General features: G+C 38.8%; 3 protein-coding genes across 6 annotated transcripts in view; 2 read left to right on the top strand and 1 right to left on the bottom strand.

The window, feature by feature from the left end:
• fhod3b (formin homology 2 domain containing 3b) overlaps positions 1-11,344 on the top strand; it is a 196,649-nt gene extending 185,305 nt beyond the window's left edge. For both annotated transcript variants that reach the window (XM_084088335.1, XM_084088336.1), the window contains 6 exons: positions 992-1,153; positions 2,891-3,081; positions 3,379-3,571; positions 7,331-7,511; positions 7,597-7,758; positions 9,241-11,344. In XM_084088335.1, the coding sequence (XP_083944461.1) occupies positions 992-1,153; positions 2,891-3,081; positions 3,379-3,571; positions 7,331-7,511; positions 7,597-7,758; positions 9,241-9,323 (972 nt within the window). In that variant the 3' untranslated portion in view covers positions 9,324-11,344. The remainder of the gene's footprint in view (positions 1-991; positions 1,154-2,890; positions 3,082-3,378; positions 3,572-7,330; positions 7,512-7,596; positions 7,759-9,240) is intronic.
• Positions 11,345-17,064: 5,720 nt separating this feature from the next.
• On the bottom strand, positions 17,065-39,897 carry rxrbb (retinoid x receptor, beta b). Of its 3 annotated transcripts, none has more exons than XM_084088338.1 (11): positions 39,749-39,897; positions 38,548-38,745; positions 38,283-38,433; positions 33,394-33,573; positions 29,021-29,172; positions 25,528-25,657; positions 25,041-25,173; positions 24,920-24,961; positions 24,705-24,796; positions 19,251-19,356; positions 17,065-17,352 (listed from the first exon to the last, which is right to left on the bottom strand). In XM_084088338.1, the coding sequence occupies exons 2-11, from the start codon at positions 38,692-38,694 to the stop codon at positions 17,214-17,216; spliced, it is 1,272 nt and encodes a 423-aa protein (XP_083944464.1). In that variant the 5' UTR covers positions 38,695-38,745; positions 39,749-39,897; the 3' UTR covers positions 17,065-17,213. The 3 variants fall into 3 exon arrangements, with proteins under 3 accessions (XP_083944464.1, XP_083944463.1, XP_083944465.1); XM_084088337.1 differs by having other exon boundaries at positions 38,548-38,748; positions 39,749-39,891; XM_084088339.1 differs by having other exon boundaries at positions 38,283-38,430; positions 38,548-38,748; positions 39,749-39,877.
• Positions 39,898-42,025: 2,128 nt separating this feature from the next.
• On the top strand, positions 42,026-58,833 carry LOC311067947 (macrophage mannose receptor 1). The gene is made up of 7 exons (XM_084090096.1): positions 42,026-42,085; positions 42,252-42,360; positions 42,657-43,031; positions 43,257-43,595; positions 50,140-50,250; positions 56,409-58,286; positions 58,484-58,833. The coding sequence occupies exons 2-6, from the start codon at positions 42,333-42,335 to the stop codon at positions 56,795-56,797; spliced, it is 1,242 nt and encodes a 413-aa protein (XP_083946222.1). The 5' UTR covers positions 42,026-42,085; positions 42,252-42,332; the 3' UTR covers positions 56,798-58,286; positions 58,484-58,833.
• Positions 58,834-72,089: the final 13,256 nt, after the last annotated feature.

The raw sequence follows: 72,089 nt of genomic DNA, 5'->3' as shown, positions 1-72,089 counted from the left end.
GCGAGCGGGGGGCGATTTGAGTGGAGCGTGAAGCAAACCTCGTTGAGCGCTGAGCGATAATGAGCGGAGCGGCCTGATGTAGCTTTGAGCGGGGGGAGCGGAGGGGTGAACAGTTCCGTGAGCGATGAGCGTTGTTTCTCACCGCTCCACTCCACTCACATGCTCTGGATTGGTTGATTAGATAATTGCATTAATGAGAAATTGAACAGGTGTTCCTAATAATCCTTTAGGTGAGTGTGTATATATATATATATATTGTTTTTAACTTTGTAAGACACTTTTTGTTTACAAAGGCAATATGCATGGGGGTGTGAATGATCATGAATAATGCTGTGATTCACACCGGAGGAGACAATGACCCGCATAATGAGCCTCATAATGAGCCTAGATGGCGCAGGCTGATATGTCCTTAACTCAATTTAGTAGTGATCACATTTTTATCTACATAGCACAGCTGATTGGTTGCTGTTGCATCAGTGGCCAATGAGCTTTTTGAGCAGTTTTCCAGCTGCAGGAAAACCCATGTCAGATGGAGCGCCGCTGCAAAGCATCCTGGTACAACCTAAAGGTCATCGCCAAACATGAAATCAAACCAGCCCTTAAGCAGCGCATGTCTGACTTCATTAAAGACTGTGCGTAAAGAATTATCATCCTTAAAATTGTGCATCGCCGCATCATAAACAGGTGCATTAAATGATAATTAAAGCTGTTCACACAAATCCAATCTATGAGAATGAAAAGATACTTGAAATCAGCATTCAAATACTGGTAGTGTTTGCTGTTAGCAGTGTGCAGCTCGCTTTCGGAAACCCTCCATCTTCCCCAGCTCCACCTGTATGGATCTGCTACGGGGTTTATTTCATGTATGTTACATGTGCAGCAACAGCATGTCTTACATGCTCACAGCAATGGCATTAACATGCCAATCTCTCCGAGAGTTGTCATGACAGAAATTATTTCATGTTCATGGTGTGTTTGTTTGTGTTTTCAGGCTAAAGGCTTTGAGCTGAGTTACCTCGAGAAAGTTCCTGAGGTGAAGGACACCGTTCACAAACAGTCTCTACTGCATCACGTCTGCTCCATTGTCGTGGAGAAGTTTCCAGACAGCTCAGACCTCTACTCTGAGATAGGAGCCATCACTCGCTCTGCTAAGGTTAGCGTAACCACCATACCATTTACAAGACTATCACTATTACATTTTAACTGTTTTCTATTTTAGTATATTTTCAGAAATCATTCTAATATGCTGATGTAGTGCTCAGTTATTATCAATTATTATTGACTAGTGCAAAGTGCCTGTGCAAAATCAGTTTTTGAGTGTGTTTTTAGTAATTGTTGGTTTGGAGTGTTTGAGTGCTCATTGTTACAATTACACAGCAAAAGTTCAGTGACATTTTTATTTGTGCATGGTAGAAAGCACACAGTAAACTCAGAGAAAACGCTATGCTTGAGCAAACAGTTTGTGAATAGGCAACTACAAATGATGGCCGTGAAAGAGAATGTGAACACATTGAATAGGATATGTTTAGTTGGTGAATAGCATTTACACAGTAGCGATAACGTTAAGCGCACCAGAATGAAATATAATATTCAGAAGTAAACAGCATAGCTGACTTACAGATTCAGTTAACATCCACAAATGAATAAGCGCGTCGATTCAGGGAGCAGTGCAAATCAGTTTTTGTGAGCTGATCGCTGTCAAAAAAGTTCAGGAGATATTTCTTAGCGATGGCTGATTTCAACAGTTTCAATATGATAAAAAATAACTTTTATATTGATTCAATGGATCAATTGCATTTTGAAAAAAAAGTGTCATGAATTTATTGCATTTTTGGGGAAAAAATAATTCGTTTTTATAATAAATCTTTGAAAATCAAAATCTGGATTTGAATTTTTTATGTTATTATAACCTAAAGATGCTATGTGAAAGTTTGAAACAGAAAATAGTGGTTTTCATCTTGCCACTTTCTTGGTAAAGAAAACACATTTTTACTCAAATTAATCAAAATGGATTTATCACGTTTTGGAACCAAACTATAATATTCAGAAGTAAACAGTGTAGCTGACTGAGTGTTTATGTCAGAATGTTTATTTTTAAACCACAACCTTCTTGGGGCTTCTTTGACAGATACAACCCTCTAATGTCAGAATGTTTATTTTTAAACCACAACCTTCTAAGTGCTTCTTTTACCGATATATTTAACAATATCTTTTGCATTTCTCATCGAAACAATGTCAAACTTGGCACTGCACTTACTCGTGCCCGTAGCAAGGCACCTGTCGAGTTTGAAGTCCATCGGACTAACGGTTCGAGAGATATGTGAATAACAGACACACACACAGACATACAGACACACAGACACACAGATAAACAGACAGACGTTTCTGTAATTTATAGATAGATGCTCAGTTAGTCATAATAGTTCTTCTTATGTTGAAAACAGATTTTGCTGCTTAATATTTTATGGAAACTGTGAAAAGTTTGAGTGAAAAGTTGAATTGAAAGTCCTAAAGAAAGTTGGAAGCAAGAACACCTGACCTTTTGTAATAAAGCAGTCTTCAAATTTGCTTATTTGATTAGTGACCAAGAAATAGTGCAGAATCGTACATATTTCTTATTATTTTGTCTTTATAACCTTTCTTTGTTTTAAATATTTCAAAACACTGTTTATTTCCAGATTTAAATTAGATTTTATATTCCAGATTTTCAATATCATCTCAGACTTTTGGACCCCAATGAACAAACAATGGCAACATGCCACATGCAAAGAAAGAAATCAAGGCATCACAATTCCATGTGTTGTTGCTAAAAGTAAAGCATTGCTTGTGAAGTGAACAGACCAATCCTGAGACACCCTACTTGATCAGCGGTTTGTCCTGTCTTCTCCAGGTGGACTTCGACCAGCTGCAGGAAAACCTATGTCAGATGGAGCACCGCTGCAAAGCATCCTGGGACCACCTGAAGGTCATCGCCAAACATGAAATCAAACCAGCCCTTAAGCAGCGCATGTCAGACTTCCTTAAAGACTGTGCAGAAAGAATTATCATCCTTAAAATTGTACATCGCCGCATCATAAACAGGTGCATTAAATGATCATTAAAGCTGTTCACACAAATCCAAACCCAATCTATGAGAATGAAAAAAGATACTTGAAACCTTGAAAATATTTTTTTTCAGAAAATCTGTTTTCAAACCACCTACGAATGTGGTTTGGATCTAGTTTGCAAAAATATGGATTGGATTTTGTGTTTTTAGCTGTTCAGACGTATTCCAAAAACAACATTGTTTTTTGCTGCCGGTCTGAACTAAACCATAGCGGTGTTGAAGAGATTGTTCGAAAGTTATTTAAAGTGAACGTCCCTGTGTTTGATCTACAGGTTTCACTCATTCCTGCTTTTCCTGGGCCATCCACCGTATGCGATAAGAGAGGTGAGCGTTCACCGCTTCAGTAAGATTCTGAGTGAGTTTGCACTCGAGTACCGCACCACCAGAGAGCGAGTACTGCAGCAAAAACAGAAACGAGCCAATCACCGCGAGAGGAACAAGACCCGGGGCAAAATGATCACAGAGGTGAGAGACTTTTCTATACAAGGTTATAGATTTCTGAAAAACGCTGTTGAAAGTGGATCGGACCGAGCACCACAAAACACTTGTAGCCAATCAGCAGTAGGGGGCGTGTCCACTCATGATGGGGGAGGAGAGAGGGTGAGCATTTGTAGAAAGACTGTAGAAAGAGAGATGGCTGAGAGACATTACAAAAGAGAAAAGGTCAGGGGAATATTACTGGAAGAGCTTTAGGACCCAGTTTAATATTAGAAAAGCTTTCTGAAGAGACCGAAGTGGGAACGGATAAAGAGGTTACGTTGTTAATGCTCCATGCATGAGTATCATTGGTTTTGCTATGTTTCACAGAACCAAGATATTCTATTGTTGTAATGTTAGCTATAGTAACAGGACAGTTTTGAGTGTGATTGTTTGTCTGGAGGTTTGTCTGGACTCATGAAGGGAGCAATGAAGGGAGAAGTTTGTTTTGGGCTGATTTCAAATTAGGGCTGAACGATTAATCGCACTTTCCATGTAATCACACTTAAATCGAGATGGCTTATCACGGTTTTAAAATCGCAAAGGCTGCGATTATTTTTTATGCGCAGTTTGTCATTGATGTACGGCTCTGTAAACGCTGCTCTATCTGAATCTATCTTAAGCGTTTCAATCTTCTGTTTATTCAGCTACAGCGATGGGGATTTCCTGGAATGATGCGCATTATTGTACTTCTGTGGCAGGGCATATTTATCGTGTTTGCGTGAGAGCGCCCTCTGGTGTTCAAATGGGGCAGTATTTACTACCAATCAGCCGCACTCCACTGACAAGCTGCGCATAAAATAATCGCAAATCGCTGATCGTTCAGCCCTATTTCAAATATCAACAGTGTTTCTCAGAAGTTGTTTACTGCACCTTTAACAATGAACAATGTTCATTGTCAATTTATGTTACCTAATCTAATTTGAAAAAACTGAAACTTATTGCATAGTCTCTGGAAAAGTGGTTAATTTCTGGAACAATCCTTTTAAAACTTTTTAAGGACATATTTCATCTACTCTGGTGCTTCAGACATGAACTATTTAGGTATACATATTCCATCATATCTTCTCCAGATGAAATATATATATGCTAACAAGACTGATTCAACTACATCTCATCATGAATGCGATGACACAGTGGATTATTCAAAAACCAGAAGACAATGATGAAAACTGATAATTAAAAGAAAATAGGACATAAAAGTAACTATGCAATTATTCTCCTGCTTCAACTAATGTCGTTTGTTTGTGGTCTCAAAGTTTGACTCAAATATCCAAATCTCTGATTTGAAAACTGATCTATTTTCCAAACATTTTTGTCCTGTAATTAATGTACAGAAAATTGCCCTCAGTTCTTCCTCGTTTTCCTCTCATTTCTTAAACTTTTTTTTCAAAATGGAGTGAGCGAGCTGCTTAAATTCTGTACTTCACCATTGCACCACTAGAGGGAGTCATTATATTTCCTGATTTTTTCCAGTGACTCATTCAACATTCTTTTATATCTTTGGCACTTCAAACTGTATACCCACTTGACCAATGAGGCTTGACTCTTATCGTCTATATTCCAGTCCACCCTTAGGATTGTCAGAATAGCCTAAAAACACGCTCACCACTTGCATTACAATAATAAAACAAGCAGTCTATTGTCATGGGTTTTGCAGTTCTGGGCTGGCCCTGGGTAGACTTTACTCCAGGGGGCCAATTTAATGCCTCTTATGGGGGATGTCGTAGCCAGGATAGCCCTTCATGGCATGTTATGCTTGGCGGGGGTCTGCCTTATTCTAAGAGTGGTGTCTAATTCAATCTCTGTGTGAAAATCCAAACCTTTGGATGTCCCTGTAGGAGCCGTGCATGCAAGCTCTGGCTCTGAAGAGGTAAAGCTGAGGTAAAGGAAGAAGTACATGTTGGTTTCATATGTTGCTGCAAAATAATAAGCCCAAGTGGATTATGTAGAGATGATTTTCAAAACACTTTGTAACTTGGTGCTCACTCTAAAGATTTTTTTTTTTTATTTTTTTTTACCACATGCAGTACTACGGTGAATTTCATTTTAACACGTCAAGGTCACTAAAACAACTGAAAAAAAAAAAAAAAAGAGAAAAAATATATATATATAATTTCAGCTAGTTGTCAAAGCAACATTTCTCATTTTCATTTAGTTTAACTTGATGTAACAATAACTGAAACAAAAATAAAAAATAATAAAGACTATATAGACATTAGAAAACTAACTAAAATTTTATATAAAAATAAAAACTATTTCAAAACAATAAAAAAAACTAAAGTAATACTGGTCTAGGTCACATTTCATCCCCAAAGCAACTATATATATATAGTTATAGTTATATATTGTGACATAAATTGTAAATATTAATTTTATGCTATTTTTATGCATTAATGAATAATTTACCATTTCAGTCATATATATTTTTTTGTATTTAGTATAAAACTGTATGCTTCATGATTGTGATCATGAAAACAGTGTATAACAATTTTGATAGTTCTGCATTTTTCCCTTTCGAATATATTTTCATATTTCTTTCTTTTAGTTTTGGGGTAATTTATGACCATGACACATTCTTGACAGGTTTAAAAAAACAGTTTTTTTTTTTTAAATACTAGAGTTGCCTAAAGTGAATGAAGCTCAGGATAGTACATTTTGTAATGTGTTATGAAAGCTTCAAGATTCTTTTGTAACTGTGAAACCAAATACCAAAAACTTTTTTCAACCCAACATTTCCTGCTCGTCTTCTCTGCCATGTGACTTCTTTCATTTCTTCTCTGTAGAGTGATGAGGAAGAGGATGATGAGGTATGCGTGTATCCTTGTGCTTTTATTCAGTTGAGCATGAATGGGTTTTAAGATTTCTTCTTGTGACTTCACTGACCTGTAATGTCCAGCATGTGTTACCAGATCATATGCGAGTTTGTGATGCACCCCATAACAACTAGAGGCTGAGGAATTCAGGAATCAACATTTGTCTCTCTTATCATTGGCAACTGTTATGGTTCTCCATGTGGATTTGAAGAGTTTGTATGTGCATGACAAACTGGATGTGACATGATGTTGAACAAAGTTGATAAAGATGTGAAGCTGCTTCAAAACACACTAAAAACCCTGGATCAAGCATTGTTTTTAGTCTGCCGTTAAAAATCCAAACTTGTGACAGAGGTTACACTGGATATGTGCAGCTTTCAATATGAAGAAACTAATAGAGTGCAACAATCAGCTCCCGGAAGTAAAAACTGCATTCATTTACCTCATAGAGAAATTGTTTTTAATGATAACTTTAAAGACAGACTGACTGTACGTGTCTCTAATTTCACCATTGTTTTTAATTTGATTGTCATACTGGAACTGTAGTTCTTTCCCTCACTAGACGTTGACATTTTTTTCTTCAAATAAAAGTTTGTTGTGATTCAACTCGTAGCTTTTGTTTATGGCTTTTTTAAAAATCCTTATAGGTAAACTACTTCTGGAAAAAGTGGGCGGGCACTAATGCACTCTAAAATCTACTAATGTGTGAATAATATACTAAATCACTATGGAAAGGCATGTTTTGGTGCGATGTATGTATTTGACTACTTTTAATCATGCATTGGAAGAATGTTTATATAAAACAGATTTGTCTGAATTGAAACTAAATGGCGAATATATGGGAAACAAATCTTTGGCACAGCCAAACAAAATAAGGTTGAGTTAATTTGTATGTATTGATAATGAATGAATGTCGTCTTGTTGTTCTCAGAGTGGGAAGTTCGCAGGCGCTCCTCTGGAGGGTCAGGAGTGTCCGCCACAGGGTTTGGGCTACACTGAGGACGTAGCTGAACATGAGCAGATGACTGCAATACTGCGCACCAGCCTGCAGGGCGGAGACAGTCCATCATCTGTTCTCCCTGGCCTCCGCACACGGACTCGAGCCACTCGAGGTATGTTCACAGATGATGCTGATTTGCAGTAGCTGTAGGAGTCCTAAAAAGTTGAAACTCTCTCCTCCTTGTGTCTCTTTTCTAGGCCATACGGCACTTTTGTCTGCTGCAAATGAAGACACTTCTAATTGCACAAATGATACAGCAGATGAGATCATGGAACGGATTGTGAAATCAGCAACTCAGGGCCCCAGTCAGCGCGCACAGCCCCGCGAGAGGAGACGCTCCAGAGCCAACCGCAAATCCTGTGAGTCTGCAAATATCACACACACACACACACACACACACACACATTTTTTGTAACTGTCTCTCTTGCTTTGTTTGGAGTTTGTTATCAGTATACTTCCATATTTGGGCCCCAGAATGGAAACAATTTTGCCGTCTTACTTGTTCTGAGTTTTTAAAACAAGTTGCGTCTTGTGTTGTTGAAAAATATTTTTGAAAGAACTCATTTGAGATAGAATGATAAAGAATTCATTTGATAAAGAATTCACTTGATAAAGAATTCATTTGAGATAGCTGACCTCGAATGTTAGTGTATAGTACATACAAACCCAGACAGCAACATAGTGTTGGCCCAGATCCGGCCCAGATCTGGTACACTTGGATTCCACACTATGTTGCTGTCTGGGAATGAATCATTTGGGAAGTAATTACAATTTAAAACAATAATTGGATTTAAAACATACAAAAATGTAGATAATAAATTAAAATGTTTTAATTTAGCTCTTTTCCCGCCAGTGATTTTTTTAAAAAAGTTGCCAGCCACCGCCAGTGTTTTTGATCATTTTCACAAAATTTTCATGGCCCCAAAAATATATTGCTGTTTGAATATCTGAACATGCAGAAAGAAAGAACAGACCCCCTGCTTTAAAAAAACAAACAAAAAAACAACAACAAAAAACATTTAATTCTAGCTTCATGCATTCTTTTTTTTATCAACACTTGAATGTGGGTAAGTTTAATAAAAAAGCAACATTTTGAGCAAAAAGCTGAGAAAATCACGCTTTTGTAAAACAAAAACTACATCCAGATCAGATTCAGAATGATGATCAAAACATAGATGGAGTAGATCGAGTCCATCAACACCCCTAATGTTTGCACAGTCCTGAGTCGACATTTCATTCAGTTTTGATTTATATGCTGTTTAATGTTGATGATCGTGTTATTTTACATATGCATCTGATTACACATAAGATCGCTTGTTCCTGCATTTTCTTCGCATGTTTTTTGATCAGGAGATTCTGCACTCTTTCAGAAGATTTGTCAATGCGCCCCCTACCGTATAACAGTGAAAACACAGAAAGCAAAACAATTTTCTGAAAAGAAAGCCGTCAATGGCAGGGAAGCATTTTCTCACAACTGACGAAAATTCCGTCAACAGATTAAACTGCTTTATTATTCAGTTAAATTTTTTAATCACAAATTTTAATTAAATTTAAAACAATTGTACAAATATTGAAATAATTGTTTTAATTGAGAAGATTAAAGTTTTATTATTTAATCACACCCTCGTTATTTTGCAAATAATCACAATATGTTTATTTTTTCATATATTTATGTGCTTATTATATATTTATTGTTAGTTTGAATAGTATTTATTAGAATTATAAAAAACAATTAGTTCAAATTATATATCAAATTGTATATCTCTCTGTAATACGTTTGCATCATGTGTTTTCTCCACATTGCTTGGCTCTCTCACTCATTCCTCTCTTTTTCTCTACAGTAAGAAGAACACTGAAGAACGGTCTTACGCCAGAGGAGGCACAGGCGCTGGGATTGGCCGGCAGCTCTGAGATGCAAGTGTGAGACAGCATACGCTCAGGGTCTCAGCACACACACACACACACACACACACACACACACACGAGCTGGAACATGTCGCTTTAGCTCCAGTTTGCTTTATTCTAGATCTGGAGCAGGTGCATGTTTCTGGGTTTGTGTTTTATGATGGTTATTGCTGTGGACAGTTCATATTCTCACAGGTGAATGGGATTATAATCACTAACCCATATACTTAACTTTGGACGTGTAATCAGACCTTACTCCATTTACTAGCTTCACCTACATTTGCATATTGTCCCATGGTGGTCTAAGAGAATAATGAAAACCACTCAGGTGCATGTCCACTGTTCCTGCTCTGTACTTGTGGACTGTTAACATGATATCCCAAACATCCGTTTTAATGCATTTTTTTAAAGAGAACAAGCACAGTTGCTGCACAACGTTTGTAGATGCTCTCTCTCTCACACACACACACACACACACACACACACACACACACACACACACACACACACACTCACACAGCCTGTAGAACGCTGATTGTCCAGTTCTCCAGTACAGAGACAAATGTCCGTCTCTTACCGCTGTGGCCTTCAGAATGAACCAAAAAAAACAAAACAAAAAAAACTGTTTAAAGATGACTGGATGCTCTCCTATCTTTTTTTGTTGGTACTGGCTGTTTGGTTGAACTCAGATGGCATTGAATTCAGCAGTCGCACCTTCAGTCTTCATATTTCATGTAAATCAGCAACCATTCTCCTCTGGTTTGCTGCTGTGTTAAAATGTGTTTGTTTGTGTACTTTAAAATAGCAGAGCTTATTGTGTTACATGTACGGTTACTTTCAGATAGCTTGAAGTTGAGCAAGAGTTAGGGGGAAAACAAAACTTAAAACTTTGTGTGGACAAAACCAGTTTCACATGGGTAAAGATTATCAAATTACTTTGCTCACAAATGAGAACAAACTAGAAAGCCGTCATTCTCCTTTTACCTTCCTCATATATTATCTCCATGGTAATGCGTTCATTTCATAACTCGCAAGATGAAAAAGTAGACAATCGTCTAATTTAAATGAAAAGACTAGCTATATTTGTTTAAAAAAGTAGCGATGGCATTTTTATCAAATGAGTGCCTTGAAGCAATATATTTTATGAGAATTTGATTATTGGCATTTAAGGAAAAGGAAAAAAAGAGGAAACGTTCAGATTTTTAGCCATTTTAAAGGAATAGTTCACCCTAGTCCTGCATTTTGAGTATTTCTACAGAACAAAAAATATCATATGGGTTTGGAGAGTGTAAAGTACAGAACGTTAGCAAGATTAAAGCCGCTTTATTGTTTTTTTGTTTGGTAATTTGACATTTCCCACAGACACACGTCCACTGTCTATGATAATAGTACCATTTAGCACCTTATCATGTGTAGCATGCAATTTCGAAAGGAATTGGAAAATTAAGTACTATAGAGACGATTTTTTCACCTTTCCCTCAGATTTTTACTCTGAGCATTATGTGGATAAGAGATTAGATACATGTAAAGTAGAACCGTGATGTAGAGGCTAAACGTGAGACAGATGCTGTAAAATTGTGTAAATGTCACTTCAATGTTTTTATTTTTTGTTGTTTGTTTTGTTTCTATTTTGTATAGAATAGTGTATTATAGGTCAAAAGCAGTGTTATTCTGTGAAAATTCTAATTTAAGAGAAAATAAGCCATGCATGGTTCAAACAATAAATGTCAGCAGGCAATGTCATTATATTGGGGTTAAGTGGATGGAGCCTGTGACGTCTCGATACCCTGTGAACGTAGCTTTTGTTTCATGTGTTTACGCAGCACAGACTTGAAACATTGTCATGCACCCATCAGCCCTGCTCAAATGGCCTTTGATATTATTGCACTCGCATTCAGAGTTTCACCCATTGCTACAAGTGCCATAAAAAGTTGGTTTTGAATAAAAGATCGAGAATGTGAAAATTTGACTTTTAAATTCCTAAAGGAAAAAGCATTTACTGTACTTTGCAATAAAAAGCTTTTACAGCAACATCCAGAACACAGAGTTGGACTGTTTATTTCTTGGTAACTGTGTGCTTGTTTGAGCGTAGTATTTCTAAAGCCACAGAAGCCCCTCAGCAACAAATTTAGAGAAAGACTCCCAACTGATTTTTGTTGTGTGAAAAATCACTGGCTATACAGTACTTTGAGACAAAAGTCATATTTGCAGTATGTAAAGTCGCAATGAAAGATGATATTTCTTGATATCAAAGTCATGAGGTATAAAGTTCACAGCAAGATGTAAAGTAGCAATTACCAGAAACAAAATCACATTTGCAAGGTAGTCGCATTTACAAGTACGTTCAATAATGTACATCCAGCCGGTTGTTATCTCGGAATAAACCCTGAAAGGGTGATCAGGACCCCGACGCGAAGCGATCTTGCATCAGCCTGAAGGGGTTTATCTCCATAGTAATGGAGATTAATGCAAAGCTTCTGCGAAGAAAGATCAAAATCTTGATTTGCTTTAATATTTTATTAGCTAACCAAACGCAAAACTTCCATAAAGAATTTTTTTTTCGAAGCAAATTTTTTTTTCCTAGCGGGACTTCAGTTACCCGGATGTGCCTGTGTTTTTACCGGTTTTTACTGGTTGTTATCAGGGATGGTGCGATTGGCCAATCAGAATCAAGTATTCCACAGAGCCATGTAATAATATCAGATGAAGTCGTGTCAGAGGTAAAGCTGCAATTACAATTATGTTAAAATGAACAGATCCGTGTGAAGGTTTTTAGTTGAAAACAGTGTAGTGCAAAACAGTCAAGAATGTCGCATTTGTGAGAAATAAGTTGCTTTTGTGAGAGATAAAGTCGCAATTAGTTCAACGGGTTTCCATACAATTCACTCATTCAGTCACACAAACTCTCCAAGAACAGTTGTTAGACATATCACCACCTTTATTTAGGGTCATGTACAGCAGATGGTTCTCTTGCAGTGTCACAGGGCTCCTCTAAAATGAGCTGTGACAACATCGAAACTGATGGAATCTCATTACAATCATAATTGTATGACAATTTTAGTGCAACAACAGACATGTAACATGCCTAATGCAGTAAAGATGTTGGTTGTACAAGACCATACAAAAACAACCTTGTGTTTGTTTGTTTGTTTGTTTGTTTGTTAGATATATCTATGGCAAAAGTGAGTTTGCATTTGTCCCCATAACTTTGTAAGCAAGGACAGAAAGATGCCATGGAAAAGCAAAAAAAGAAAGAAAACAGAAATCTCAACGGTAGGTCAAAAGGAAACGAAAAGCAAATCAGCTCAGATCAGATCACAGAAAGGAAATAAAAGACAAAATCCAAAGTCTAGGATTCATGGTAAAATCCAGTGCAAACTATGTCTTTTCTGCAAGTTGTATGCCAACTACAAACTAAAGAAAGTGATAAAAGCAAGAGATTATATATTGATTCCTAGCCTGTCTATGTCTACACAATAGCTACACAATGTCCCTGAACAATAGGGTCTGCACAATACTAAAAGAAATTAATTGTATAAATTTCAAGTTGGAAGGTTTTCCAAATACAAACAGCAAGTCCACACCAATGAACTTTCATATTGCTCAAATTTAGTCTCTCTATAAAGCTGAAGATAGCTGTACTTTTTCCTTTTTGCAGTTGGTAACATTTTAACAACTTTCATTAATTAATCATTAACAAACATTATATAATGCTTAACGGATATATTAATATAGCTAGAAATATGAGATGATGTGCTTGTTAATGTTTACTAATTAACTTATTAAACATTACATGATGATTAACAGACAATTATGATTTATATGATCATGCACTGTAAATTAAAAATAATTTTAAAACAGATGTGATCCGGACGTTCAACAAAAGATAACAATATAAGAATGACTGGTCCCACTTAATATTAGGTGTCTTTACTATGTACTAAGGTAAAAATAATAATAATAATAATTGTTGTTGTTAGGTACAATTAGTAATCATTTTCTACATTTATATAGCGCTTTTCTAGGTACTCAAAGCGCTCTACATATGGAAGGGGGAATCTCCTCAACCACCACCAATGGGCAGCATCCACCTGGATGATGCGACAGCAGCCATATTGCGCCAGAATGCCCAACACACACCAGCTTATTGGTGGAGAGGAGACAGAGTGATGAAGCCAATCTTTTTCCAAAGGACATCCTGGGATTTTTAATGACCACAGAGAGTCAGGACCGCGGTTTAACGTCTCATCCGAAAGACGGAGAAATGTTCATGGTGTATTGTAAAACACTTTTTCTGCTATTGAGGTGGGATACTGGTAAGGTTAGGGACAAGGTTGGTGGTATGGGTAGGTTTAAGTGTTGGTCAAGGGGTCAATTTGATTACTATAAGGGAGCGCTGTTCAAACTGAAACTGTCTGAATTACATTGTTTTGATAAATGAACAGTGAAGTGAACAATTAAATATTTTCTGTTGAGGTAATGAAAACATGTTTTGCAAACAAATTACAATTATCTGTTATCGTGTCTTTGGCAAGCATTTAGCTAAACTTAACTAACCACCCTTTACACAAACGTTGTTACAGTAGATAAAAGTCCAATGCCCATAAAGGTTCTAAATGATTAATAGTAAACATTTAGGCCGTGTGTCCACCAAAGCGTTTTTTCACGCGGCTGGCATGTTTTTTCAATTGTTTTCAATGGGAGCGCGGCGATTTTAAAACACCATGAGCGTAGCGAGACGCTGAGCGTTTTTTTCACGCTGAAGCGCCGAGCGCTCGCCGTTTTTTACAGGTCGCCGAGAGTTGAAGAATGTTCAACTTTGGGTAAAACGCCGCGCTCATCACTGTCACTTTTTACCCAACCGACCAATTACAGTGGAGGAGGGGCGGGACTAATACCACACCGACCAACTGTCACATTCTGATTGTACAACGACATCAACCAGCAGAGCTAAACGGAAAATAAAACGGATGAAAAATTAATATTGCTGGTCTCCGAACATAGTTGTCTTTACCAGATGACATCCCCGGATTTCCACAACGTTAATTTGAAAAACAGTGCTTGGAGGAACATTTAATTGGCGATGGGTCTATCAGGTAAAGAGCAAGTACTCTACATTGTGTCGACATTTTTACTTTTAGACAAATTATCTGCGAAATCAGTTACAAGTAAACTGTGCCACGGATACCCTGTATCATAGCAACGAAGCGTCTCAACTGAAAAAACGCTGCGCTGCCAAAACGCTCTCAAGCGCCCACAGCTGGGCGTTTTTAGCAGAGCGCCTAGTGTTTTCAGCTGGCTAAAAACGCATTGGTGGACACACGGCCTTAAGGGCTGCCCCCTAATAGTCGACTAAACGTTAGTCGACGAGAAGAGGCTTAGTCGACCAAAAAACTCAACAGGAAGTGGCAAAGTCACACAGTCTGTGAGGGACAGATAGTTAATGGCGGGTCCTTGTTGTAATTACAGTATGTCGGGAAGGAAATCCAAACGTTCGCTTTTTCATTCATTGACCTCAAATATGGCTTATTATTTAAAACATGTAAGTAGTAGCAACTTTACATGGCTGCTTGCTCTAACCTTAACAGATAAATGTGTGCTATTATTAGGTGCATATCCAAGTGTTTGTGCCGAGTGTGGATGGTAAAGTATAACTTCAAATACTCGATAGTTTTTGGTCATACAGATAAAAGTAACATTTTCAAAGTAACAAGTACTTTTATTTGTGTACACTCACAATAACAACAAAATGTTTCGCTTTTGTAAAATAAAGTAAACAAAACAGGATGCACTTTCAAAAATGAACTGAAACTTGGTGTATAGGCTACTTGCCTTTTAGACATGAGAAATATATCTATAGAAAGCTTGAAATGTCTAATTGAAAACAATTGAAATTGAAAACAACATTCTCTCTGATGATGCAATCCGTATGGAAGCTTTATAAGTGCGCTTGAACGTGGAATAGGCTATATTAAGCTTATATATATTAAAAAGACTAAACTATTTTTTCCACAACATTTGTAAATGTAAAAAAGTGCATTAGGTAATATATGAACTGAAGTTTAATGACATTTGCTAGCATTCAAATGTACATTAAAAAATAAGCTTTTAATTGTATAACATCTGTTAAATCATTTTTAGATTTTTAAAAAGTGCATGATCATATGAATTGAAAGTTTCAAGACATTTGTAAGCATTTTTAATTTACGTAAAATAATATTTGAATCATTATGTAATGTTTAATAAGTTCATTAGTAAACATTAGCAGGCACATTATCTCATAGCTATTTGAAATAATACTAAACGGATCATTAGTTAATATATATCATGTTTGTTAATGATTTACTAATGGAGCTTTTAATCATTGAAAACCATCTGTCAAAATCATTTGTAGATTTTTAAAAAAAAGTGCATGATCATATGAATTGAAAGTTTAATGACATTTGTAAGCATATCAATTTGCATTAAATAATGATCTGTTAACCATTATGTAATGTTTAATAACATTACATAAACAAGCACATCATCTCATATTTCTAGCTATATGAATATTATTAACTTGTCTGTTAAGCATTATATAATTTTTTTTTTTACGATTTATTAATGAAAGTTATTATAAAGTGTTACCAAAATGTCGATTCCAAAGCACCAAAGTTTTTTTTTTTTTTTTTTTTTTTTTAATCTGACATTGGTAAAAAAAAAAAAAAGAAAAAAAAAAAAGAAAAAAAAAAGGAATGACATTTCTTTTTGTGTAGTGCAGTTTACTTAAGGAATTATCACTCTTATACAGTTACCTGATATGTGATAAGAGAATAGAGTGTATTATTAACTGACAGTTAACTAATAAAACCAATGCAGGTTTAAGACAATTTCAGCCTAGGACACTTCAGGCAAAACAAAAAGAGAACCAAAGAAATTGACCTGCTTCGTACGATCACTGCTGATGACGTGAACAGAGATTCATCTTTTTGTTTGTCCTGTCTTCTGTCAAACGTTAAATAAAAAACATAAATCAAGCATATGTCTGTTAGGCACTCATGACGTGATAATAAAATGAGTGCGTGAGATAATAAAAAGAGTGCTTGCATTTCCCTCACGTCGACCTCTGGATTTAGGCTTAACATTGCACAATATCACGTAAATTGCGTATTTTTTTAATATTTTTTTTATTTGGAGATTAAACATCTAGACTTTTCTGTTTTGCATCAATTCAAGCTTCATTGCATATAGATTTCTTTGCCAGATTTCTCACGCTAGCAAAGTAAATATCAATTAAAATCTATAATACCGAATTAATTAATTCATCTATTCGCCCACTTGACCAGTCCTTACAGGTAGGGGCAAAATAAATTATCCGTACAGGAAGAAAGCACCCAAACTTAAGAGATGGTGAAGCACACTTACATATGATTAAAGCTTATCATCCACAGTGTTTTAAAAGCCTCAAATGGTTCTATCAAAATGTAAACCCCACTTATCTAAACCAGTCAGGTAACTGGAGCTTCCATACTTAAAAACATTGAGTTTTAAACTTGTTTTATATATAATGTGTATGTATATATATATATATATATATATATATATATATATATATATATATATATATATATATATATATATATATATATGTATATGTATATATATATATATATATATATATATATATAATTAGCTTACTGTTGAAATGTAGCACCAATAATTTTTCATGGCAAGTTTTGGGTCTCTAGACTCTATGGTGCACTTAAGAAACAGTCAAGAGAGAAAAAAAAAAAGACATAAATGAAAGAAATACCCCCAGACCAGAGGCTGACCAATCGCTGTAATTCCCCTGGGAAGAAAAAGTGCAGTCACAGTTATCTCCAGGACCTAGGGTAGAAAAACCCTGTCTCCCAATCTTCCTCTGCCGCAGCTAGTGGGGCGACTCCAGCATCTCCATTAGGAAAGTGTCAATGGGGGTGTCTCCAATCAGTTTAAAGAAGAAAAGGTGCTCCAGACACTTAAGGCCAATGGAACGCAACGCAGGAAGCCGGAGGAGAAGCTTGGCAAACCTGTGAGTAAGCAAGTGGGCAGATTTTTGGGGGCGTCTGCCATACTCTAACAACCAGGAACACGGTAACATATGTTCATGACTTTTATGAATGACAGTGTGAACTACGCTTGTGGATTTCACATAGAAAAAAGATCAGTCAATCATAAAAGAGGTAATTTACATGTACTAGTTTAAAAGGCACAACACCCGTTTAGTTATGAGGGTCAGTGAAAAGGTGGGCAAAGGTGCCCAATAGCATAATTTATTTGTATGCACAATATAAATGTGATTTTTCAGAGCATCAGCACCTGCTTAAACTGGATTGGAAGTGTCTAGACCAGGGGTTCTCAACCTTTTGCAAGCTGGGCCCCCCAAAAGCTGGTTCATTGCAGTTGGGGCCCCAGTGACCCACCCGCCAATTTATGCTTTATTATTGTTATTATTACTAGGCCTAATAGTATTTTGAATGTAGTCATTTTTGAGAATCCTGCCTCACACAAATATGTCGACGCGAAAGGAAGGAGAATCTTCAAGGCGACGTCACAGACACCATTAAAAGTCGCTGGATTTGTCGCTTTTGACAAAAAAAAAAAAAAAAAAAAAAAAAAGTCGCCAGGAGGATGATTTGTTTGTGTTATAATCAGTGCTTGAAGTGGGGGGAAAAGGTGGCGGTACTCTCTTTGCATTGGCAAATCATGACATTTTTACAGTGAAAAACAAAACTTGGAGATATTGCTGTTACAACAATTTATTGTTATTTATTTATTAACAACATAAATGTATTTAAACATGTTTGTGTGTGCGTGGCTGCGTGCGTGCGTGTGAGCATTTCACAAAAACTAAAGGAAAGCTTTAACTGTAGCCTATATTCTGACTAGATTATTCATTTTTTATATCTAAAACTAAATACGACCTCACGTTTTATACGTTTGCAGCCTCTGAAACTTCCGTCCGTCATAAAAATTAATTCGGATGGTTTGATTTTCTGCATTTTTCGCATCCGTCGCAAATATTTTGAGGGGTGTTTTTGACAATTGAGAGCCACCAAATGACGAATATGAAAAAACGAATACGACAGTTTCGGACTCAGTCAGGGTGCAAGGACCTTAAACTTTTGAGGCTTGCGCAGCTTCTCGAGGAGAAATCAAACAAATGAGCGCCGTTTTCTAAAGTCTATGAGCGCAGCACACACAAATAAACTAAATTGACATACTGAAGTTAAATTTCAAGATGTGGTGTTTTTATATTTATAACATTTGAATACAGTTCAGCAACATAGGCTACATCACACGACCTGACGACCAAGAGAGCTGACAATTGACCATCACTTAATTTACCATCACGATTGAAAATGTGACACTGATTTCATATGACAGTTCAACAAACAAGTTAATAATATTAAGTCACTTACATTTTAGACGAAATAATGACTGTTTTGGTCTATTTTAGCAGCGAAAATAGATCCGATGAATCCAAACAAAGATCACAGCATAGCGCATCTCAATCGTGTTTTGAATGATTCAGTGTTTTGAACGAATCGGTTGAGTCAAAGATTCAATGACTTGCTTAATAAAACCGCTTATCACCTGCATTTGCGCTCAGTATCGACAAACCAATCAAATTTGTTCAAAACTTTTTTTTTTAAATCAGTCCAAACACATTTTAATTTTTATTTAGGAGTAATGTATATACAAAACTATAACTTTTTATGACAGTAGTTTAGTGATAAAAAAAAATTGCAAATTTTTTTTTAATTTTTTTTTCCCCTCCCATCCTGTAGCCTACTCGCGCCCCCCCCCCGGGGGGGCGCCCCACCGGTTGAGAACCACTGGTCTAGAGAATAAAAACTCTGTTTTGGTGATGAAATACTGCGTAGGCTATTGGTGAATTCGCCCCATGTCAGTACAGAACACTCACCTCCCCTGCTGATCTGGATACTTCTGCTTGCAATAGGACTCCAGGGACGCGTATACTTTCTCTCTGAGAAGCTCCACCTCACTGCTGCTGGTCAGACCTTTGGCATCTAAGAAATATTGGAAATATTCAGCATACACTTTAGGGTTTTTCTCCAGTTTTGATGTCAAAGGCATGCACAATATATATATTCTGCCAAAATGCCAGTCAAGGTGTTGACAAGCACAGTCAGTTCAGAGTAAAATCTAGATCTGCCAATCAGGTTTTGCTTAAAGGTGAAGTATGTAAGATTTGTTGTTATATCTCCCCCAAAATTGTACACATTGAGCGTTCCAGGCACCATATCAACATTGAGAGCAGTCCGCTCAGATCTGTCCATCTGTTTCATCAGCTCAACCTATAGCAAGAGTTTGGGGCGTGGCTACTGTAGCAGAGGCTGAGGGCGTTTAGCTGGTGTGGGACCATGGCTGACGTGTTACATTGGAAATTTGTTTTTACTTTCAGGTACAGAAGTGCAAGTCAAAATTCACTGCATTTAGACCTTAAAAAATTAAACAGGTCATGAACACGTCAAAGCAAATGGGGCATTGCAATGCTACGCGCTGGACACAATGGAATACCATACAGCATCATCATGCACCCGTTCAGAAAAACAAATTAACCAGTTTATAATGTTTACTTTGATGTGTCAAGTGTAGACAGCCTCAAATAGTTATGGCACATCATGTTAAAAATTCGTCCATTGCAGATACGTTGGATGGGTTTATAAAAAGCGAAACACACACATTCGCTCTACAAAGTGTTGGTCTACTCAATTGCTTACTCATGACACATAGCATCACAGCTAAAAGTATTCCTAATTTGTTGGCTATTTTATTGAAAGTAGCCAACTTTTACCTGTTGAGACATGCCTTCACAAACACCCGTATGGGCTGTGCTGTGATGTTTGACTTGAGGGAGGCGTGACGATGGCAACATCTGCTTTGTATTTGTAATTCTGCTAGGTGTCACTAGTGTCGCAGAAACTCAGGGATTAAAGTGAAAAAAATTCTTCTGACTGAAATGTGTTTTTAGGCCAAGTCATATTCCTTTAACTTTTTAAATAGTCGCGACCAATAGCGTTTTAAGGGAAGACATTTTAAACCACTTTAATATTGCCAGTAGGCGTATTTTAAAAGCTATTTTAATCTATGAAAACCAGGTAGGGAGCATGTGTACTGTAGAGCACGAACGGCAGCATTGTGACTAGCTTCTGATTGATGGCGAGCTTGCACTTTTTTGCCATTATTGCCATATTGAAGTCTCCTGTGACATACTGTGCAGAGACACGTACCTGGCTGTTTGATTTTTTTAGTCCACGAACTAAAAGGCTTGCCATTCTCCCCCCATTTCGCTAAGCCAAGCCCATCTCCATTTATTTTTTACACCTATATATACATACATATACTGTGTGTGTGTGTGTGTGTGTGTGTGTGTGTGTGTGTGTGTGTGTGTGTGTATATATATATATATATATATATATATATATATATATATATATATATATATACACACATACATATACATACACATACATATACACGTATATGTGTATATATATACACTACTGGTCAAAAGTTTTAGATTGGTACGATTTTTTATGTTTTTAAAAGAAGTCTCTTCTGCTCACCAAAGCTGTATTTATTTGATAAAAAAACAATAAAAAAACAGTAATATTGTGAAATATTATGATAATTTAAAATGTCTGTTTTCTATTTTAATATATTTTAAAATGTAATTTATTCCTCAGATGAAAGCTGAATTTTCAACATCATTACTTCAGTGTCACATGATCCTTCAGAAATCATTCTAATATGATGATTTGATGCTAAAAAAACATTCATTATTATTATCAATGTTGAAAACAGTTGTGTACAATTTTCTTTCAAAATTCTTTGATGAATAGAAAGTTCAAAAGAACAGCATTTATTTAAAATATAATATTTTCTAACATTATAAATGTCTTTACTGTAACTTTTGATCAGTTTAACTCATCCTTGATGAAAAAAAGTATTGATTTATTTTATTTCTTTCCCCCAAAAATAAAATAAAAATTCTTACTGACCCTAAACTTTTGAAGGGTAGTGTTTAATGTTACAAAAGCTTTCCATTTCAGATTAATGCTGTTCTTTTGAACTTTCTATTCATCATAGCATCATGAAATAAAAATGTAAAAAACTGTTTTCAACATTGAAAATAATAATGAATGTTTTTTTTAGCATAAAATCAGCATATTAGAATGATTTCTGAAGGATCATGTGACACTGAAGACCGGAGTAATGATGTTGAAAATTCATCTTTGATCACAGGAATAAATTACACTTAACTATATATTCACATAGAAAACAGCTGTTTTAAATTGGAATAATATTTCACAATATTACAATTTTTGTTTGTATTTTTAATCAAATAAATGCAGCCTTGGTGAGCAGAAGATATTTCTTTTAAAAACATTAAAAATCTAAAACTTTTGACCGGTAGAGTGCGTCTGTGTGTATATATATATATATATATATATATATATATATACACACGTGTATAATATGTGTGTATATATAGTCAAATTATAACACGTTTACACAAAATTTGTTAACACACACAAGTACTTTTCCCCTTTACATAACATAAATTGTAAGAATATGACTAATAGTAGACTAGTACTAATAAATAAACATTAGGCCTATGCTAAAGCTATTAAATAGCAGTCCCAAACTAGTTTTTGTTAATACAATGTTGGTATGAGCCACTGCAGTCATTTAAAAATATAAAAAATAACAATAATAAAAAATAAAAAAAATAGTGGCATTTTGGGGTTAATTTGGAAACGACAGTTATCATGGTGATTACACAATATTAACAATAACTGTTAATGAAACATGGAAACTGCTCCTAGTGAATAGAATGAAAATCATCCCTGCATTACTTTTATTTCGTGTAATTTACAACGTAACGGCGTTGCATGCTCGTAGTTTATTTTGCACTTTATATACAGTGAGGCGATACACAGCGCGCGCCGCTGCATTTGCGCGTGCAATTGAAGAGTGTTCGCTACGAGAACAGGATAACGGCTGACAGGACAAGAAAGTCCGTTTTTCTGAGGTGAAAAAACTTTATTTCAGCGTACACTTATGTCACTTATGGTAGTTCCTATTGTGCTGGGTTTTCTGAAGTAGTCATGATTCGCCTCTCATAACATAACGCTCTAAACACGCACGCAGAGTGGAAAAGGAGGAGCGGAGGAGAGGGGAGCAAGGATCACAGCGCAAATTTGAACTATATCGATATATGCGATATGGTCTAATTCCATATCGCATTTAAAAAATATATCGATATATTTTTTATATCGATATATCGCCCAGTCCTACCTGCATTATAATAAGTGTGTCCATGGTAACTGAAATATTCTACCTCAACGCTCAGCTGTAGCCTGACATGCACTTTCCGTGAGCGGTAACTGAAAACCCGGAGTGGATCATCAGCGAAGTGATTACAGAATGCTTAGAGTGGAGAGAGGAACGTGCTTTTGCTCCACTCCAGGCTTTGATCACATCCCCCTCAGCAGGGTGAATACACCTCGTCTTTCCTTAATTTAAGACCTATTCAAACTAAAATTAAGACATTTATTACACTATTTGAGAAATGAAAGCCTATTACGGCCTTAAAATTATGAAAAGTGAATTTAAGACATTAAGGACAGACTGGAACCCTGCAATTGACGGAAATCCGTCATAGACTTGCTGCAATTAACGGAAATCCGTCGTAGCGACGGAGAACTTTAATCCCTGGAAACTACATACTTCACCTTTAAATGGCTTATGACCTTAACCTGATAAAAGAACATAGTTTAAGGAATTTACATGACTTTACATGTTTTCAGGTAATTAAAGATATAATTCATCTAAAAATGAAAAAATTCCGGCTCGGTTTACTCTTCCTCATGTTATTCCAAACCAGATGTTTTGATATTTAGAAGAATGTACATTTATTTTGAAGAATGTTTAAAGGGATACTTCAGGATTTAGCATTAAGCTTTGTATTAGTAGAAAACCTGTAGTATTTTCGAATTACCGTGCTTTTCACCCTCATATCCCCCTGAGACGAGAGATTTATGTATTTTTTGTCTGGAAAAAATCCTCCGATGACGCAAAAATCGTCATTTTGCGTCATCGGAGGATTTTCTGGCCAGAGGCTAAAGACTACAGCCAGTAGGAGAGGCTGTCCCGCATGTTTTCAACCCGCCCATAGAGGGTGGGATCTCACACACAGAATGCACACAGTGTCACCCGTCTTTCTTTGGAAGCTAAACTAGCAGGCTCTTGTTCTGTGGAGAAAGCCGAGTAGTAGGAGAAAGCTGAGTAGTAGGAGAAAGCTGAGTAGTAGGGGTTACCATTCTCTTTTTCCCGGACATGTCCGGCCGTCGAGATCATCCAAGATTCGGGATCCGGGATTCGGCTTTTGCTTTCTGCGGTCGCCATTCATTGTTTACATGCACACCTTTTGTTTCAATCTAACTGAATTCATTCCGATTGGTGAATCTAAATGTAGTGTTTACATGAACGCTAAACAAGTGATCGGTTGATGTGCGTTTTAACATTGCTAAGAAAATTCCCGCTCCTCCTTGAGAGATACGAGACCGGCGCGTCTCAGTAATGACGGCACCGGCCTCGCGCCGTTCTCCCGCGGCCGTCAGCCTCGTCCTTCTCGCCACAGTAAACATAATGAATGGCGACTGTAGAACGCAAAAGCCGAATCCCGGACATTTTGGGCGATCTCGAAATCCTGGGCAAACTCGTCACGGAGACTAGTAGCCTAATCTTGTTGTTTTCAACTGCGCTCTCTTACCGGTAGGCGTGGCTTGGGAGTGGCCTCCTAGGGCAGCGAAGCATGTGCATTCTGGGAGTTGTTGTCTTTCATCCACATAAGCTAAAAATACATTTTCTGGCTTTTCTCAGTCTAGAAAGCTCCAAATTCAAAAATGTCTTCACATTTCTTCTACATAAATGACCTATTTTAAATACACATTCATCTTTCCAGAGGTGAAGTATCCCTTTAACCTTTTTTGTCAATACAATGAAAGTCACTGGTGTCCAAAATAACATTGGACCACACTGACTGTACGGACAAAAAATATATATATAATAATAATCAAAAAAACATTGGAGACATTTTTTTTTTTAAATATCTTCTTTTGTGTTCCACAGAAGAAAAAAGTCAAACAGGTTTAGAACAACAAAAAGGTGAGTAAATGATGACTATAAACTATCCCTTTAATTTTTTTTTTTTACAATCAATCAATATAAAGTAACAAAATAAAGAAATAAGACAAATTCTGAAATATATCATCCATGGAACTGTTATTGACATTTTCCTTTAAATAGATTCTAGAGGAAGAAAAAAATCTACAAAAAAAATGCATACCTGGGTTAAACAGAACTATGGCACGCAGACAGCCAAGTTCAGTTTTGTCCATTTGCATATCACGCATCTTACAGACCAACTCAGTCAGCACCCTGCAGATGTGTAAGAAATGAGAAAAATAACCATACAGTGAGTGGTCTAAATCACCTGAAAGGCAGAATTACTGGTACCACAGACATTAGATAAATATAGGTGAAGAAGATGTTAGGCATTACCTGTCGAATAAGGCTCCCACCTCTGCACTGTGTGCACTCTCCCTGCACAGACATTTTGAACATTAAACCAATAGAAATACTATATAATTAAACAGATGTAAAACATAGAGTTCAGTGTGACCTGTCAAAAAAGGCCTCCACTCCCAGGTTGTGAGTGCTGTCTCTGGGCACATGTAGACCTGTGGCCAACAGAATCTCATCCTTCACACTGATGGAGCGGTGAGAGAAAGCAGCGATCAAGAGCTCATTCCATCCTGTTATAAAAATATCACATACATATAGTAAAACACTTTCCATGTACATTTATATATGTATGCCCTTAACATAACACATCCAAGCGCTCTATTTTTTCATCCACTCCTTTTTTCTTTGTCAGTGCATTGCATCTTGCTGTTTTTAGTGTCTTGTGCCATGAGTGTTGCATTTTAAGACAAACATGCGTAACTATTAAATCCTTGGATCTATTCCCTTTAGCTATTCTCCATCTATCCGTCCTGTGTAAACATCCTATATTTCTCTTCAGAATACTGAGTAATTTTTTATATATATTAATATTTCAGATATTAGCTGCAACTCAAAATGAGTGTGAGAATGTCTGACGCTCGTACCAGCCCTGAGCAGAATGACTTGGTCATCCAGGGGCAGCTCAGAGAAGTGAGGGATTCTCTTGGCCCACTCCACCAGAGTGAACAGCTGTTTGTCTGCAGCCTGGCAGATGTTAGTGACTGGATCATTGGACTGGAGAACAGAGAAGTCAGTGGAGGAGAGAGTTAGAGCAAATGGACAACATAAAGGGAATTTGTGAACTGATAAACATCTTGAGGGCTTCATTCCTGTCAATCAGAGGTGTAAAGTCCAGGTTCAGAAAGTAAAAGTCCTCCTCAGTATTTTGTTCCAATCACCTGGATTTGCTAATCAGCACAGTTTTTCAGCCAGGAGATGGAACTTATCAGTGAAATCAACTGCCAAACATATGGCAGGACTTTTACTTTCTGACCCCTGGACTTTACACCTCTGCTGTCAATCTGTCTGTGTGGGGATATTCAACTCCAAACACTGAGAATTCAAAGACATTTTAGGAGTCAGATATTAATCTCTAAACCAGTTCTGGGAAAACCAGCATTTAAACAGCTTTAAATAAGGGATTTTTCACCCAGCAACCCAACTGACAACAATCAATGCTTGGCATAACTTTGCAAATATATTTCTGAAACCTTTTTACCAGCTTCTGCATCTTCCATTTCGAGGTGACGGCTGACACTGAGCATGTTTACATGAACACCAATAAGCTGATAGCTCCCAAAAATCATCTTACTGAAATAACCCATTGTACGGGTTTACAGTAACCCAGAAAGTAAACCACCTTTACAAGATTTTACAAAGAAAATCAGGTTATTCCCCAGTAGTGATGTCAAAATGTAGTGGTGGACTAAGTACACAAATCAAGTACTTGACTAAAAGTATAGACACCCTAATATATAACTCCAATTAAAAGCATTTTTCATTTTCAATTTTACTTGAGTAAAAGTACAAAAGTACTTAATTTTTAATATACTTAAGTATATTAAAAGTAAAAAGTACTGATCGATGAACTATGCTGTACTACTTATTAAACTTCAATATATTAAAATATAAATTTAAATTACTGATAATTCAAGTGTGAATTCATATAGGCCTAGTATTTTTTTTTTTTAAAGAGAAAAACTAAATATGTGTAGCTAAATATGTGGCTACAAATACAATACAATGTACAGACTTCACATGGGGCAAAATATGTTCACATTTTAAGATGAACAGTATGCAGATTTACTAGTTTTATATCATTTGGAACAGCTATAGCAGCAGGAAAGATGCATGAACATTAATTTTTGTTATTTTACCAAAAATTGCCATACAGATGGTGTCACAAAAATGCAGACAAGCATTTCAATGGCTTTAAACAACTCGCCCTTTACAGCAAATTCACTTCACAAATAACTGACAGTCATGACCTAAATGTGATTTCATTTACAATAATCAATACTAAAATTAGGCATTAGTAACTTACTTTTTACAGCATCCATAGCGCACATGTTCAAGCTCTGACCATATTCCAGTTCTTGGCTTATTTTAACCGGATCACTGAATCAGTGAGTTGCTGACTCGAGAACCACTGTAATCGGATCAGTCTGATTCACAAAGGAATCGTTCAGTGTAATTTGTGAACCAATTCACTTAGGTCCATTGGAAGGAATCAGCTCGTTCATGAATCTGACATTTTTAGCGCATTTCTTCCATTCAAAATAACGAGGAATCGGACTCAAGAGTATTCCATTTGTTATATAGGTTGTGCTGTTAAATTAAGCACAAAAAACCCTCCCAAAAAAACAATATGTTCCAAAATGTCAATGGGAAACATGTACAGACCCCTATTCTCTCCTCTTGCAGTTTCTGCGAATGTAGCATTTTGACTGTTCCACTTCTACTTCGGCTGCACGAGATGAGAAGACGATTTTACATTTTTTGGGGTCAGGAAAGAGTCAGAGTATATAATATTATTCCACCCACCGTGAAACACTCACTCTGACTGGATGTCCTTAAATTTGCAGTAAGGATACTTTCCTGTTTTCCATAGTAAGACTATGCACACATGTAAGCACACTTGAATTGGCAGAAGAAGTCGGCAGAACACAGGTACATGCGCATTGTCGGCTTATTAAATAATCGTTTAAGAATGTGCATCTAAACATGCTCAATGAAACAATGGGGGCAAGCGCAAAAGAAACACTAAAAGCTTTCAACACTGAATCATCAAACACAGCTGAATTCAAATATGATGTTTATGTTGCCCTGAAAAATAAATACACAGAGACTTTTCAATGAAATGAAAATTTGAATGAAAATTGCTGGCTACACTGGATAAAAAAAAGTTTTTTGTTTTTTTTAAACTTGTTTTTAATTTGTATTTATATTATTAATTTATATTACTTAAAATTAAATTATATTACATTTAATTTTTTTATTATAATTATTATCATCTTTCTTTAATTGATTAATTAGTTAATTCAATTGGTGTTATGCTGTGTTATAATAACTAAACATTGTATAACATTTTTAAATGATTATATAAATTGAACAGAACCGTTCAGAAACTAATGCAATTATGCCCTTTATCAGTGTTGTTCAAGGCAGTATCGACTGGAGCTGCACGATTCTGGATAAATTGAGAATCAAGATTTTTTTGCTTCAAACAGAGATCATGACTCTTCCATGATTCTGAACAGACAACTAAACAAAATAACGTAATTTAATAATTTACTAGAGGTTCTGACAAAAGGTTAACTGCTGCAGTCTCTATAATTTTTTTTATTAATCTGAATGAATTATTTTTAAAAAACAGTTTGAATGATGATTCAATGGCTCACTCATAAAGACTTAACTTGTTACATTACTGGATGAATCAGCGTTTTTGAACCAATCTCTTGAACAAATGATTCAATGACAAATACATTTATTAAGTCACTTGTCGCCACCTAGTCATGTAATGATGCAATCGACACAATCGTTATTTGAAGTGTCAAGTTACTTTCAAAAGGCGATTAACTCTATATTGATCCCTTTCGTAGACAAGTTTATATCTGAACTATAAACTTTTATCCCAGTACTTCTGTGATAATATTTGTAAGACAGAAATAATGATACTGTGTGGTTGAAAAGACTGTTTGTGATGGTGTTTCATACCTATACATGACAACTGCTTTCTCTGGGTCAGCGGCAGCGCCACCGCAGATTGGAATGTTGAGGTGTGATTTTGTCAAAGGTTTAATAGACAGACGAATTTCTGTCATTTAGGAATGAGTTTCCGATCTTTTAACAATTAATCATGCAGATCTGGAATCAACTTTAAAAAAACTATTCAAAATAGATATTACTTTTTTGACATACTATTGATACAAATTATACTATTTGGCTAATATAAGTACATCTGCACCCTTCAACAAAGTGCTTATTTCCCATTTCTCCTGGAAAGGTGCCAGGTTCTTTAGTTATGTTATATGTTTTGTAGACTTTCCAAACAAATAGCATAATACACAGCTATCAGTGGCATGTAAATACACTCACTGAACCAGTGGCATCAGAGTGCAGGTTTGTTCTGTGCTCTACAGCTGTCTCGGCCTCCAGGATCTTCTCCACAGGCATCTCCTCATTGGCTGCACTGCTGAATTCATAGTCTCCATCCCGCTCCTTGTTCTTCTGACGCTCATCCTGAACAGCTGGGGCAGAACAAAAGATAAGATACTCATAAATGTTAAGGAATCAGCCAGGCCATCAGTACCACACCACTGAGTGGTGTTGGCTAGTGGTTCAAGTTCTGGCCTAGAAAACCGAAAGATGCAATTCAAAAACAACCATTGTGTCCCTAAGCAAGACACTTAAGCCCCTTTCACACAGTGTTTGAACGCAAACACGTCCCGGGATTGATGCCGGGATGGGGACCTAGTAGCCTTTCCGGGATCAGTCCCGGAACGCGTCCTGTGTGAACAAAAGCCAGGACCAATGCCGTACACAAACAAAGTTTGTGTTCGTCATCAACAAAGAAAGAACGAAAAAAATGTCTGCAAAATAGAATGAAGCAGAGATCAGGGAGCTCCTTACTATCCGCGCTGAAGCTGAGATCGTTCGCCGGCTTTTTGGAACGGTACGCGATGCGTTTGTGTACGACCGAATCCGGAAAAAAATGCTCAAGCGTGGTTTCTCGAGATCGAAAGCGCAGATCATTAGTAAACTTAAGACGCTACGTAAAAAAATCCACCAAGTGCACGACTACAATGGAAAGAGCCGTAGCGGAAAATTAGACTTGTCTTTCTACAACACATCCTGACGTCACATGTCTTTACGGGATCTTTACGGGATGTGTGTGAACGCACTCACAGATTCTGGGAAAATCACTGGCAGTGTGAATGAACCTTTCCAGAATCTCTGTGTGAAAGGGGCTTTAATGGCAGATTGCTGTAGGTGGACTGTCCCTGTACTAAGTGTACTTTAATGCCGGGTTCAGACTACAGGATATCAGCCCAATTTTAGCACGATTCTTTTGACATAGAGTGTCATGGTGATTCGTAAATGACAATGAGCGTCGGGACGCAAGAATCGATCGTTTTATCTTGTATAGTGTGTCATATTGAATGACAACCGATGCCGTGTCTGCGACGCTTCAGGACATCCCGACAGAAAGATGTGTATCAACGTGTAGTCCATGACACAACAAGAAATTCTAAAATCACATCATCGGACACTGACTATCATAACAGACGAAAATATTGTGTATTCAGAACCTGACACAAGTCGCTTGGATCAAAGTGACATCTAAATAACTAAGTACGAACCAAATGATCACTTACAAAAGTCAAGACCAAGCTTCAAGACCAGACTTGCGTTCTGTCATTTATGACAATAATAAATAACTAATTATTGATTTTCTATAAAAATCACCATCACAGGCCATTTCTAATTTTTGACTTAAAAAGTGACAAATTCATCCATTTTACATATCAATAATTAATTTTTTTTATTTAATTTATTATTTAAGCAAATATGGACCCTTTCCACAGACTGTGATAACGTGTTTCCACAGCATCGCATACTTAGTACATTTTTCATTTTTTTATTTATTTAATTAACTTTTTTTTAACATAAACATTTATAACTGTCACCATTATGTTCTGTTAGTTTCATTATCATGTGTTCCTTTGTTCAATTTTCCCACTCCTCATTATTAGTTCATTTGTGTCAGCTGGGTTCTATTAATCATCCTCATTGTGTGTTTGGTATGCAAGTTGGTCCCTCACATTCATTCTCTGTCCGATCACCGTTATGTGTTGCTCAGCCTGTTTGTCTTCTGGATTGTCATTAAAACTTTGTATTGGAACTAATCTTTTTCTTTGTCTGCCTTATTGCAACCCACCGTGACAGATGATCGGACCGCCCAATATGGACGAACGGGCTAAGTTTGACCTTAAAGAACCTGTTCTGGATCAGGGCGAACTTCCACATCATCAACCTACCAGACACCACCGGACTGAGTTGGAGAGCGTCACGCCCCAATTCAGAGCACAGCCAGACCCAGAGCCTGTTTCACCACCATCGACCGCGGAGAAGTCACGTGGGCCCCCCGCAGACAGAGTGGAACCACCCGCCGTGATGAGTAAGCCAGAGTCCGAGGAGAAAAGGACAGAGCTTACCATCGCCCTGGAAGCAGTGCCCCAGCGTGGATCTGACCAGGGGTGTGAGCCCGAGACACAAGCGGCCTAGGGAACTGAGATGAAGGACTGGCTGATAGACTTTCGATGGGGACTTGTCAACTCCCACCCTATCCCACCCGATATCTAATTCATCTGTATTATCCAAAGAGAACTGGGAATTATTTTTTGCTCTATCCTGTATGAACTGTGTAATGATTACCTTTATCATCTCAAGTCTTGTTTCATCGCCACCATCACAGAGCTCTGCCAGTCCTCCAGTCCCATTGCTGCCGGATGCTTGCAGCCCTGCGCCGTCTCTGGGGATTGCCTGCAATGACGTCGAACAACCACCAGCAGCACCTATCCAGGATGGTACCTTCGGCTCTGCCTCCAGCCTCTGATCCCTTCGCGCCATCTCGGCCTGTCGGCTCCGTCTTGGCTCCTCCCACCTTTGGCTCCACCAGAGACCCTCAGTCTAGTGGCTCCTCCAGATTCCCTCGTCCCACCGGCTCTGCCTTGGTTAGTCGTCACACAACTTCCGCCACGGACTTACAGGCCATCCGCTGCACTCCCTCCCTCCACCCCTTCGGCTGCAGCAGGCTCCTTCCTCCCATCGACATCGCTTCTGTCCTCGCCCACACCGTCATCGCCCCAGCCCTCGGGTTCTCTGGCTCCACCTACGATGCTCGTCGCAGCGGCATTGCCTGGGTCTCCTGCACCAACGATGTCGCTCAGCTCCCTCGACCCTCGTTCTGCGCCAGTGTACCCACTGGCTCTGTCTCCGTCGGTCGCCCCCCAGATGCCGTCAGCCACCTTAACACCATCTCTTTAACACTGGCTCCTCCCTCCTTTGACTCCGCCATGGGATGTCGGCACTGGGGAGCTCTGAGTCTGTGCCATCGGCCAACCATCATTGTCGTCGCCAGGGGATCGTCGTCCTACCATCACCATCCTTTTGTGTTGTCTGCCTCTCACCGGCCCTTCACCAGGCGATATGTCACCATTATGTTCTGTTAGTTTCATTATCATGTGTTCCTTTGTTCAGTTTTCCCACTCCTCATTATTAGTTTATATGTGTCAGCTGGGTTCTATTAATCATCCTCATTTGTGTTTGGTATATAAGTTGGTCCCTCACATTCATTCTCTCACCGATCACCGTTATGTGTAAGTGTGTGTTGCTCAGCCTGTTTGTCTTCTGGATTGTCATTAAAACTTTGTACTGGAACTAATCTTCTTCTTCGTCGTCTGCCTTCCTGCAACCCACCATGACAATAACACTATACTTTGTGTTATAATACTTTGGCAGTAAATAAAAAATAATAATTAACACTAATACAATGGCTGAGGAAGTGATGGCATATGACATCTTTCTCTCTTCTGACTGCTGTAATAAACTTTTTTATTTTTTGTCTTTTGTTATTGGAACCACAATAGAAGTTTGTGCTATGGCAACTTCCACGTCTAAGAACCCTGAAAATGTCAAAAAGTGTCCATTATATAAAATAAATATTACATTTATTGCAGTATTATTGTGCATGGGTACTATTTATAAAATTAAATTGTATGTTATCCTAAACATTAATCTGTAACCTTGTTCTTTATGATATCGGAATCAGCTATTAAAAAACCCTAATAGTTGACCACTACTTTTTGATAGCATATTTTATTTTTTATTTTTTTGTCTTTTTTGTTATTACACATCTAAAAAAAACTGTCAGTTCATGAACCTTGAGAACACATAATATGGCAATAGTTCTCAGCTCACTGAATAATTTGTGAACCACACAAAGGATTCAGTGAGTAAGGCATTGAATGCAGATATGAACCATTAATGGAAGTTAATGTCATGAAAATCACAACTAGTTCTCAGTTCCCAACCCTAGTTTTTGTCCTGCTGGTTGTTTCCCACCCACATACGACATACTTTTCATCATCTGTCAGGGGCTGTGGACTAATAGGCCATTTGTTCCTACATTGTTTTACTAAATCCAATCAATCCATCACTGTCACTTTGCTTCAGATGATCATTGTGCTTCTCCTAATGTGCTATAACTGACACCACCTTCTCAAAAGAAAACAATGCAGAATTTCCATCACATAATGCTGATCCACCATAAAACCTATTCAAACACTACTACGTTTCACCTCATCCATTCTCCATTTCTAGTACCTAAATATTACTAAACAGACAGCTGATGTATTAGTTCACAATACAGGAGACATGTCTTAAGTGGAAGACTGACAGGTACCCACCCTCTCTTTTCATTCCCATGGCCAGGCACTTCTGATAGCGGCAGTACTGGCAGCGATTGCGCTGACGTTTATCGACCAGACACTCCTTGTTGTCCCTGCAGGTGTAGCTCAGGTCCTTCCTGACTGTGCGCTTGAAGAAACCCTTACAGCCTTCACAGCTGTACACACCATAATGCTTCCCTGCACACACAAACCATGTTCACATTACCTCTGAGATGCAATGAAACGTCATTTTTTAAAACATTCACTGTAAACAACATCCTCTGTCCAAGGATGCTTAAGAGTCAATGACAAAAAAGAAAGTTCACAGCAATATCATCCAACATTTAGTAGAAAACATGTTACAAATTCTTAGTAATGTACTCTTTGTATTTATTTTAGTTTCATATGGTTTAAAAAACTTTTATACCATTTTCAAGAAAACTTTTCAAGAAAAATGACTGCAAAAATGTTGTGTGGTTTAACCATCAATAAATATATTGGTCTAGTGTTTAAAAAAAAAAATAATAAAAAAATAATTTGCAATACTTGAATCGCAATTCTTAAAAAAAAAAAAAACGCAATACATATCGTATCGGCACCCAAGTATCGTGATAATATTGAATCGGGAGATAAGTGTATTGTCCCAGCCCAAATCGCAATATCGACCTCAATAATCGCAATATGACATTTTCCCCAAATCGTGCAGCCCTAGCTTAGATCATTACAAACCAATCACCAGAACAAATTACAGTGAAGAAGACTTGACATTGATTTTTACTCAACTGTATGATTTAAATGTACATGTATCTTTCTATTCAGAAGACTCACTTAGTTGTTGTGGCCAATGATCTCCCGGCCGTGAATAAAACTTAATTTCTACAAAGAGCAACCTGGGAGTAGTGTCAGATATTTGCTGCGCAGCTGAGGAATAGAAGTACTAAAGATTCTACAGTCAAAAGACCACCGCGGAGACAGTGATAGTGTTGGAAGACTATAGAGCCGCCCTCGGGGTGAGGCTGTAATACTCTCAGTTAGTATTAATGATCCTGTGTCGGACCAGAGTACATGACACACCAAAATCTCACCAACCGAAAAAATAATTTCCAGATTTCCTAAAATGGTTTTGGAGGGCTGAAATCATTGAACAAAACATGTAGGGATGAAACGGGATGATGGGATGCAGTGGGATACACATATTGATTTTATTATAATACTAATATAAACATGTATTAAATGTATTAAAAGGAGTAATGAAATATAATTACAGTATTTTTTAGATTAAGCTATAGCATTTGTGCTTCAGTTTTTCATATAAATACTATATAAACCATATTGTTACATTTTACCATGGTTTTGAGGTGCTTACCTGTGCTAATCATGATCACTATGGATGACCAATGGTTAATTTTAATAAAACTCACATTTTACCATTTAAAGGGTTAGTTCACCCAAAAATGTATTCACGTCGTGTAACTGTTACTTCTGTGTTGTACATCACCACGTAGGCTCAATATTGGCCGACGCTGGTCATGTGTGCGATGCGTGAGCCTACGTGGTGACGTACAACACAGAAGCACTATTACACTATGTGAATTCACTCAGGCCCACACAGAAGAAAATGAATAGTTGAATAAAGTTGTTATTTTTGCGCACAAAAAGTATTCTCGTCGCTTGATAAACTTATGGTTGAGCCACTGTAGTCACTTGGACTATTTTAATTATGTCTTTACAAACTTTTCTGGGCCAGCAAGTTTCGATCCCATAGAAGCCTATGGAGAAGTGATCCAGCTCTCAGATTTAATCAAAAATATCTTAATTTGTGTTCCGAAGATGAACAAAAGTCTTACAGGGTTGGAACAACATGAGGGTGAGTAATTACTGACAGAATTTTCATTTTTGGGTGAACTAACCCTTTAAATCTTAAATTTTAAAATATAAAAATGAGGTTGTTACAATTTTTTCAGATGTTACTGTTTTTGTTAATGAACAAATATATATCTGCATCCGAACTTAAGCTACTACTACTGTCAACTCAAGCTGCTGTCAAATGTGCATTTCTAATAGACAAAAACAGGCAATATTATTATTGCAGCCTGCACTGCAAACTGTGCTGAAGATACACGTAATCAAAGTCAGGCAACACAAACCTGTTTAACGATTTATATAATAATATCACCTGTTAGAACATGCAGAAACTAAGAAATACATTTTTCTATTAAGACATTTATTTTGTTGAGGAAAAGTTACTGGAAAAGTGTAAAGAATTAAAAAATGTGAAATGTTTATCATGTTCTGACAATAAAGAGAAGTTTAAAACCACAATTAACGGTCTGGTTGCTACAACTTTCACTTAGGAGCAAAAATCTGCCTTTAAACTTGAAATAAAGATTTGATAATTATCGATAGATATGAACATTTTTATCCATTTATTTTTTTGGCCATATCGCCCAGCCCTTGTGAGAATAGATGCATCTCATCAAAACCACGTAACTCTCTTGTGAACGCAAGTACAGCCGTTGCCAGAAGCCAGGTAAAGTTTTAAATATTTTTTTCTTTTTTTTACAAAAACGCATCGCTTCACTTCAGAAGGCATTAACCCACTGGAGTCATATGGATTACTTTTAAGGTGGATAGATGCGCTTTTTGGAGCTTCAAAATCTCGAGCACTATTGTGTTCGGCTGAAAGAAAATAGTAATATACACCTAGAATGGCTTGAAGGAGGGATAATTTTCATTTTTGTGGGAACTATTCCTTTAATAATAAAAAAACTGCCTAATGTGCAATTTAAGTAAGGAATAATTAACGATAGGCTATTGAATTATTAGAAAAATGATGCACACCTGAGGTGGTATTGCGGCCACGACGTGAAGCATTATTTTTCTGATAATTAAATAGCCCAGTCAATTATTGCGGTTATATTATGGTCACCCCGCCTCAAGACATTGTTCAAATGTTTTATTTCAAGACATTTGTCAGAGTTTGTCCTTAAAATGCTACTGTGTGTACAGAACTAATTTCTTAGACATCTCTTCCCAAAACTGTTTCAAGAACAGCGACGTTGCTACCTTGTAACTGAGAACTGTCAAGTAGCTTTTCATTTGCAAAATTATTTTACTGATGAAGTTGTGGGGCAGTGCTGACAAGAAGTTTCTGTGCACGCATATGTTTCTGTTTGTGTGCAAGTGTGTGAATCTGTACTGCATGTATGTGTTTGTGAATGAGAGAAGGAGAAAGAGAATGTGCTTTCCATAGATAATTAAATGTAATTTTGTGGTGAAAACAGATAAATAGTTTGTCAGTTTTTTTTTTTTTTTCTTCATATCTATTTGCTTGATCAATGTCCTTGTGGGTTTTGGTTCTTTTGCTGCCGTAGGCTATAAGGACCTTGAAATCACTGGAATCATTTGACAAAGTGATATGGAACTGTAAAGCGGTCAAGACCAGCCAGGAACTACTTTAGCTGTACGTTTAGTGGAAAATAATTGCACACCTTAGAACAGTGGTTCTCAACCTTTTTTTCCACTATGGTCCAAGTTCAAGTCTCACGGGCCGCATATCATTTACATATGACGCAAACGAATCAGATTTAATGTTGTGGTATTAGCAGATAATATTATTATATTATTATTATACCTAGATGTTGCACACACAGAAGAGGCAGTGTTTTCTTGTGGCACATAAGGTATAACGACGTGGCCGCATTTCAGCCGCGAGTGTGCCGATGCTGTTATTTTTATTGATTTAAAATGCAAGTATATCAAACAAACACATCGAATTCCCATGTCTTTTGACATTGTAGGTTTTGCATATGCCAAGTACTTTACTACAGTGTAAACAGGCCGCCCATCCCGGTCATTGACAGAAAACTGATTCTTCCACTTTTCCAGTAAAGTTACTCTCCTTCCTTCGCTTCTAATGCTACAACTCTTCTTGTTTGTATGTATTCTTTCCTTTAGTTGTTCTCCTCTAATAACACATTTGTCCATTTTGATCCATATATATATATATTTTTTTTTTAATGGCTACTGACACTATTGGAATTCAGCCAAAGCGCGCACTTGTGAGTGTTAACTGCATTGGTTCAGTACATAGTAGGTCTCCGCATGTCTGAAAATAATATATGATCACCAAAATTATTTGATATGACAAAAAAAACAAACATTATAGTTCAAACTTGTATTTGTTTAAACCATTTTAATTTAATTTTAAAACAAAAATAAATTGTAAAACTGGAATTTATTTTTTAAATGTGGTCGGCATATCGTGGGCCGCAGGTTGAGAACCACTGCCTTAGAACGTTTGTCAACCAATCAGGTTCATCATTCAACAGCTCTGTACCATAAATGTTTGATAAAACTCAAGTTTGAATGAGTGTTGACTATTATATCTAAAACTAAAATAGCAACTGAATTTAAAGTGGCATGAAACGGAATTTGCAATAGTCTTTTCTTTCCTATTGTGACGAGTGAAACAGCTTCTTGAACAAGAAAAAAAAGGGCGGGACTTGATTTTGTCCATTGGGAACTGATTGGATCATTGGATGGTTAAGGTTTGCTATTGCTGTGATCTAATGTGAGCGACAGGTTGTCCTGCCCTCAAACCTGTAAACACGTCGTCAGAGAAGAGAAGAGACTGTGTACTATACTACTATGTACTGTACCTATATAACCAATTAATTGATATCAGATCAAAATCATGACAAAAATAATGCTAGAATATCAATATGTAAAATATGTTTAGCTGAAATATCGAGAAACAGCTTGTTGCTGAAGAACTTTACCATAACAAGCAAACCAAGTTCAAATGGTTTGGGTTTTCGGCTAAATGAAAATGTTGGTTAAAAAAAAGGATTTTGGTGCATCCCTAATAAAAAGGCAATCTGAAAGCTCTACATTCTAGTACATACCAGAGGAGCGGTCCCCACAAATGGCGCACATCCGTTTCTGGGATAGCATTGGCCCAGAGCCACTGACAGATTTCAAGCCAAAGGGGGGTTTCACATCATCAGAGCTGCTGACAGCATGTAACCCAGACACAGACATTGAGGAGTTTATCTGCTAAAGATACATAAACAAGAAGTGATGATTAGACCAAAGTCATCAGGAACACAATAAAAGACTAGCAATACAGTACTTTTATCATATGGAGAAGAACTTGAATGTGTGGCTCACTTGAGAGTTGGACATGGGTCCATAGCCGACGGATGGGGTGCCGGGAATGCCGGGAGAGCCAATGGACGAGCTGACGGCTGACAGTGGCGAATCTATGGAGCTGACAGGGCTACTGACGGCAGAAGTGGAGGGCGGTAAGGTGTTCATAGATGCACACTAGACTGGCCAACAGAGAGGACACTGTTGATCTTTGATAATCTACTGAAAGAAGAGATTAACAACAATAGACTTTAAAGACAAGATACACTGAATGTGATGGAAGAGTTCTGTCATATTCCTGGATATGTCATTAAAGTCCCAAGATGGTAATTTCAATGAATGGAAAAAGAAAGCAAAGCTGGTGCCATAATCACAATATCTACCATTTCAAATGTGTTTCCTATTGAATATCTCCGAAAATATGGAAAACATTTTACGATGTGTACTTTAGGATAGAAACTAGGGCGTTTTGTCTGCTGTTTGCTGCTCTATTAATCCTGCTGCAGATTAGGCCAATGTCTAAGGCTGTGTCTCAATAAACTTAGAAGCTGCATAGCTAGACAGCATATTGGACAATAATGGGCGAGTTCGAACGTTATACTATCAGTAACGTTATATGATGCCCTACAATGCAGTCTATGTAGGTAGCTCACTAGATTCAAAATTTTGAACACGCCCATATCTCCCAAAATGCTGTATAGGTAGGCAGCTCACTAGGTTTTGGGATGCAGCCTAAATCTGTTCCTTATAATCACCCCCACCAAAACTGACACTATCAGCGCTAATTGTCTGCCAGCTCCTTTTATAATTGATATTGTATGGCTAAGAGCGAACAAAAATTGTCATATGCCCATTTTAACACGATAATGGGCGTTATTTTGATGCTCCTGACAGCATTTGGATAATTTATTATGTAGCACGCAGCACTGAGTGAGCGCAGCTAACAACGGCTAACGGGCTGTTTATGATTAAAAGAAAACCATTTGGTCCACCCTTATCATTCTTAATACCCTGTTCAAAACGGATAAATGACACTGTTTACAAATAATTATCATTTTGTGCAGCATACAAACCCTTGTATGCTACAACACAAATGGCGAGGCGAAATAATACGACAAGCCCCTGTGTTAGCTTAGCCTAGCCCGTCCAAGTGTTTGTTTGTTTTTCCGTCATTTTTACATAAGTTTGCAGAGTTTATATGAGCATATGTACTCATTCTCACCTAAGAAACCCCGAATCCTCCAACAGCAACGATTTGTGTCCTTTAAAGCATCGTTTTATCTATATTTTACAGTTTAAGCTATAAATGTTTGCATCCAGACAAATACCTTCTAAGTCAAGCCTCCTAGTGGACACCGAGAGTCTGTTCACATAAGAAATATATGCAAGCAAATAAATAAATAAACAAATAATTAAATAAATATACACGCTGAGAACTACATGTTCTTTTGGTTTTTAAATGTGATACTTAGTCTGAACACTTATTTGGAATCACATAAATATTGTTATTTAGGGATATATATATATAAAAAAAAAATAATAATAAAAAAAAAAAACACTTGACACAGTAGGCTATACCTAGATATTTTATAAAAATTTCTCAACTTCTGGTCATATGGTAATTGCCTAGGACCTGTTTCAGAAAGGAGGGTAAGTGAAAACTCTGAGTATGTTAACCTTGAAATGAGGGAAACTCTGGGTTATTGAACTAATACTCATTTTCATGGTATCCCACAGGCAAAAAAAAAGAACGTGACAGCAACTAAAAATTAACATTAAAACCATAATTCAATCAGTTAAATCTTTAAGCATAAAAGGTTCATGGCTGTAGGCTACATGACTTTACAAACATTTGACATAAATAAATATAATTGATTTAAATAAATATAATTCAGTGTCTATTCCAATGTGCCGCACATTGTTGTACACATTGTGCCGCACAACATGTGCCATGTTGCATATTGCTCTTTTCACATAATTAAATGTTCTCTAATCCAACCTGTTACATTTTTTAATTAGGCTAAAGAAATTAACATTTGACTTCTACTCCACCAACAGAGGCTGGACCTGCACCACCACTGATAGATTAAGAGGAGATACACAATACTGGAAGAATATTAAAATTCAAAAGGAAAATAATTACTGTTGCTTTTGTATTTGTAGTAAATAAAAATGACCAAATAAATTGTGAATAATTTGTGTTAATTTAACAGCTGTGGTGGTGTTACGGCATATAGGCCTATCTCTACCCTTCCATCTGGCATCCTCCCATTCCATACAGCAATCTGGTTCATTTTCGGAAGGTGTGATGATGGGATTATGTGTGTCATCAATACATTCAACCACACGTGAAATCATAAAGGAAATTCTAATTATTAGGTTACTTCCAGAGGTCACAGCAAGATGTTATCAAGTGAACATCATTTATCAGATTAGCCTCATTTAAACTGATTTCTCCACCACTGACCTGCAATCCTGTGAATCTCCTCTTTGATGGATCTCACAGGTTTGTGTCCAGGAAACAACACAAAAACTCTCAGAAAGAGTGTGAGAACGAGGCACACTTTCCGTCCTGCTCTGATACAGTGGCCTTACTAATGTGCTCTGCATCTCCGATGTTATATAGAAAAATGTGCAATAAATGAATGTACTGCACTGCAAAAAATGCTTTTCTTACTTAGCCTTTTTTGTCTTGTTGTTTCCTGTCAAAATATCTAAACATTCTTAAATCAAGATGCATTTACAACATAAGAAAAACTCAGAGTTTCCCATCTCAGGGTAAATCAAATCAGAGTTCAAGTTTTAACTCAGAGTTGGTTGAACCTCCTTATTGAAACAGGCCCCTGGTTTCACAGACAAGGCTTAAGCCTAGTCCCAAACTAAAATGCATGTTTGAGCTGTTTTAACTTAAAGCAACTTGACATATTTTAAGATATTTTAAGATGTCATTTTGTCTCAAGATGCATGCCATTAATGTATTTGTTTTTCTAAGACATGTTTATAAATGCTATAAACGGTTAATGTTTATAGCAAAGTATATAATAAATCAAAATAAATGTTTAAATATGCATTTAATGTTATTTTCTCAAAACTGATGAAATATTTCTACTTTTTTATTTCTAAAACAATATCTTATCGGTGCAACATCAATGACTATTTAAACTGGGTTTGTTATAAAAAGTGACATATAGTTGTAATTGAGTAATTATATTGTATCAATACTCAATCATGCTTTCCCTTATTGTTTGACTGAATATTCACAATTTTAGTTTAAATCCTTGACTGCATGGTCATCTGAAATGATGACAGATTATGTCCCACACACATTCCTCAGGTCTGATCTGCATCATGACCTGTTCACCTTCATTCTTACACAGAATGCATGCGCAGCTTCCTTCTAATCTAAAGAATTGTGGTGCAGAAGACTGTGGGAGTACATGACAACATGATTTCTCAAGAGTAGAGTAACAGGCAAAACAACATTCTTAAAACATAGCCTGCTTTTAAAATAGTCAGACACCAATCAGACAATGGAAAAGTAAACACGTTTTAAGCATATGTAAGTATAACATTTCTAAATGCCAGAATAAAATATCCAGTCAAATGTAAAAGTGTTATGCTTTTACTGTAGTAACCCATGGGTTATTAAAAGTCTACATTTCTTGAGTTGAGTACTATAACATTGCATGTCGTTTTAACTTGTGATTTCGATCCTTTTGTGTCAGATAAAAGGAGGAAAACAAGGCTGTATGGAACATGTTTTACTCACACACTGAGCTCTGTGTTGCTCATGAAATTACAACATCATGGTTTTCTTTCTCCTTGTTGTCTTTGGTAAGTGTTTTAAGTAAACATGGATGTAGATTTTATGATTTTGTGATATCTTAAAAAGGATGACACACTTTACAGTAGTTATTGGGCTTTCTGTTGAAATGTGAATTTAAAGCTTAAAATTTAAAATTAAAATGATTTATTTTAAATAATTATAAAAAATAAGCTTTTATTTTTCACATGCAAGCATGTTTTCAAGTGTTTGTAGTGCTTTGCATACCCAAAATTACAGTCAATGTGCTGGTACTTTTCTTTGTAAATGCATTAATTAATCCATGTTTATCCTATGTTTTCCGCAGGGCTTTTAGCCTTCACTTCAAGCCAAATATCTCACCAGTATCACTTCATAAATATCAGAAAGAACTGGACTGAGGCTCAGAGATTCTGCCGTGAGAATTACACTGACCTGGCGACTGTGAATAATGCAGACGAGATGAACAGCTTGTTCAAAACCATTGCGAATGTTTCGTATGACGTGTATATTGGACTTTATAGAAGTGAAGTGTTCAGATGGCACTGGTCCCTGCCAGACAGTTACAGTGAAGAGACGTTCCAAAACTGGAAAGATACACAACCAGATGTAAATAATAATGAGGGCTGTGCTGTAATGGACAACAGTGGGAAATGGTTTAATATTAGCTGTGACTCACAAAGGCAGTTTGTATGCTTTGATGGTAAGAATTTCTATCGCACTTTTGTCTGTACATTGTATTTATAGTTTACTGTGTAGTTTGTGGTAATGCATTACCATACCACTGTTTTTATTTAGCCTAATATAACAGATATGTTAGTACTCCAGTTTTATACCTTTGTAATCTGTTATAAAAGTGCAACATTGCACCCTTTTATTTTCTGACATTAACAGCAATTAGAATCTTTTTCTTGTCATGTGTTTGTAGCAACAGCCGATGCCAAGTATATTCTGATTGAGGAGAACAAATCCTGGAGAGAGGCCCAGGAATATTGCAGAACCTTCCACACTGATCTAGCCAATGTCAGAAACTCCTCAGAAAATCATGATGTCAAGATCACTGTAAAAAAAAAAGATGTATGGATCGGACTATTTAAAGACCCTTGGTCATGGTCGGATCAAAGCAACTCTTCTTTCCGTTTCTGGAATTCAAGTCAGTTAAGAAACATCAGAAGAGACCAGGACTGTGTTTCAGTGATGGTGAATCAAACAGGAAAATGGAAAGATTACCAATGTAACACCACTCAGCCCTTCATCTGTCATAGTGGTGAGTTCATCCTTTTTTATTTAGCAGCCTTTAAATCTGCTCAGAAATCTATTTACTTAAAGGAGCTGTATGTAAGAAATGTATTTCAATTAATCATAAAATGGCCCTGATATGTCACTAGACATTAAGAAATCATGTTCATTTCAAATACTTATATCACTGACAACAGTAGTACGGCCAGGATATTGTCATTTAAAAAGTGAAGTTGCAGCCCTCAACTGATGTTGATGTTGTCATCTTGTGTTTTGGCCTGAAGCGCCACCCTCCACCTATCTACCAATCACGAAGTCAGTAGTGTTTCGGCATCCGGGTTGCCAGCTCTGCTCTAGTTACCATAGCTATGTAGCAGCCTACATTCCTGCTGGATCCTGCAGCCTATCTGGCAACCTCGAGTCAGGGGGGAGGGGGAGGGGATACACCGCTCTACAGTAATTTGAAAGTGATTGCAGTACCAGTTTTGGCCACAATCTTACATACGGCTCCTTTAACCTATAAATGCATAAATGTTTCCTCAATCATTATCACAGAGCCATTTCAAGTCTTGAAGTCAAGACTTCCTATTCTTTTGTTTTCTGCCTGCGGTAACTATGAGTGAAACGTCACTTCATCATTGTGTATCAGACATTGACACCTTGTAGAATAAAGGTGAATTGCACTTATTCAGTCATCAAAGATTAAATTATTGTTGTGCAGAAAAAATATACTTACACTGTTAAACACCTTAGTTCGTTAGAGTTTATTATACTCTATACAATATTTCCAAAAAAATGAATGAGAAAACAGGCTTCCCTTTCGTAGTCACTCCGAGTTACGTCGGATGACGACGAATGGGGTTTCGCTTAGAAAGCCTATCATCTTCGAGTATATAAAACGAGCCAATGGCAATGAAATGCCATGGGTCTGCGGAATTTGCATAGCGTATCTCCGCCCCACGCAGGGGGTATATAAGGAAGTGCGCGAGCAACATGCAGATATGTTTTCGCTTCGGAGCCAAGTTGATTCTTCACTCCACTGCCAAACTCTGAGTTATATCTTCATTCTCTTCGAGACGAGCCTCTCTCCAAGTGTTGGTGTGACAGCGAGTTCCAGCGAGTGCACATTCCCTGCTTATCTGTGCAGTGATTTGCCAGAGTGTGTGTGTTCATCTCCCTGGTCGCTTCAACATTTGTGGAGAAATCTCCTTTCACATAAGAGCATTGCACGCGGCACATCTTTTTAAAGATGCCTCGCCCGTGTATTTCTGGTAAAGGCAGCGTTTGTGGATGAGTCATGTTCCCATTGCGGGAACATGCCCATTGCACGGTTGCGGTCGAGACTCAATGACCTTCGTGGTAGAGTCCCCTCACCCGCACCCCGATCTACGAGCTCCACGAGAGCTGGTATTCGGCTGGCGGCCAGGGTGACCTGAGGGTTACGGTGTGGAACAAAGCGCCGACTATTCCACGCTCCACACCGTCCTCTAGCGCCGTGCAACCCGCGAGTGTTTCAAATGAGCCTGCAGTACAGTCCACTGACTTGCCGCAGGTCTCATTTGGCGCTCCAGAGGAGGACCGTATGTCGATCGCTGCATCACAAGGTGGGCAGGAGTCCTTGGGAAGTGACGATTCGGCTGTGCTGCCACCCTCGGGTGTCCCAGCATTGCCCGAGTCTGATCCCGAGCTGACGGCCATGCTTTCCCGGGCAGCCGCGGCCATTGGCCTTGAGTGGTCCCCGCCACCTGGTCCAGTGCGCTCGCGGCTGGATGATTGTTTTTTGGGAGCGGCCGCTGACCCTCGTCGCCGCCCAACCCCAATACCTTTCTTCCCGGATGTGCATGAGGAGGTCACGAGGTCCTGGAAGGCACCATTGTCTTCCCGTGATCGCTCGGCGACCTCCTCTGCCTTTCCTCCTCTCGATCAGGCGGCTGCTAAAGGGTACACTGGGGTTCCCCGGGTCGAACGCTCTGTTGCGATGCAACTGTGTCCTCAGAGTGCTTCCTCCCGTGGTGACCCAAAGCACCCCTCCAAGGCCTGTAGGTTCTCCTCCACTCTTGTGGCGAAGACCTACAGAGCTGCGGGGCAGGCAGCCTCCTCACTGCATGCCATGGCGACACTGCAGGTCTACCAGGCCCAGTTGTTGCGTGACATGCACGAGGGGAGGACTGACCCAGCACTCTTCGATGAGTTGCGTGCTGCCACCGACCTCGCTCTCCGGGCGACGAAGGTGACCGCACGCTCGCTGGGTCAGGTGATGTCCACTTGTGTGGTCCAGGAACGTCACCTGTGGCTTAACCTGGCTGATATGCGGGAGGCAGAGCGGACCCGGTTCCTCGACACCCCCATATCCCAGGCTGGCCTCTTCGGCGGTGCAGTCGAGGACTTTGCCCAGCAGTTCTCGACTGCCCAGAAGCAGACTGAGGCTTTAAAACATGTCCTGCCCCGGCGGCCCGCTGCTTTGGCAGCGCAGTCGTCGGCACAGGTGCCTCAGCCTGCTCGCCGCCGAGGGCGCCCTCCTGCGGCTCCCGCACCTCCCGGTCGGCCCCAGCAGTCCGCTTCTTCCGGGTCGCGTCGTGGAGGAAGCCGCAGGAAGGCGCCACAGCCCTCTCCCGCCCCGCGCCCCGCTAAACGCCAGGCCAAGCGGCGCTCCTGAGACGGGCTGCTCAGAGATGGCACTGAGTTCTTTTCAGGAGACGGTAGCAGGGCCGCTCCTTCCCCCGGTGGAGGGCCGGGGGAGAATCCTTGGTTGTCCCATTCCCGCTGCTCGTACCACGACGAGCAGCACCCTAATGTGGTTAAAGAAAGAACTCACTCTCCCATCTCTGAGCACACAGAGTTCTCGGATGACAGTGCGCGCCGCTCACGAGCCTCGCCACTCTCGTCCCCCTCTGTCGCCAGACCCCTGCCAGAGCACGCCCCTGTGGGACGCTGGTCCTCCCCTGGCCTCCTCTGGCAGGACGCGGCTAATGACCGTGCCCCCGCACCGGGCCGCTATGCCACCCACGCCTGGGCCGGTCATTCCGCCTCGCTGCACCACTGAGGGTACGTCTGTGGTCCGCATGACCCCGCTGGTACAGTTCCTGGAAGCCTGGTTAGAGCTTCCCAGGCTGTCCCGCTGGGTCGCGAGGACCATCAGGCTCGGCTACGCGATTCAGTTCGCGCGGTCTCCTCCCCGCTTTAGGGGAGTCCGCTTCACTATGGTCGGTGGCAATGCCCCGGTTATGAGAGCGGAGGTCGCTACCTTACTGGCTAAGGGTGCGATCGAGACTGTCCCTCCAGCCGAAATGAGGTCCGGCTTTTACAGCCCTTACTTCATTGTACCGAAGAAATCCGGTGGGTTACGACCAATCCTCGACTTGCACGTCTTGAACCGCTCCCTTCACAGGATGCCGTTCAAGATGCTCACGGCCAAACGCCTTTTCGAGTGCATACGGCCGCAGGATTGGTTTGCAGCGATCGACCTGAAGGACGCCTACTTTCATGTCTCCATTCTTCCTCGACACAGACCGTTTCTACGGTTTGCTTTCGAGGGGCAGGCATACCAGTACGCGGTTCTCCCTTTCGGGCTAGCCCTGTCTCCTCGCGTCTTCACGAAGGTCGTCGAGGCAGCCCTTGTTCCCCTACGAGAACACGGGGTTCGCATCCTGAACTATCTCGACGACTGGCTTATCCTAGCTCACTCTCGAGACCAGGTTTGCGAACACAGGGACCGAGTCCCAGTGACTCCGACCTGCCGTCAGACCTTCTCCCCGTGGTCGAACCTCAATTTTCTACGGGCCGGAGTTCCCTTAGAACGAGTTTCCAGGCATGTTGTTGTATCGACAGATGCCTCCACCACGGGTTGGGGCACCATGTGCAATGGACATGCTGCTGCGGGCTCCTGGACAGGACCCCAGCGCCTTTGGCATGTCAATTGCCTCGAGTTGCTGGCTGTACGCCTTGCCCTGCACCGCTTCCGTGCGTTGCTCAAGGGTCAACATGTACTAGTCCGATCAGACAATACCGCCACAGTAGCGTACATCAACCGTCAAGGTGGTCTACGCTCCCGCCGTATGTCGCAATTCCTCTGAGGAAGGACCTGCTTTCTCAGGGACGGGGCACCTTATGGCACCCTCGTCCCGATCTTTGGAACCTCCACGTGTGGCTCCTGGACGGGACGAGGTAGGTTTGAGTACCCTACCACCAGCGGTGGTGGCTACCATCACTTCCGCTAGAGCATCGTCCACGAGACATGCCTATGCGTTGAAGTGGAACCTCTTCGTCGACTGGTGTTCTTCTAAACATCTAGAACCCACGAAATGCCCCATCAGTGTCGTGCTTTCCTTCCCGCAAGAAGGGTTGGAGCGAAGGCTGTCTCCCTCCACCCTGAAAGTGTATGTTGCCGCCATTGCCGCACATCAGGACGCAGTTGATGGTAAGTCCTTGGGGAAGCACGACCTGATCGTCAGGTTCCTGAGGGGAGCGAGGAGACTGAATCCTCCTCGTCCTCCCCTCGTACCCTCTTGGGACCTCTCAGTGGTTCTAACTGCCCTGCAGAGTGCTCCCTTTGAGCCTCTGCAATCAGTGGAGCTTAAGTTTCTGTCAATGAAGACAGCGCTCCTGGTTGCATTGGCCTCCATCAAGAGGGTAGGGGACCTGCAGGCATTTTCGGTTGACGAAGCGTGCCTGGAATTCGGACCGGCTAACTCTCACGTGATCCTGAGACCCCGGCCTGGATATGTGCCCAAGTTTCCCACCACACCCTTTCGAGACCAGGTGGTGAACCTGCAAGCGCTGCCCTTTGAGGAGGCAGACCCAGCCTTGGCACTGCTCTGTCCAGTACGCGCCCTCCGTGCTTACGTTGACAGAACGCAGTGTTTCAGGACCTCAGACCAGCTTTTTGTCTGTCATGGTGGGAAGCTGAAGGGAAAGGCTCTCTCCAAGCAAAGGTTGTCTCACTGGATAGTGGACGCCATTGCTTTGGCTTACCAGCAGCAAGGTCGACCGTGCCCCCTTGGTGTGACGGCCCACTCCACTCGGAGTGTGGCATCCTCTTGGGCTCTAGCGCATGGCGCCTCGCTAACAGACATCTGCAGAGCTGCAGGCTGGGCGACACCTAACACATTCGCGAGATTCTACAATCTCCGAGTAGAGCCAGTTTCTTCTCATGTACTCGCTTCAACTAGCCGGTACTAGATTCTGCTCAGTTGTCTTCGCTTGCTCGCCATTCCTCTCTACGGACGGGATACGTGCGATATTCTCCTCAGGTGAGCCTAATAAGCCCTGAGTCTCCTCCAGCACTGACGACGTCAACGCCAGAGTTATGCCACTGGCAGCTTTCGCGCTTGGCTAGGTGCCTCCATGTGCATGGTTCCCTTCGGGCGACCCCCACATGTGTATTCCACTGTAAGCCTCTTTGAGCATGTGTCTTCCCTTGGCAAGCCACCTTGCCACCCCTGGGGTTGAAATATTCCACCTGCGGCTGGACACCCCAGTGATTCTCCATATGCAGCCCTTCGGGTCATATGTGTATTCTAAGTCCCCCCCTTCGGTTGGGCATGATTGCATATTCCACTGAGATATGCTTCCCAGTGTACCTTGGTATTCCTGTGTTAAGTAGGAGTCCTTCGTCCGTGCCAGTCTCATGACAGGGAGCTCAGACTTACGCAGGGCACTGGAAGACAGTCGAGAGGTGGCGTGATTACACTGGGAACCCCATTCGTCGTCATCCGACGTAACTCGGAGTGACTACGAAAGGGAACGTCTCGGTTACGTATGTAACCCTCGTTCCCTGAGTAGGGAACGGAGACGTTACGTCTCCCTGCCACTTCCGCTGTACCGCTGGAACGCCTGAGTTCAGTCTCGGCTCCTCAGCGAAGAAACATATCTGCATGTTGCTCGCGCACTTCCTCATATACCCCCTGCGTGGGGCGGAGATACGCTATGCAAATTCCGCAGACCCATGGCATTTCATTGCCATTGGCTCGTTTTATATACTCGAAGATGATAGGCTTTCTAAGCGAAACCCCATTCGTCGTCATCCGACGTAACGTCTCCGTTCCCTACTCAGGGAACGAGGGTTACATACGTAACCGAGATGATTCTTTTATAATTTTATTATATTTTTCTTGTTATATTGTTTATAATGAATTGATTGAGGAATACTAAGAAAGCTGATGTCTAACTTTAAAAAATGAATGAGGCGGAGGGTAGTGAATGATATACCGGGTCACTAAAGACCTGAGGTAAGTATTATGCATCTAATCTGCCTCCTTTACGGATCTGAAATCTCAATCAACCACTGAACCATGTACATTGCTAGCACCAACATTAAAGGGATAGTGCTCTAAAAAACACCCTCATGTGGTTCCAAGTAGAGCTGCATGATTTGGGGATAAAATCTTTTATTTTTTATTTTATTTTTTTGGTTTGTTTTTTTGTGGGGAAAAAAGCTCCAGGTTTGCTGTTTTTGTTTGTAGGGCTGCACAGTATGGCCCAATTATTATTATTATTATTATTATTATTATTATTATTAAGGCAAAAGATGCATTAACTATGCAATTTATTAACCAAAAGATTCCCACTCACAGCTACTCCTGGAGCAGGAACAACAACACAGCACAGACCAGCTCAAAACGCAACTGAGGGTGAAAATACAAGCAGTCAACCAACACAAATACTCACTACAGGTCCAGAGCAAGGTGAGAGATACACTCACTGGGAATATTTTTGATGCTGTTACTAATACGACAGTAAAAAAATTTTTTTTATTGTTTGTATCATTCATTTGCTTGTGTGCCTGTTCCAGACAAAACTCTCATTAGACTGATTGTGCATTAGTGGTGGGGATTTATCAGTTACTATTTCTGCATATTACATATACCAATTGGTAGCAATAAGCAATCATCTTTATGAGAGTTACTGAATGATTCAACCAATTCGCTCAAAAACACAGATTTATTCAGGAACAAGACATTGTACCAGTTATTTCTGCTTCATTAGGAACTGTTTTGTTGATGAGCAAACACAGCATTGCATCTAAAATGTAAGTTATTAATATAACCTTTTTGCTTATTTAACTGTTGTATCACACTCACTTATGGCCTTAATCACAGTTGTGGGCCGACCACAACAACTGTACTGTTGCTTACACTCTTAGAAGAAAAGGTTCTATAGAACCTAAAAGGGTTCTGTCAGGCGCTTTATATAGAATCTCTTAGGGGTCAAGGGGTAATTTTATGGATTTAGTTATAATTAATCAATTTTGTTTAAATAAATTTTTTACGGTACATATGTAATTTTTGGCCCTCTAGCAGTTAAAAAAACTGCATGCATTTTGCGTAAGACATTTTTTTTTTTTATTGTGCTCCAGCTCTGCGTGACTGTGCGGATGAATATGATTCTTTCTCATAACTTGAAAAAGAAAAAAAAGATGATCCTACTGCTCATAAACATTCACTATAGGCTTAAGAGATATAATTAGTTTATATGAAAAGGATCTCAAGCTGATTAACCCATTTGTGCCCAAATTTTTCTGAATGGTTTCATGCATATAATCGTGTTAATAGTGTCCTATGTGAACATGTTCTGCATATATTTTCCCCAGTTTTTTCTTTTTTCTTTCTTGAAAATCATATATGAATGTGCGGCAACTATAGTTGCCGGTGGGCAAATATGTTGTATGCACCCCCTCAATGTAAAATATGAATAGGAGAACATTTGGCATTTATCTCAAAATAACTGCTTTCAACAGATCAATCTTTATTCATAAACAAATTTATTATGTATAAAATTCGAAGAACATTTGATGCAAACCCAAAAAAACTGCATCTAGCTTATAATCTCTTGAATATGAAAACACAACACAACAAAAAACAAATCCATTTGCCTTAACCATTGTGCGCTGTTCAGGGTATTTTTGACCCACATTTCTAACTTTCATTCATGGGGATAACATGGATAATTTGACATGGTTTAGTTTAAAAGTAACAAATTATCACTTTAACCAGTAGATGGCTGCAGAACTATTTGCTATTTGACTAACTGAAAGACATCTTTTCACAAGTTTTTCCAGTTGTATTCATATCTACATATTATGAAATCACAATTATAATAATAAAAGTTACTTTTGTCAAAGTTTAGGCACTTTTTGTACTGAAAAAAAACAACAACAACAACTGTTTTTCAGTAATGTTATATTATGATTAGAATCAAATGAATTTTATCAATGGACAAAATTCATCCTCAAAATCAGAAACAACACAGAACACACATAGACAGAAATGAAGTGGCACACTTTAAATTTGTAGAATTATATGAAAAAGATGTTTGAAATAAATGATAAACTCTAAAAACTCCAACTTTTCTCTTTGTAAATCCTGATCAGGTTTGATTCTAATCATAATGTAACATTATTCAAAAACTGATTTTTTTTTTCAGTACAAAAACTGCTAAACTTTGACAAAAAGTAACTTTTATTGTTATATTTGCGATTTCATTATACGTATATATGAATCTACCTGGAAAAACTTGTGAAAAGAAGTCTGAAACTTTTAGTACTTTTAGAGCTCTGCAGCCATCTACTGGTTAAAGGAATTTTGTTTTGTTTTTTACTTTTAAAACAGCATTTTCCAAAATTTGGGCAAAAATCTTACTCTAAACCATGTCAAATTATCCATGTTATCCCCATGAATGAAAGTTAGAAATGTGGGTATTTTATAAGGCAAATTTTACATATTTTTTTTTTCCTTTTTGGAGAATTTTTCTTTTCTTTTATTGAACATTTTGTGGAGTAAAAATGTCCAAATGTGGAGTAAAAACATTAACTGAGTAAAGCTGAGTAAAATTACATTTGTTTAAAATATATATATATTGTTACAAAATGACATTTTGTTGCTTGGGGTCTCTCAGACCCCAAACAGCCTGACTGTAAACCGCAAACGAACAGCGCACAAGGGTTAAAGTTGTGGAACATAGTGCAGAACAAAGTGCAGCCATAACAGGGCATTGTGTATCAAAAAGTTAAATGAAAATAAATAAATACAAATAAATAGAATGTAGAAAAAAATATATCTATATAACAAAAAAAAAAGAGATGGTCCTCACTGCAGAACACGAAATCCAGGGGGAGGAGTTGGATCCAGATCCAACTCCTCCCAACTTACATATACCTAAACCTATCCATCTCCACCCCCTGATCCCTAAACCCACCCCTAAACCTACCCATCTCCACCCCCTGATCCCTAAACCCACCCCTAAATCTACCCATCTCCACCCCCTGATCCCTAAACCCAGCCCTAAACCTACCAATCTCCACCCCTTAGATCTGGATCCAACCCCCCCCCCCCCCCCCCCCCCCCCCCCCTTGGATCTCGTGTACTGCAGTAAGGTGCTACTAAAAAAAAAGGCAAATAACAAAAATAACAGTACATACAGACAATTTATGAACAGTAGAGATGTCATTTAAGGGTTAAGTTATGTTTATGCACTAAACAAGACCAATAACCTTGATTTATTAACCTATTAACACAGTATACCCCATTTTCCCATGATATACTTACAAGGCATTTGCCCACCAGCATCTATAGTTGCCACTTGGACTTTTGACTAAGTATACAAAAAACTATAGATCTCTTGTAAGATTTGTTTTGTTTGGATGATTCTAGAGACCTTCATGACTATGTATATACAGTGCAATGCATAAGTGAATACACCCATGCTAAAGTTGACTAAAAAGAGGAATAAAAAATCATATTTTGGAAATTGAACTTAATGCCTTAATTAAAAAAATTAGGAAAAATCCAACCTTTAAGGACACCAATTTTCTTTGTGAATGAATAATGTATCGTAAATAAATAAATGTTCTTCCTTAAAATACATGGTGCATAAGTGAGTACACCCCTATGTTAAATTCCCATAGAGGCAGGCAGATTTTTATTTTTAAGTATTTAAAAAAAAAAAATTTTAGGATACTATGCATCCTGATAAAGTTCCCTTGGCCTTTGGAATTAAAATAGCCCCACATCATCACATAGCCTTCACCATACCTAGAGATTGGCATGGGGTACTTTCCATAAGATCATCTCTCAATGCAAATCAAACTAGCTTTTAGGCTAACTGAAATAAAATCATGCCAATCTCTAGGTATGGTGAAGGCTATGTGATGATGTGGGGCTATTTTAATTCCAAAGGCCAAGGGAACTTTATCAGGATGCATAGTATCCTAAAAAAAAATTAAAAAAAATACTTAAAAATAAAAATCTGCCTGCCTCTATGGGAATTTAACATAGGGGTGTACTCAGTTATGCACCATGTATTTTAAGGAAGAACATTTATTTATTTACGATACATTATTCATTCACAAAGAAAATTGGTGTCCTTAAAGGTTGGATTTTTCCTAATTTTTTAAATTAAGGCATTAAGTTCAATTTCCAAAATATGATTTTTTATTCCTCTTTTTAGTCAACTTTAGCATGGGTGTATTCACTTATGCATTGCACTGTATATATAAATATATATATATATATACAGTGAGGAAAATAAATATTTGAACACCCTGCTATTTTGCAAGTTCTCCCACTTGGAAATCATGGAGGGGTCTGAAATTGTCATCGTAGGTGCATGTCCACTGTGAGAGACATAATCTAAAAAAAGAAATCCAGAAATCACAATATATGATTTTTTAACTATTTATTTGTATGATACAGCTGCAAATAAGTATTTGAACACCTGTCTATCAGCTAGAATTCTGACCCTCAAAGACCTGTTAGTCTGCCTTTAAAATGTCCACCTCCACTCCATTTATTATCCTAAATTAGATGCACCTGTTTGAGGTCGTTATCTGCATAAAGACACCTGTCCACCCCATACAATCAGTAAGAATCCAACTACTAACATGGCCAAGACCAAAGAGCTGTCCAAAGACACTAGAGACAAAATTGTACACCTCCACAAGGCTGGAAAGGGCTACGGGGAAATTGCCAAGCAGCTTGGTGAAAAAAGGTCCACTGTTGGAGCAATCATTAGAAAATGGAAGAAGCTAAACATGACTGTCAATCTCCCTCGGACTGGGGCTCCATGCAAGATCTCACCTCGTGGGGTCTCAATGATCCTAAGAAAGGTGATAAATCAGCCCAGAACTAGACGGGAGGAGCTGGTCAATGACCTGAAAAGAGCTGGGACCACCGTTTCCAAGGTTACTGTTGGTATTACACTAAGACGTCATGGTTTGAAATCATGCATGGCACGGAAGGTTCCCCTGCTTAAACCAGCACATGTCAAGGCCCGTCTGAAGTTTGCCAATGACCATTTGGATGATCCAGAGGAGTCATGGGAGAAAGTCATGTGGTCAGATGAGACCAAAATAGAACTTTTTGGTCATAATGCCACTAAACGTGTTTGGAGGAAGAAGAATGATGAGTACCATCCCAAGAACACCATCCCTACTGTGAAGCATGGGGGTGGTAGCATCATGCTTTGGGGGTGTTTTTCTGCACATGGGACAGGGCGACTGCACTGTATTAAGGAGAGGATGACCGGGGCCATGTATTGCGAGATTTTGGGGAACAACCTCCTTCCCTCAGTTAGAGCATTGAAGATGGGTCGAGGCTGGGTCTTCCAACATGACAATGACCCGAAGCACACAGCCAGGAAAACCAAGGAGTGGCTCTGTAAGAAGCATATCAAGGTTCTGGCGTGGCCTAGCCAGTCTCCAGACCTAAACCCAATAGAGAATCTTTGGAGGGAGCTCAAACTCTGTGTTTCTCAGCGACAGCCCAGAAACCTGACTGATCTAGAGAAGATCTTTGTGGAGGAGTGGGCCAAAATCCCTCCTGCAGTGTGTGCAAACCTGGTGAAAAACTACAGGAAACGTTTGACCTCTGTAATTGCAAACAAAGGCTACTGTACCAAATATTAACATTGATTTTCTCAGGTGTCCAAATACTTATTTGCAGCTGTATCATACAAATAAATTGTTAAAAAATCATATATTGTGATTTCTGATTTTTTTTTTTAGATTATGTCTCTCACAGTGGACATGCACCTACGATGACAATTTCAGACCCCTCCATGATTTCCAAGTGGGAGAACTTGCAAAATAGCAGGGTGTTCAAATACTTATTTTCCTCACTGTATATATGTCAACAAAAAATACTTATTAGTAACATGAAAATGACCTTTCTTTGGGAGGGTTTGCCTTCGCCATGCTTCCTGGAAGTAGGGGTAGGAAGTTGACAGCCTCATGTGACAGGAAGGAAGTGAATACCTTTTTTTTTTTTTTTTAATCCTTTATTTGGTTGTTTGCTTGCATGTCATTGAGAAATAAAACATGGACTACATCTAGAAAAATACTTACAAAAGGAAAATGACAACTATGCACTGCGGTAACTATAGTTACCAGACAGCTTTACCCATTAAAAGACACGGTACTTTCTTGAAAATAAATTTCAGCACAGCTCTAGAACAACCATAATGAAATGACCCTTCACAATAGATAATTCTTTACAATGAACTCTGTTGGAGAGCTGCATATGGCAATTTATCTGCTCAATAAAAACTAATAGTAATAAAAACTGCATCTCTGTGTCACTTAATCCCGCATCTCCTAAAAGCCAAGCCAATGTTGATTCTCATTTTATTACGAGCTCTGCCGCGTTCTCTTTTTGCCAGCAGACTCTCCTCTGTTTGGCATTTTATTGAAACGGGTGATTCCCTGAAGGTTGGAGATTTAGCGTTCTCCATGTCAACTTTTCTCTCTTGTTGTGACAACTAACCTATGCCACTCCATACAAAGTAGATGCAATCACTTCTTCCACATACGACTCTGTATAATCCATATTTTTGTCTAATCATTCCAAAGATAACCTAATTCTGGTCCGTGAGAACCTGACGTGGACTGAAGCTGTGAGTTACTGCAGAAAGCACCATGTGGACCTGGTCTCCATTCACAGTGAGGAGCTTCAGAACAGGGCAGCGAGAAGAGCCATCCAGGCCTCCACTTCTCATGTATGGCTGGGTCTCCGTTACACCTGCACCTTCAACTTCTGGTTCTGGATAAAGAACAGAGAAGCAGGCTGCTACCAGAACTGGGTGTCTGGCCACGGGCCACGTGGTCATGAGGAGTGTGGGCTGTCAGGAGCTATGGAGTCCACTGGAGGGCACCGTTGGTTCGGGAGGCCAGAGAGCGAAAGGCTGAATTTCATCTGCCACACGTGTGCAGACTGCCAATTATGTACTGATGCAGTTTAACCATAAAGAATAATGGAAGGCTATGAAGATGCAGTCAAAGAGAAACTGCTTATTTGATCCTAAACATTTTTAATGGATGCTGCGAGCTTCACGTCATTCCAATGGCAACAAAAACACGTCCAGCATTAAAAATTGTCTCATCTTCTCTATGAATTCATGTATTTTAAAGTTTTTTTCTTTCATTCAAAGTTGGACACACAGTGACTTAATTTCATAAGATAATGCACTTTTTATTATAATTGGTGAATAGTCAGCAAATATGTGATCTGAACACATCAGACTGAGCCTCTGTCTTCATGCTTGTAGTGAACATGGTTGTAATATTTGTAATAATATAAATACACAATAAATATCGTAATATGAATCATATTACAATTTAAAATATTGTAATGTTATAATGAAATTGTAGTATTGTACTAATATATAATCAAGTAGCTTGTTGCAGAACATAATGTAAATTGGTAAATGTTAGACCTTCTCACACAAATGTATTTAAATGTTTCATTGGAAGTAATGGCATTTATTTTGTTGTATCATGAGGTAGTCTATATAAGTACACAAAGACGAGGAATAATACTAGGAGATAGACTTTAATAACAATACTCTGGAAACAGGAACAAATGCAGGAGTAAATCACACGCTAACGTTAACGAGAACTGACAAACACTAAGGGAACTGAAGGCTTGTAAGCATGAACAAACAAAAGGAACTAATGAGTTAATTAACAAGACACACGTGAATATAATGACTAATTAAACAGACTGAGGAAAATAGGTCACAGGACAGAACCAAAAAAACAATGAAAGAGGGAACAACGAACATACATGTTACAGGTAGTTTACAATAGAGGATCAACAACTCTTTTGTTTGCTCCTTTCTGTGTTCAGTTACAGGAACAGGTGTGTGGTTTTCATTTGCTTATCTAGATCTGTTCATTTAAAAGGTAAGAGTGAGATTAGAACTGTAATATGCTTTAACACACACTGGGGTGTCTTGAACACCATCATGCTGTCCATTCTCCTTGCTGTCTTGGGTAAGCTTTTTAGTACAGTCTTTCTCTCTTGACTTTCAAAACTGCTGATTAACATTTACTGTTATAATGGGCAATGATATGCTTACTTTTCTTTTCAAGGCATTAATGAATCCATGTTTATCCTATATGTTTTCCGCAGGGCTTTTGGCCTTCACTTCAAGCCAAATATCTCACCAGTATCACTTCATAAATATCAGAAAGAACTGGACTGAGGCTCAGAGATTCAGCCGTGAGAATTACACTGACCTGGCGACTGTGAATAATGGAGACGAGATGAACAGCTTGTTCAAAACCATTGCGAATGTTTCGTATGACGTGTATATTGGACTTTATAGAAGTGAAGTGTTCAGATGGCACTGGTCCCTGCCAGACAGTTATAGTAAAAAGAAAAATAAACAACCAGATATAAATAATAATGAGGGCTGTGCTGTAATAGCCAATTTGTATGCTTTGATGGTAAGAATTTCTAATGCACTATTGGCTTTACATTGTATTTATACATAGTTTACTGTGAAGTTTGTGGTAATGCATTACCATACCAAAATTGCTCCAGTTTTATGAATCTTTGTAATCTGTTATAAAAGTGCATAATTCCACCATATTATTATCTAACATCAGTGGAAATTGACATCTTTCGCTTGTCATTTGTCTAGCAACAACCAATGAAAAGTGTATCCTGATTGAGGTGAAAAAATCCTGGAGAGAGGCCCAGGAATATTGCAGAACCTTCCACACTGATCTAGCCAATGTCAGAAAATCCTCAGAAAATCATGATGTCAAGAAAACTTTAAAAAAAAAAGAAAAAAAAAAGATGTATGGATCGGACTATTTAAAGACCCTTGGTCATGGTCTGATCAAAGCAACTCTTCTTTCAGTTTCTGGAATTCAAGTCAGTTAAGAAACATCAGAAGAGACCAGGACTGTGTTTCAGTGATGGTGAATCAAACAGGAAAATGGAAGGATGTTCAATGTAACACCACTCAGCCCTTCATCTGTCATAGTGGTGAGTTCATCCTTTTCTATTTAGCGGCCTTTAAATCTGCTCAGAAATCTGTTAACTTAATCTCTAAGTAATATGTATGTAATCTGCCTCATTTACAGATCTAAAATCTCAATCAACCACTATACCAGGTATATTTCTAGCACCAATATTAAAGGGATAGGGTGTTTTGTTGTTTTGGGGTTGAGTTGTTTTGTTAACTTTGTTGGACTGGCTAAGAAGGAGTGCTGACCACTCTAGGTCCAAGTTAATGGGTACCCTTGTTCACTGAGTGATTTGATTCTTCTGAATTTCCTGTCACCTGAATGCACGTGTGCTTGTAGTGAAGTGGAATTGGGTAGGTTTGTTATTTCTCCTTGCCATCTGAAATGTTATCTTTGATTGATTTAGTTATTTTCCTTTAGTTTTGATTTTGAAGCCATATTAACCCCTTGTGTACTGAATTGTGTGTTTAGATTTTATTCTAGTTATAATAAAGTATTGTTATTTTTCTATATTCACGTCTCTGCTCTATCCTTGTGGGAACGAACCTGTGTGTCCTTACCGGACCATTATTTCCCTGGGTGAAATTCTCAGGGTGGCGTAGTCGGTGTTGTAATTATAATTGAGTCCAGAATCACGAAATCCACCCCTTCGGTGGCTACACTTGCAAAACTCAGTGAGTGAGAGAATCGTGCCAAAACTGGAAGCACATGTAAAAGAAAGACGCAACTGTACAAATCGGGTTATTTCGGGAACTTTTTTGCCCCATGCACACAATAAGTCATTTAGACATTTGCAACAGTTTATTTTTTTACACAAAGTTTGATTTACACAATTAATCTGATTTGCTAGCCTGGGTGCTAGCCCGAACCCCACCCACAACATTTTTTGGCCGGGAAGTTCGGTCTGGACTCAATCCGTTGAGGAGTAATTATGCCCGGCTCCCAGAAGGCCGAGCCAATCAAATTGCCTGGGTGGGCTTTAATCGATGATGGACAGATGATCTGCGGTTACGTAATCACCCACGTCCTCAAAGAGCGCTTGGGTTGAATTGGTTTTCAACAAAGATGACTGCAGCTGGAGAATTGAGATGTTTAGATTCCGCTATCGCATCTGTTATAAAAGAAATCGACAGTGCATTAATTTTAAAAGACGAACATCGAACCGCTCTTTCGCATTCTTGTACCGTTTGGAGTTGAAGGATTGGGGCAAAACTTCTTCAGAGCCCTGGGCATCTTGGAAGGGGTAGGCTCACAATCTCTTTTCTCTGAAGCCTCAGATGAACACGCTTCTTCAGCCTGGTCTCTTTCGTCGTCTTTCCATTTTTTAAAATCAGTCAAGTCGCGTTGCAACTGTGTTATAAAGTTGAGACAGGGCCGACAAATGCGAGAAGATTTATTTGCTTTATTGTTGAGATCTAATCCTAAACGGAGAACTTGTTCGTATATACATACACCTTTTTGTATTTCTCTCAAAAATGCTATTTGTGCTTGCAAGTACTCCGCAAATTCTTAAATTCTTTTTACAACAACGGCAAAGATCGTTTACACTCATTACTTTACTACTTCTTCCAGCGTGCGTGCAGTTGAGCTCTGTTGACAACTATGCGTTGCTCTGATTGGTTGTAGGTCTATCCAATTGAGTGCAGAGTTTTTTTTTTTCCTGGTTCGGTTAAGACACGCCTCATAATCAAAGCCCTATGGAGCAGTATCAGACTCACATTCTGCCTAGAATATGAGTATGATGAAGTCAGGCTACTGTTTTGCAGTTTCGGTTGCAAATTGCTGTTCACAGGCCTGCAGTGCTTTTGGCTGTATTTGTGCGCAAAAACCGCTTACGCTTTACGCTTGCAATCGTATGTACACTTTCACAAATTTTACCCTGCGCATGCGATTCTTTATGACATCATATTACCTTCATAATTGAGACACTGAAAACACTGGATCATGAGCTGCTCGGTTGTAACAGAACACAGTGGGAGTATCATATAAATTATGCAATAATATTAATAATATACACAACAAAAATAATATGAAAATATAATAATAGTAGTAGTAGTAAAAATAATAATGATAATAAGAGCAGATAGTAATAAATAAAACCACACATTTTCTCAGATTGTTAGAACAGTCTACATTTCAACATATTGCAAATGTTACAGCAAAAGCCTTAAAACGGTTTCTCACGATTCGGACATCCAGGAAATGCAAATTTTAAAACCATTTTAAACTCTACATCGAGACCCATCTGCATCATCTTCTCAGTTCTCATGCATGCGTCGTGGCGCTCTCATGAACTCACGTCAGAGGCCCACACAGAAGAAAATGAATAGTTGAATAAAGTCGTTATTTTTGTTTTGTTTTTGCGCACAAAAAGTATTTTCGTCGCTTAATAAATTTAAGGTTGAGCCACTGTAGTCACTTGGACTATTTTAACAATGTCTTTACTAACTTTTCTGGGCCAGCAGATATCAATTACCTAGCAGCCTGAAGAAGTGATCCAGCTCTCAGATTTCATCACAAATATCTTAATTTGTGTTCCGAAGATGAACAAAAGTCTTATGGGGGTTGGAACAACATGAGGGTGAGTAATTACTGACAGAATTTTTTCATTTTTGGGTGAACTAACCCTTTAACTATGCAATTTATTAACCAAAAGGTTCTCACTCACAGCTACTCCTGGAGCAGGAACAACAACACAGCACAGACCAGCTCAAAACACAACTGAGGGTGAAAATACAAGCAGTCAACCAACACAAATACTCACTACAGGTCCAGAGAAAGGTGAGAGATAGTCTCACTGGGAATATTTTTGATGCTGTTGCTACGACAGTTAGATTTTTTATTTTTTTATTGTTTGTGTCATTCATTCGCTTGTGTGCCTGTTCCAGACAAACTCTCATTAGACTGAATGCATTAGTGGTGGGGATTTTTCAGTTACTATTTCTGCATATTACATTAAAGTGCCGTGACATGTAGCCAAGTATGCTGTCCCATACTCGGAATTTGTGCTCTGCATTTCACCCATCCAAGTGCCTTGTTCAATGGCACCTCAGTTGTGGGTAATGAGAGTGGAAGAGAGCGTTGTTCATTCACTTCGGGTCCTTCGGGTTACAAGTCTGACTCTCTAACCATTAAGCCACAACTGCCCCAATAGGCACTGAATGATTGAGTCACACTTTATATTAGGTGTCTTTAACTATGTACTTGCATCACAAAATAAGTACAATGTACTTATTGTTTTCATATTGTATTGCGAAACTCTTTAGCTGCTATTGAGGTGGGATACGGGTAAAGTTAGAGACAGGTTTGGTGGGATATGGGGGTGTAATTACAGAAATTAATTACAGCTGTAATTACATGCAGGTTTTTATATATATATATATATATATATATATATATATATATATATATATATAAGTACAATGTAAAAAACATGTAGGCTATGTACACAATAAATGCATTGTATCAAATAATTTATTTAATATAAAGTGGGACCAATGATTCAACTAATTTGTTCAAAAACACAGATTTATTCAGGAACAAAACATTATACCGGTTAAGCAAATGTTGATAAAGTAACACTATTGCATCTAAAATGTAAGTTACTTAATATTATTTACTGTAACTGTTGTATCACACTCGCTAATGGTCTTAAGACCTTAAGAGGATCTTTTAAGAAACATTTTTGTCAAACTATTCCAAAGATAACCTAATTCTGGTCCGTGAGAACCTGACGTGGACTGAAGCTGTGAGTTACTGCAGAAAGCACCATGTGGACCTGGTCTCCATTCACAGTGAGGAGCTTCAGAACAGGGCAGCGAGAAGAGCCATCCAGGCCTCCACTTCTCATGTATGGCTGGGTCTCCGTTACACCTGCACCTTCAACTTCTGGTTCTGGATAAAGAACAGAGAAGCAGGCTGCTACCAGAACTGGGTGTCTGGCCACGGGCCACGTGGTCATGAGGAGTGTGGGCTGTCAGGAGCTATGGAGTCCACTGGAGGGCACCGTTGGTTCGGGAGGCCAGAGAGCGAAAGGCTGAATTTCATCTGCCACACGTGTGCAGACTGCCAATTATGTACTGATGCAGTTTAACCATAAAGACTGATGTAGTATGTGTTATGCTAATGATTTACAAATGTGTTGTCATTTATCTTAAATGTGTAAATCATTAAATAAATCAAATAGATTAGTAGATGGTTGATATTTTATTAGTTGATACATTATTTATCCCTTATAAATCATTGAAGTAGGCTATACACCTCAAAAATGTTTTAGTATTATATCAATATATCAATGGTTAATCATGGACACATGATGAACAAACCATTGGTAAATTATCAGTATATAATTTATTGATTTATTGTTAAAGGTGGGGTATGTGATTCTCTTTTTTTGTCCATTTTTTCAAAATCACTTGAAATCCTATTCCTAACCCACTTACAGCCACTGAGTTAGAAGCACTGAAATGAAAATTAAGAAATTTAATCATCTGTGGAACGGGCAGGACTCGAAAAACTCCAGCCAATCATTTCCAAGACCACCTAGAATCATTGGACATTAAGTTCGTCAATCAAACGGTCGTACCATACCCCATCCCCCCATCCCCCTCCCTCCACATGAATGGGTGGAGTCAGGGCCAGCGTTGGAGGAAAGAAGGTAGGACCATTTGAGTTGTGTATTTTCAAAATCTGCCGGCCGTTTTGCAAATCCCATACCCTACCTTTAAGTTGTAAGCTGGTCTGTGTTCAAAAGCACAAACATGCAGGTATGCTAAAGCAGTATTTTGAAGAAGAGTAATTTATTTGTTTTCAAGCGGTAGACATTTATAAATGCCTTACAGTCAGGTGATTCCAATGGGTTATGTTAAATCCTTTCACTCATCAGCACAGACTTTGGTTCTGTGTGAAGTGTGTGGGATCTAGTGATAATATGAACCAGTTTTACCTTCCACTGAAGCTTACATCAGGTACACAGCATTTAAAGACGCCATGACATGCGTGTAAAAGAAGACAGCTATCTGCACCCTCACCAGTCAGCACTTACACTTCAGTACACACTACAAAGGGTTCAACACCTGTTATAGATGTGTAAATATATGAATTAATAATTTACAAAGCTTTGCATCCCTTAATCTAAAGTGTAAAGTTTCATCACTTATAAACAGAGGTGTAAAGTCCAGGTTCAGAAAGTAAAAGTCCTCCTCAGTATTTTGTTCCAATCACCTGGATTTGCTAATTAGCAGTTAGAACATAGAAGATAGTGAGAAGACAGCCAGAAGATAGAACTAATTAGTGACTCCTGGCTGAGTTATGGCAGGACTTTTACTTTCTGACCCCTGGACTTTACACCTCTGCTTGTAAATGTGTTACACATTTTTTGTAGATCTCTCTTATTTGTTACAAAATACAGTACGTGTATGTGTAAATACAAGTCATTTACAACACTTTCTGGAAGTGAAAATTTAACATAACCCACTGGAATCACTTGACTGTAAGTGTCACATTGTCAGTTTGTTTTGATTTATGTTCTGATCAGTATTTGGTTAGTCTGTTAATTAGTTCAGTTCTGTCTTCCTCCACCCCCTGCCTGCAATTAGATCCTGCTGCCTCCATTGCTGCAACCATTTGTAACAGTAAGACATTTATAAAGGTTTATCTGCTTGGAAAACAAATAAATTACTCTCCTTCAAAGTACTGCTTTAGCATACCTGGCTTTACCGGATGTGCCACTGAGCATAGCGACACTGTGCGCCAGATGCCATGTCACTTAATGTTAAAGGTGCTGTATGTAACTTTTTTCACTCTATTAAAGCATAAAAATACCATAATATGTTTGTAGCCTATATATTGAAGAAACATGCTAAGCTCACATACTCGTTTCTCTGAAAAACACTTCTACTGCTAGTTATTTTACTTTGAAATGTGCGTTTCCAGGCTGGAACGTTTGTTTTTGTTTTGGTCTGTGTGATAACTGCACGCTGCCAATTTTCCAATTTTCATTATCATTTGCACTCGTTCCTGTTGCGTGTGCTCAAACTGGCAACCCGTGTGAGCGCCGTCCATTCTTACAGACTGCACCTTTAATACTGCTACTGTGGAGCAGACGTGGAGATGGAGCAGGCTTCTGACCAATAGGAGCATTTTCTTAAAGCAGCCGCATTCAGCTTCTGGAAAGAATACAACTAACGACTCGTTAAGTTGCAACTGACATTTTTCAGACAAAAAAAATCTTTTTATGCTTTTATGTTGACAAAATGGATGATGAGGGAGAGCAATCCACAGCTGACAAAACATACACAGCTTCATCTGGTAGGAGAAAACGAAGTGATATGGACTAATTTTACTGTTTGCAGTACAGAAAAAACAAAGGAGGTGTGCAACCTGTGCAAAACAACCATTGGCAGAGGGGAAAGATACCAAATATCTGAATACATCTGTTATGCGTAAACACTATTTACGTTGCATTTCAAACACTCTATTGCCATATCACCAGCTCTGAAGCCCAGGCCTTCTCAAAGCACAGAACCATGCACCAGTGCTGCCTCTTCTCCAAATATGAAATAAAATGCTGCTATCACCCTGCTGCTATTAACATCACCTATGCCATTGGTGAAATGATTTGCAATTATTTGTTTGCCATACTTATCATACCAGTCAAGACGGGATTCAGTTGCAGGCTCAAACAACAGTTTGACTGAATAACAGGCCTAAAAAATGCAATAGAAAAACATCTCCTTATATGGCGAAGCAGAGCGCAAAGCTCACGCACCAGGAGAACAGCAGGGCGTCAGGCAGAGGGGCGGTGGCGAGATCGCACGCTGATGATAGGCAAGAGACTGGAGTGGGAAGACAGGACTAGTGAGCTGTAACCCAGCCGGCAGCAGAGAGAAGGCCTGGAGGGATCGACAGAAGATGATGCACAAAAGAAAACAAACAGGGAAAACAATTGGCAATTGTGCTGCCAACATTCAGGAACATCTTGATAAGATGCTGCATACTCGCCAGACAACGGTGAAGAAGCCATTCTCAGTGGGCTATTTTGTGACTGATGATGCTGGCCTATGGTTTTCATACTGAAAACAGATCTTGATTCACGGTTTCAGTCAGTATTTCACGACCTGACTGGCCCATACTTCAAGGCAATGCTTTTGGACCCCAGATTCAAAAGAAGGCCCAAATATCTTTTTCAGCAATGCAGATTTTAGCAGGCTGAAGGAAAGTGTTACCGCTTAAGTCGAGCATGATGATAAAGAGCCAGCCAGCTGCTTCATCAACTACCACTGATCCAACCATGAATGAGTCAGCTCGATCTGTTTTGGGGTGCAATGTCAACTAGACTAGAAACCGTGCCACATTTCAGATGACTGCCAGTGCTGCCATATAATGCTACTGATATAATGTGTCACTGATATCAGATCCAGTAGCAATAAACAGGCAGCTAAAAATCCTGCACCGACACACATTGCCCATGCCCTCCTACAAGTGTCTCATCCGAACGGCTTTTCAGCACAGCTGGAGACATTGTTTTTCTACATCGGTCAAGACTTCTTCTATGTCATTTGATTCAGCTTGCATTTACTAATTTTCTGCATTTTCTAAAGTTTCTGATGCATTAACATGTTTTAAGAGTCTGTACAAATCAAAATTGGCAGTTTTTAACTACTGAATACTTTCTTTCAACTTCTGTTTTTTTTTTTTCTACTAGTCCAATTATATAAGATTGTGGGTGTATGTTCTGACAATTTTGTACACAAAGTTCCTCTGAAAAATAAATAAATAATCCTTTTCATTAACATCTTGTATTGTTTAAATGGGAAGATATTTAAAGAAATTTATAATTATAATAAAAATAATAATTTATTACGTTATACAAGGTATATTTGTTAAATGACAACAGAATTATATTAATAACAGATTTTCACGAACTTCCGGGTTAAGCCCCGCCCACTTCCGGTTTCATTGCTACAGATACAAATAATTTTGAGATTGTTACAGTTTCAGAAACTGGCTCCGCTGCACACCTTTAGAATGCTGATAAGATATTTATTTTTTTGCCCTGTAAACACTCATTTGCAGTCTATTGTCCAATGTCTGGCGAGGAGAACTGCCCCATTCATGTTTCTATTGTTCTCACTTGATGAGCCTTTTACACCTCTGTTGGTATGAGATTTATCATTATTCTTTTGTTTGTATTCAGCCATTATTCACCTTTATTCTGGCATTACATGGCTTGCCCACAACATTTTGATCCCGCTATACATTATTCCACCTATTATCTGAAGTATATACTTGGGACCTTATGAGAATTATTTTAACAAATTAGTTTATGGAATAAAATAGCTCCTGGAACAACAGGTGCATGAGAGCTACAATTAGCATCAAACTACATAACACAATTTAAAAGATTAATATTACACTTTTACTCAAAACTCACTTTCAACCACCATCGAGTGTTTGTATTAACTTCCGATCGCAATCTAATGTGGATTTAGTCATATAATGATGTTGAAATATGCTATGTTAGCTAATCACTACGGTCCATTCTTCATACATCGCTAACTCAGTTAGCTGGATTTGACTGATGACGATTTGGCATGATCTGTTACAATGCAGCTCTAGCCAGGGACGATTAACTAAAGGGAAGCAACTAAAGGGAAAATTTCAGTGTCTGAATAGTCTGAGGGTTGCATCTGACAGGGCCTGCAACATTATTGTTGCAAGTGCCATACTCCACAACATTGCCACCATCAGAAAGGAAAAGTGGGGGAGGTGCAGCCTGATGATGACTTCTAGCCAGTGCACTTGGGCCAACCTAGTGTCAGAACTGCACAGGGCAGAATTGTGGAACACCATTTTTGAGAAGTGTTTAATAAAAGAGAAGACCTAATCCCTTAAGAGTTTTATTTCAATTATTCTTTGTAAAGAAAAGTAATCAGTTATCAGTCATCTTTGCCAGTAATCAATCATATTTTGCCTGCAATAAGAGAAATTGTTATGTAAGGTTAACAATAGTACTTTTGAAGCAACTCTTAGTGCCAGTTTTTTCTTCGTTAAGTGGTCAAGTTCTATTTCTATGGAGCCCCTAAAGGGACATGGTGGTGGAAAAATAATTTAATGGGAGAAAACATTTTTTTTCAAATCTTTTGCGTTCTCTTGCAGAACTTTTGTGTTCCTCCGTGAGATACTTTGTGTTTTAGTTTTGAAAACTTTTGCATTCCCTCACAAAGATATATGCGTTCCCTCGCAAAACTTTTCATTCCCTTGGAAAACCTGTTGTGAGTCCAAGTTCAAACACTATGAACAGCTCCATGTTAACGTACAGAGCTGTCTGAAACACTGCCAACAGGATATCAAACAGGAAGTGCTTGTCAGAGCTCACAACAGGTGTTGCGAGGAAATGCAAAGCTTCTCGGGGGAACGCAAAAGTTCTGTGAGAGAACGCGAAAACAATTTTATTCTCCTATCCCAAATTTTTTCCACCTCCACATCCCTTTAGGGGCTCCGTAGAATCCTGCAGGCATCCCTGTTTGCACCATAAAACTAGCATAAGCTAAACTCTGTTGGACAGTGGCCCTCCAGAAGCAGGATTGGACACCCCTGATAATGTGTCCTTAGCAGACAGATTTTACAAAAGTTTGTTAAATAATGCATAAATGGCTGTCAGGAGTTAAGGAGTCTACTGGGGGCACCGCTGGGTTGGGAGGCCAGAGAGCGAAAAACTGAAACACTGTAAAAAAATAAAAATAAAAATAAAAATAAAAAACCCTGTTAAAAAATGAATTTTTTTAAAAGTAACATACTGTTTTCCATTAAACCAGTAATATAATGCAGAAAACAATGCATTATGGGCAATAGTTGTCATTTCCTGAAGTATACAGCAAAAAATACTGTGAATTAACCACAAGAACTGAAAGAAGAGAAGAGCTATGTCACAGTCACCAGCTGGGGTGCCGTTGAGAGCCACCAGGGGGCACTCCATCACAGACTACTGTCAGTCCCATCATGAACTGTAATTCCCACAACCTATTGACTGGACTCATAATGCCTGATTACGTCCACCTGTGTCTCATTACCCTTGTTAACCCTGTCTATATATACCTGGTTTATTCAGTCATTCTTTGCGAAGTCTTGTTTAGTGTTATGCTGCAATTCTGAGCCTTCTGTCTTTGGTCTCCCATATTTATGGTTTTGATTCTTGTGCCTGGTTTCTTGGATTTTCCCTGTTTGTCCTGGGTTTTCTGCCATTTGATTGGATTGTTTGCCTCGTGGTTCTGACCTTTGCCTGTATTTTGGATTACAATTCTGGATTACCTTTAAATAAAGGTGCGTTTGGATCCTCAATCCCGTATGTCAGAGCAGTACGTAACAAGCAGAAACACAACTTTAATTAAATCTGTCAAGATCTCACCAGAGGATGATTTGCAAAAAGAACAGGGGTCTGTTTCAGAAATGAGGATAAGTGAAAACTTTGAGTATGTTAACTCTGAAATGAGAGAAACTCTGGGTTTTCTGTTTCAGAATGGGAGTTATGTCAAACCTAAGAAAGCAGGATAAGTCAAGCCCGTTTCTGAAAGAGAGGTAACTTATACTCTGAGTCAGTTACCATGGTAACTTACTCTATGAACCTAACCTGGTCGGGAGCAGGTTTTCTTGGGTAAACTCAGAGTTTCTTTAAAGCTCCTCCCCCTTTTTAAAGCATAAGCGATTTTTGAATACTTTATTCACACTACAAAAAATAATCTTAATGCAAACGGAAACAATTTTTCTTATCCCATTGGCAGATAATGAGCAAAATAAGAAAAATGCACTTAAATATTTTTTCCCCCCTCAGGAAAGACTAAATACTTTATGTATATTTTCTTATGTAGAAAATGCATCTTGATTTGAGAATCTTTAGATATTTTGACTGGAAACAACAAGACAAAAATGCTAAGTAAGAAAAGCAGTGCAGTACATTCATTTATTGCACATCTTTCTATATAACATCAGGGATGCAGAGCACATTAGTTAGGCCGCTGTATCCAAAGCGGGAAGGAAAGTGTACCTCACTCTCACGCTCTTTCTGAGAATTTTTGTGTTGTTTCCTGGGCACAAACCCGTGAGAGCCATCAAAGAGCAGATTTTATTGTTCTTCCAATACTTGGTATTGTGGCCATCTCTTCTTCATCGCCCCATTTTGCGAGCCTCTGCCTTCTTGCTGTTGGCTGAGTAGAAGTCAAATGTTAATTTCTTTAGCCTAATCAAGAAATGACACAGGTTGGATAAGAGAACATTTAATTATGCAAAAAGAACATTAGACTATGTGGTAAAAGCTGCTGCTCATTGAAATAGACACTGAACGATACAGTATTTATTAAAGGTGCCCTAGAATTTGAAATTGAATTTATCTTGGCATAGTTAAATAACAAGAGTTCAGTACATGGACATGACATACAGTGAGTCTCAAACACCATTGTTTTCTCCTTCTTATTTAAATCTCGTTTTTGAAAAACACCCCTGAAAGTATAGGCGAATCTCCACATAACACCGACTGTGACGCAACAGTCGGGATCATTAATATGTACGCCTCCAAAAATTTGCATATGCCAGCCCATGTTCAATACCAGGCGGAACTGCGCCCTCCCAGGATCTAACGTTACCTAGGCTACTTTCACTTTTTTAAAATTCATCATAACCGCGCGCGCGCGATCTGCTTGCAGTCGTGATGGATGCATGTGTGTGGGAGAAATTTGGAGTTATCTGAAGAAAATTTTGTGAAAGACTTATTTGCTGCATGCATTTTCGTGTTGGATAGCCGCAAATGTGGAACTTCATCGCCGAGGAAGCACGCAGATAACTGTGGTAACAAAGCAGTTCTATCGAACAGTATTTTTCAAATTTAACACTCTTAAGTATGTGGGGTGTTTGAACCCAAAATTGTCAGATGTAGGCTAGACGAAATTGCGTGGTAGATATAGTGTTGCAGCCGCGTCTGTTCGATTGGTAAAATGTGATAAGGCTACTCAGTTTTGTGGTAACGTTAGCCATGTTCTTCATGTACCGGCCTTTTTACAGCTAATGTGATTGGCTAAACTTATTTTATTTCGGGTGCGGTCGGGTGTCGGTTCTATTTTAAGCGGGTCGGGTGCGGATTTTAATTAGTGCTGCTGTCAGAAAACGGGTCGGATGCGGTTTGAAGCACTGCGGGTACGGGCGGGTGAGGATTTACAAAATCGGACCCGTGCAGGACTCTGATGTACGGTTGAACGCCTAATCTCTCCATTGTCACACTGGACATCAGGGACCTGTTTGCTGTCACTCTGAGCTACTGTTATGAGCCCGCAGTGAAACAGCCAATCAGAGCAGAACTCCTCATTACTATTCATGACCCTTCCAAATAAGGTAAAAACCAAGCGTCAACATTCTAATCTGAAAAATGAAGCCTACCCGGAAGTGCGAAAAACTGCAATACATCGAAAATCCGCTAGGGGCAGGTCCCAAAAGGGAGCAAATGTCCATAGACCCCATGTTAAAATGTCCGTTTTCACAGCATAAATTCATGTTTTTACAGGTTGGTCCCATGGACTTTTATTGTATTTTTCGATAGGTTCCGAGTGCCTGACAACTGTGAGGGGGGTGAATTTTTTTCTAACTCGTTAGTTTAGATCGTATTTAGATATAAAATGTATGACAAATAAGGGCGTGGTTAACTTTGACTGACAGCTTGATTGACAGCTGATAACGAGCATAGGCTGCGCCAAGGAGAATGACAACATAAGAAGCGCCATTTTTTAATATACAGTTGAAATATAATACTACTGTTTTTGTATCATGAAATGTAGTTTTAAGAGTTTTTCAGGCGAGAATGTAGTTGTTTAAAGCTCAAATCTGTGGTTTATTTATAAAGATTTATGAAAATTTTATCCAGGTTGTGAGATCCAGACGATCACCGGGCGATCGGAGCTCATGTACCCCGCCTGGAACAGCCTTTCCTCGGCTAGTCGTTCTGACGTTTGCTGCTGACTCTGGCGTCTCTGTAGTGGTTAAACATGAGATATAATTCGTCTTGTGTATATCTAACGGGCGATTTTTGGTCTCGTGAATCTATAATTTGTTCCCTGGCAATCGTTGAAAAGTTTATAAGCTATTTAACTTTACCGTTGTATGGTTAGACTAGAGCGCTGACTTTGTATGTTTGACTGAATTGTTTGCTTTATTTGTATAGCTCTTGTACTTACTTATACTTTATAATGGCTAATATTGATAAAACTGAAATTTAACAAAAAGAGACTGGGC

This window comes from Abramis brama (assembly GCF_963993115.1).
Source record: "Abramis brama genome assembly, chromosome: 17".
NCBI classification, from domain to species: Eukaryota; Metazoa; Chordata; class Actinopteri; order Cypriniformes; family Leuciscidae; genus Abramis; species Abramis brama.
The sequence above is the reverse complement of the archived record's forward strand: the minus strand, read 5'-3'. Positions and strand labels throughout refer to the sequence as shown.

Excerpts from the sequence above, each read along its gene's own strand:
- rxrbb (XM_084088338.1), bottom strand. The coding sequence starts at position 38,694 with ATGAACACCTTACCGCCCTCCACTTCTGCCGTCAGTAGCCCTGTCAGC. Across the intron at positions 24,962-25,040 it reads GTGGAGGCCTTTTTTGACAG|GGAGAGTGCACACAGTGCAG; the intron begins GTCACACTGAAC and ends ATGTCTGTGCAG. Across the intron at positions 24,797-24,919 it reads GTGGGAGCCTTATTCGACAG|GGTGCTGACTGAGTTGGTCT; the intron begins GTAATGCCTAAC and ends ACACATCTGCAG.
- LOC311067947 (XM_084090096.1), top strand. The coding sequence starts at position 42,333 with ATGGTTTTCTTTCTCCTTGTTGTCTTTG. Across the intron at positions 42,361-42,656 it reads CTTTCTCCTTGTTGTCTTTG|GGCTTTTAGCCTTCACTTCA; the intron begins GTAAGTGTTTTA and ends TGTTTTCCGCAG. Across the intron at positions 50,251-56,408 it reads CACTACAGGTCCAGAGCAAG|ATAACCTAATTCTGGTCCGT; the intron begins GTGAGAGATACA and ends ATCATTCCAAAG.